The following is a 72,089-nucleotide window of genomic DNA, read 5'->3' as shown; positions in this document are numbered from 1 at the left end:
AGTAGTTTTAAAGACTTGTTAAAGAGATTTTTTTTCCTAATAAAGTTTCCTGGTATTGTCATAATATGTATATTTTTTAATTGAACATGATGGTGAGGAACCAATTTAGAAACAATGGAATAGTGGTGAATGAAACTCTGGTCTGAGAAATATAGACAAGTAAGAATTATTATATGCTTAAATTTATTTTTAAAGCAAAAAAAAAAGCTTCCCTATATTTTTAATACTTCAGGCAGATGGCTTAATGACATAATCAAAACAAGATTTAGTGTACATATATATATACATATATATATGTATGTATATATATGTAAATATTTATTTATATATTGAACTTAAAAGAATATTTGATTTGGAACAAGATGAGAAAACTCCAAATATGCAGGCACAGGTTGATGGCTTCCCTAGGAAGACAGAAGAGTATTTATTACTTATAATATTAATTATAAGTAATTAATTAATACTATTTCTCTTTGTACTATATATTCATAAGCTTGTGACCCTTTTGATTGTTCTTTGGTATACAAAACTTGATTCTATCTACTTGACAGTTAATAGCTTCATGGTAGCTGATTTAGACTTAGAGTCTTTGCTGCTCTAGATGTCTTTAGAAATAAGATGTATTTCTAAGACTGCAAAGCCTCTTTCACTATTTGGAATCAAAAAAAGAAACCTATTTTTGGACTTCTGACATTCAAAAAAATTTTATTTCACTTCTATTCTCTTTCCTTATAGTTCCAGTTAAAAACCATCAAATGGAGTGCCTGGTGGCTCAGTTGTTAAGCGTCTGCCTTTGGCTCAGGTCATGATCCCAGTGTCCTGGGATGGAACCCCACATCGGGCCCCCTGCTCAGCAAGAATCCTGCTTCCCTCTCCCACACCCCCTGCTTGTGTTCCTGCTCTCGCTGGTTCTCTCTCTGTCCAATAAATAAATAAAATCTTTAAAAAATACAAAATAAAAACCATCAGGTTAATGAATCAGTCAGAATGTTTACTCTGATATATATTTTAAATTTTTTAAAAATTTTATTTATTTATTTATTTAATTTTATTTTTTATAAACATATATTTTTATCCCCAGGAGTACAGGTCTGCGAATCAACAGGTTTACACACTTCACAGCACTCACCATAGCACATATCCTCCCCAATGTCTATAACCCCACCACCCTCTCCCTCTCCCCCTACCTCCCGGCAGCCCTTGGTTTGTTTTGTGAGATTAAGAGTCTCTCATGGTTTGTCTCCGTCCCTTCCTACCCTCCAAATCCCCCACGTTGCATCTCCACTTTCTCGTATGATGTATTTTTTGAGTCTCACTCTTCTATGTAATCACAGTATTTTAGGTGCTTCTCATGCAAAATTTTTCAAATTCAATTATAATTATGCATTTATCTTTCCTGCTGGATTGTAGGTTTCTCAAGAGCAGGGGCCATGTAGTATATAGCTTTATATAGTAGAATTTAATAAAATGATCATCGTACCATAAATTAGATACTCAGTATTTGTGAAAACAGTGAAAGATTCATGCTTCGTTTTTTTAGTCACTTGAAACCATACATATTATATGACTTAACAATTTCTAGGACATGATTCTTACCTCTTTTCTACTTCTGTTATTGTAACAGACTTTCTCTAATAAGAGCATGATTTTTTGGTTCTTTCTCCCTCCTTTAAATCATTAAAACTTATTGGAATATAGTATGGAGAAGTGTATTATATGATAATAATGTGTTCTGTAAGAGCTTATTGATCAACTACTAGGTACCTGACTCTATTAGACATTGAGTACACAATGATCAGAGAAAACTATCCTGTTTTAATGAAAAGAAGAGCTATGTTACTTCTTGGAGTCACACTTGTGTGGAATAATATATAGAATTGAATCTGGATGTGGCTTTGGCTTATTAAAAACTACAAGATAGTAGGGGGCGCCTGGGTGGCTCAGTTGTTTAAGCGTCCGGCTCTTGATTTCAGCTCTGGTCATGATCTCAGGGTCTTAGGATTGAGCCCCACAACAGGCTCCGTGCTGGGGTTGGAGCCTGCCTAAGATTATCTCTCTCCTCCTCCCTCTGCCCTTCCCCTACCCATGTCCTCTCCTTTCCTCTCTAAGAAAAAACAAAAACCAAAAAAAAACCCAAAAACACACACACACACAAAAAAGCACTGTAAGATAGTATTTTCTGAAAGATTTTATTTATTTATTTGAGAAGGAGAGGGAGAAGCAGGCTCCTCTGCTGAGCAGGGAGACTGATGCAGGGCTTGATCCCGGGACCCCAGGGTCATGATCTGAGCCGACGGAAGACGCTTAACTGACTGAGCCATCCAGGCGCCCCTAAGATAGTATTTTTTTATTTTCTAATTATTGGTTTTAAATTTCTGAAGTCTGACTAGGCTAGACTGAAAAGATTACTAATTATACTTCCATAAACTATTCCTGTTTTCACACTGCCAAGTAAGGTATGCATGTCACAAAATCCTCCTGTTTTCTAGTTCTCTGATTTGACTATTCAACTTCTGGTCCCAGCTGGAACTAAGAACTTCATGTTTGTTTGGAAATGAATAATGAATTTTTAAGTTTCCTTTGCTTCAGATTGACTTGGAATTACGGCTTGAGTCAGTTCTTCTATTCTTCAGTCCAGATTTGTCTTCCTTCACTCAGGGCGGCCTCTATATTTCAGTTCAAAACCCAGCTTATGTTCACTGGTTTATCACTATGGTTTTTTGATTGTTTCCTTGCTTTGCTTTGCTTTCTGAGAAATTACTTGCTTTGGAAATAATAACAGTGCAGTTCAGAAACTGAGGTTGCCAAATGTCATATTCTACTTATTCTGTGTTTTTGTAAATCTTTAGGTGGGGGAGCTTGCCAAATTGTCAGATTGCTTCATTGTTTTCCTGTAATGCAGTTGCCAATTTTAAATATTCATCGCTGAGGAAGTGGGGTTTTGCGCAGTGCCTACCTAGCATTAGCTGACAAGAAGTTGCTACTAATTTTGTTCAATTTCTGTTCTCTTTCGCTTATTTAACTATTTGATACCCTTTGGGAGATCGCGTTGTCTTTTGACTGAAAATATTTATCATGATTTGTGAGGAAACTAAAGCATAAAGTAGGTTTAAAGCCCCAGTAAAGCTGAGAACAGTCCCCTTTATCAGTGCAGCAGGGTAGTTCTATTTCAGGCAGTTATTTACCTATTTTTCCTCCAGTTTCTAGCAGTGTATTTGCTTTGCCATTTTATATTTACTCACAGAGCGCCTCAAGATCAAGAAGAGGGGACAATCTGAGATTCTATTCCCCTTGGGTGCTTCCACTCCCACGAAGGAGGGCTGCTGATTTGAACGAGATTACCACTGTTCTTCTCGACTCCTCTGCTTTAATTCTCCTCCCCTGCTGCTGTGCATATTGAACAATAATGAATGTTTTCGGAGCTCCCACAGTCCTCTCACCTATTTGCACTCCCAACAAAAAAGGGAAAGTTTTTTGAAGCCAACTCGTTTTATATTAAGTTCTACCAAAATGTGCTCAATTGCATATGGATTTCCAATGATAATTATATATTTTTTTTCCTTTGAAAATGTGGATTCGAAAAAGAACAATCACTTTAAATTAGCTTTTGCTGAAGCTTTGCAGAAAGGGTTCAGTGATGCTGTATTGAGTGTCTTTCTGTTTGTATAAAATTAAAATGATACATAAATATTGTTAAATAGGTCACTCCCTATTTTCCACATGAGGGTTGACTAGAGAGGGGCTGGAGGGAACTTGATGGGGTGTAGAAGATGTTCTGAATCTTGATTGGGAGAATGATTACGTGAATGTATGTAACTTATATATATACTTGTAAAAGTAATCAAAATCTCCACATAAGGTCTGCATATTTTTTAAGGTTTTTTAAAAAATTTATTTAAACCACCATGAGATATCACCTCACACCAGTCAGAATGGCTAAAATTAACAAGTCAGGAAATGACAGATGCTGGCGAGGATGCGGAGAAAGGGGAACCCTCCTACACTGTTGGTGGGAATGCAAGCTGGTGCAACCACTCTGGAAAACAGCATGGAGGTTCCTCAAAATGTTGAAAATAGAACTACCCTATGACCCTGCAATTGCACTGCTGGGTATTTACCCTAAAGATACAAACGTAGTGATCCGAAGGGGCACGTGCACCCGAATGTTTATAGCAGCAATGTCTACAATAGCCAAACTATGGAAAGAACCTAGATGTCCATCTACAGACGAATGGATAAAGAAGATGTGGTATATATACACAATGGAATACTATGCAGCCATCAAAAGAAATGAAATCTTGCCATTTGCGACAACGTGAATGGAACTAGAGGGTATCATGCTTAGCGAAATAAGTCAATCGGAGAAAGACAACTATCATATGATCTCCCTGATATGAGGGAGAGGAGATGCAACATGGGGGGTTGAGGGGGTAGGAGAAGAGTAAATGAAACAAGATGGAATTGGGAGGGAGACAAACCATAAGTGACTCTTAATCTCACAAAACAAACTGAGGGTTGATGGGGGGAGGGGGTTGGGAGAGGGGGGTGGGGTTATGGATATTGGGGAGGGTATGTGCTATGGTGAGTGCTGTGAAGTGTGTAAACCTGGCGATTCGCAGACCTGTACCCCTGGGGATAAAAATATATGTTTATAAAAAATAAAAAAAATTAAAAAAAAAAAAGAAAAAAAAATTTATTTAAGTAATCTCTACACCGAACATGGATCTAGAAATCACAACCCTGAGATCAAGAGTCATATGGTTGTCTTCCATCTGAGCCAGCCAGGTGCCCCAAGATCTGCATATCTGAAGTGAGAATGTGATGATATTTTAGATAAAACACAAAAGATATAATCCATGAAAAAATGATAGGCTGGACTTCAGTAAAATTAAAAATTCCTGTTCTGTGTCAAGAGAATGAGAAGACAGACCACAGACTGGGAGAAAATAATTGCAAAAGACATATCTGATAAAGGACTTTTATTCAAAATATACAAATAACTCGTAAAACTCAACATAAAAAATTCAATTCAATTAAAAAATGGGCAAAAGAGCCTTAGCAGACACTTCATAGAAGATGATACACAGATGGCAAGTAAGCATATGAAAAGATGTTCCACATCATATGTCATCAGGGAAATGCAAATCAAAACAATATTGAGAGATACCACTGTACTCCTGTTAGAATGACTAAAATGCAAAGTGCTCACAACGGAAATGCTAGCAAGGATGTGAAGCCACAGGAACTCTCATACATTGCTGGCTGGAATGCAAAATGGTACAGCCACTTGGGAACACAGTGTAGCTGTTTCTTGCAAAACTAAATGTATTCTTACCACATGATCCGGTAATTGTGCTTCTTGCTTATTTTCCAAATAAGTTGAAACCTTATGTCCACATAAACATCTGCACAAGGATGTTTATGGAAACTTTGATCAAAATTGCCAAGCTTGAAAGCAACCAAGATGTCCTTCAGTAAGTGAGTGGATAAATACGCTGTGGTATATCCAGATGATGGAATATTATCGTGATAAAAAAATGAACTATCAAACCATGAAAAGGCATGGAGAAATTGTAAATGCATATTAGTACGTGAAAAACTCAGTCTAAAAAGGCTGCATGCTGTATGATTCCAACTTTATGACATTCTAGAAAAGGTAAAACTGTGGATTCAGTAGAACGATCAGTGGTGATCCAGGGGTTACGGGGGTAGGAGGGGTACAGAGGCAAAGCACAGAGGGTTTTTAGGGCAGTGAAACTACTCAGATGGTGGATATATGTCTTATACATTTGTCAAAGCCCACAGAACATACGATGCAGAGTACATCTTTTTTTTTTTAATTAAAAAAATTTTTTTTTAAGATTTATTTATTTATTTGACAGACAGAAATCACAAGGAGGCAGAGAGGCAGGCAGAGAGAGAGGAGGAAGCAGGCTCCCCGCGGAGCAGAGAGCCCAATGTGGGGCTCGATCCCAGGACCCTGGGATCATGACCTGAGCCGAAGGCAGAGGCTTTAACCCACTGAGCCACCCAGGCGCTCCAGAGTACATCTTAATGTGAAGTATGGAGTGTGGGTGAAAATGTTATGTCAGTACTGATTTGTTGATTGTAACAGATGTACTATTCTGGTGTGAACTTTTGAAAGTGGAGAGACTGTATATATGGAGGCAGAGGGTATATGGGAAATTTCTATACCTTCCTTAGAATTTTGCTGAGAGCTAAAAATAGTTTAAAAAATGAAGTCTGTTTTTAAAAAATAAAATTTAATTTAAAAATAAAGAAAATGCATGTCTTTATAGAAGCATTCTTAAAACTGAAGCTCCAAAGTTTTGCATCTCTCAGGATGCCTGGGTGGTTCAGTTGGTTAAGTGGTTAAGCCTCTGCCTTTAGCTCAGGTCATGATCCCGGGATCCTGGGATGGAGTTCCCCATCAGGCTCCTTGCTCAGTGGGGAGCTTGCTTCTCCTTCTTGCTCCCCCTGCTGGTGCTCTCCCCCCCCCCCCCCCCCCCCCCCCCGCCAACTGACAAATAAATAAATAAAATCAATCTCAAAATTTTAGGGCCAACACCCAACTGACTGAGCCATTCAGCCACCCCAAAATCTTAAAATTTTGCATCTCTCAATAGTTAAGAGGAATCCCTAGTTTCTTTTCTTTTCTGTAAGCAGTGTATATCCACTCTGCCCCTCTCATTGTGACTTCATCCCCAAATCTAATTTATTAACACAGGGCGATGCCCCTTCTTAGGTATAATTAGCTATGTCTTCTTATGGACAAAGATGTCAAGGTATTTTCTCAACATACAAAATCCTTATTTATAATAAATAGGAAATATTTATACAATTATTTCTACATTATCATTAGAGCTAAAGAAAAACTACATATATATAAAGACACCTGAGCTTATAGGATTTCTTTTAATGTGATAAACTATCAATCATATGCATATTTTTTCTTTTTTGCTATACTTCTGAATATAACTATAGCTATAACTTTAAAAAATCCTTCTTTATTAGAACTAGTAAAGACACAAGCATTCTTTAGTGGTCTCTGCTTAATTCTTGGTGACTTAAATAGACAAGGGCATAAATACGTAGTTCCAGCTTTACTCCCTGCTTAAAATTATTGTTGATAATCATCCACTGCTGTGATTTTTTTCCAGACATCTATGTTTGGGTTGTGTGCTTATCCCCATCTTTAGTCTCCAACCTAGACCCCAAGTGCAGTTGCCCATGACCTTCATCTTTGCTCTACCTCAAATGTCTGACCAGTTTTCTCAGTACTTCTGACTCTGGGAGGGCAAGTTCTCTCATCAACTTGTGAGCCTTTGCTGCTATCACATAAAATCATTGCCAGGGAACAAAATAGTATTCTGCTTTACAGAAGGTTTCTAGAACTTCCTGTTAGTTTATCTTTTAATTCTATCCATAATCTTTGTTATTGATGACAAGTATCTCATAAAAAAAGGAACAAAAACAAATAAAAAATTTTTAAGAGGGTCTTTTTATCAACGTCATGGGCATTCGAGACTACGGTAAATTTAATTTAATGTAAATTTGGAACTTTTCTGCCTCTTGGGCACCTCATTTCCTTTGGTACTCTTTTCCTCAAGCATCCTAAGCAAATGGTTTCATTGTCCTCATAAGCTATAATGTTTAGGTTACAAATTGATTAATCTGTATATACTTTTATCAGCTTGAATATGAGACTGTGATATTCTAGAGATATTAGCATCATTTGAGAAATAGACTGAAAAGAATTTCACCTTTTTTTAATGAAAATGAGATATTGGTTTAATGCCAAATAAGGTATCAGAATAAAAACAGTTTTATTCTCTGCTTCGAAAAACTCATAGGTTGTTATGTTTTTAATCACCTTTCATTCAGGTGACATGAGTGTCGATTGTATCTTGGATGAATCTGATTTATGCACACAATGGTATATTTAACATATTTTAATGTTTGGAAATTATATGCTGAAATACTTTATTTAATGCAGATTGCAAATTCTATAGCATCAATAATCTTTGCTGATTTTATGAGACATATGGTCATAAAAATAACAATGTGACCCCATGATTGTTATTCTAAAGTTATTTTCTTCTCCTTCTCTTTTTTCTTCCTTTCATGCTAATATGAACAGAATGATTAAGATTATTCAGGCTAACACAAATAACTAGGTGAAAGGCAACATTTCAACCTCACCCCTACAAACTCTCCCAATCAGCACTTGAATTACAAAGCAACTGTTTTGACAACCCTATTCATTTATGAGCATGTAGTTCTGGATTTTTTTGTTTTCTTTTTCTTTGTAGCACCACTGTGGGTGAAGGAATGTCTGTTTTGCATGCAGACTCCTGGAAAGACTTGTTTGAACTAAATTACCAAAGTTCCTAGCACTATGCCACATTTTTAAGGTGGCTGAGTACTTTTTAATAATAGAATAATATATTAAAAATACAGAAACTAGATACTCAGTTCTTCCCTAGCATACATGAGGTAAAGGGGAAGTCACTCATAGTGTCACTTGGCACTTGATGCTGTATCCCTTGGAGAGAATCCTTTAGTCTTCTGAGGAATCATGTGAGATCAAGTGGAACAGTTTTCTTAAATATTCCTGGAATCCATCCATTCTCTTTCTCCTCAGTCCTACCTCCAGCTGGAGCTTATATAGGCCCTACTGAGCATGGATTCAAAGATTTTTTGAGGGGGGTTATTTATTTATTTTAAAGAGAGAGAAAAAGTGAGTGGGGGGAGGGGCAGAGAAAGAGGGAGAGAGAATCCCAAGCAGATTCTGCACTAAGCATGAACCCTGATATGGGGCTCAATCTTAGGACCCTGAGATCACAACCTGAGCCGAATTCAAGTTGGAAGCTTAACCAACTGAACCACCCAGGTGTCCCCAGTCCAGACATTTTTAGGGACTGATGAACCCGTGGAGGATCAGATGAACTCTTTGAATCATCTCCCCAAGAATATGTGCTGATGCCTACAACACAAACTTTGCATACAACATATACTTTGCATGTATTTCCCTTGTACCAGAGGTCTACTTATGGAGTCCCCTGCCTCTGGCTTAGCCAAAACTGTTGTTAACTGTGCTAACCCAGTATCTCCCTTTTCAGGAGTAGTTTTCCAGTTGTTTTCTGTAAGATCACCTCTTTTTTGCCTTTTAGTCCTTAAACTTTAGAGGGGCTGATCCAATCCATTGCTGTGTATGAGTAGTATATTAGTCTCCTTGGGCTATAGTAACAAAATACTACAGCCTTGGTGACTTAAGTAACAGAAGTATATTTCTCACAGTTCTGGAGGCTAGAAAGTCCAAAATTAAGGTGCCAGAAGATTTTATTTCTTCCTGATGAGGACCCTTTTCCTGGCTTGTAGATGGCTGCCTTCTTGCTCTATCCTCGCATGTCAGAGAGAGAAGGAGAGAGAGAGAAGGAGATGGAAGGCTGTCTGCCGTCTTATAAGTGCACAAATCCTTTCAGATCAGTGCCAAACCCTAAGACTTCATTTAATCTTAATTACTTTCTAAAGGCCCTGTCTCCAAATATAATCACTTTGGTTAGAGTTTCAATATATGAATTTGGAAGGGAGAGTCTATTTTTTTAAACATTTTATTTAGAGGCGCCTGGGTGGCTCAGTGGCTTATAAAGCCTCTGCCTTCGGCTCAGGTCATGGTCCCAGGGTCCCGGGATTAGCCCCGCATCAGTCTCTCTGCTCAGCAGGAAGCCTGCTTCCCTTCCTCTCTCTCTGCCTGCCTCTCTGCCTACTTGTGATCTCTGTCTGTCAAAAAAATAAATAAAATCTTAAAAAAAAACATTTTATTTATTTGAGAGAGAGAGAGAGAGAGAGCAAGAATGGGCAGGGGGCAGGGCGAAGATGAGAGGGAGAAACAGACTCCCCACTGTGCAGGGAACCTGGCATGGGACTCCATCTCAGGACCCTGAGATCATGACCTGAGCAGAAGGCAGATGCCTAACCAACTGAGCCACCCAGGCGGCCCTGGAGGAGACATTATTTAGTCCAGAGCAGGCAGCCATGTGATCCAGGTTTGGGTTACAGATATAGTCCTTCTCTTTACCACATGATTAGTTTAGGCATGGTCAGGTAACCCAAATCATGTACGTACGCCCCAATCTGGAGAATATGGGAAAACTTCTGGGGAAAAGAACGTTTTGTTTTGTTTTATTTATTTATTTAAAGATTTTATTTATTTATTTGTCAGAGAGAGAGCAGATGCAGGGAAAGCTGCAGGCAGAACAGGCAGAGCAGGCACAGGGAGAAGCAGGCTCCGTGCTGAGCAAGGAGCCCAATGCAGGACTCAATCCCAGGACCCTGGGATGACCTGAGCCAGAAGCAGCTGCTTTAACCAACTGAGCCACCCGGGTGTCCCAGAAAAGAACATTTAAAAAAAAATAGTATCGTTTGTTATTAGTATAAAAAAACAAGTTTGTACATGTTGGCACCTGTTATGTCCAATCTAGGATTAAGCTAAGGGAAGATAAGCAGAGCTAAGAAGAGGGAAGAGAAAAACTGAGGTAGGATGCCGTTATTTGAGCCTCTGAATCCAGCAATGCCTAGAACAAAATTAGAACTGCTTAATAATAGAAGTCAAGTCTCCTTTTTGTGCTTGAACCAATTTAATTTGGATTTCCGTCACTTATAACCAAGATTCCTGACCAGCGTGCTCATCTACTAGGGAAGAAGTGTGATTACATACCGGGGGAATGAATCCAACTTCTTTATCTTGGCAAGAGCCCTGTCTTGGAAAAATCATTGGATTTTCTTTTCCAAGTAGAAATGCAATACAATTCTAAGTGGAAAGGAAATACCTAAATGGAAGATGGCTTTGACTACGTAAGCTTGAAGGAGAACATGAATCTCAATATATATTAATTGATTTATATAGCCCTATTTAAAACGTTAATCTTCAGATTTCAAAATCTATTTGGGTAAGTAGAAATGAAAAATGACGGTCATTTCATGGCTCATATTATTTTTCACTTTAAAAATGAATATGAAAATGATGATTAAATTTCTATCCAACCACTTAAAATATATAAAAAAGTCTAAAACCCAGTATGAGCTGAAACTGATACAATACATCCCTTTGAAAAGTGAAACAATTATATAGTTTTGAACCTCAGTTTCATGCCTTAAATATCGTGGAGGGATGCCCAACCTTCTTATTAAACTGTTAGGCTATGGCACATCAAAGCTGGAATATAGTACAGGATCAAACAACAAAATCAAATTGGCAAGCACAGAAAGTAACCTATAATTATGTTTCAGATATAAGGTAGAAGTCAAGATCTAAGATAACAGAAATTTCAGATAAAAGTCACTCAACAGAATAGAGGAAAAGAATCTGTGGGAAGCAGTATCTATAGTGGATGAGAATGTGAACTTTTAGTTACAAATAACCTTAGATTAGATCCCCAGTTTTGCCATTTATTACATCCAAAGTCCATGACTTCTACAAGTTACTAAATATTTCTAAGCCTCAATTTCCTCATCTCGAAAATGGAGATAATAGTACCTACTCAAAAAATTGTCTATGAGGATCAATTGAGTTACCGCCAAATGCCGTATTATTATTTGAGCTTTAGGCAATGAGATAATACACACAAAATGCATAAGAAAGCACTCAATTCAGAGTTAGCACTCAGTGAATAGAAAGTGCTCTTTTTATGGTAATTATTATTATAATCATTGTAATAAACCCAATCAATTAGATCTTGGTTTGCACAATAATTCATTCATGACCAGCCCGATTCTTGCTCTAAAGGTCATTATGCTTTCAGTATATTCAGAAGTAATATATTAGTTTTCACTCATATATTTGTAACCCAGACACATAGTTTAAGAACAAAATAGCAAGCTATTCAGTAGTTATAATGATGCTTGTAAACAAGCTTTTGTAGTAAAGGCCTGAGTATTTATGTTGCCTTTCATATTGTATGTGATGAGAATTTCATCTGAAGTTGCTTTAAATGATAGTGATTTCTCTCTGCTGTTTATATTTCTCATTATATTTTAAGATTCCCCTTCTTCAAGAATTGGCAAAGTAGGGTGTCTGGGTGGTTCAGTCGTTTAAGTGTCCCATTCTTGATTTCAGATTGGGTCATGATCTCAGGGAGACTGAACCTGGCATCAGGCTCTTGCTAAGTGTGGAGCCTGCTTAAGATTCTCTCTCCCTCCCCCTACCCTGTTTCTCTTTCTCTGTCTCTAAAAGAAGAAAAAGAATTGGCAAAGTAAAAAGAATTTAACCAAAAATTGGGTTTAAGAAAGAAGAAAGTCATATTCTAGACTTCCTGCTTTTAGGCATAATTTTTAGAATGATGATTTCACTTGAGGTTCTTTTCAGGTACCACTTTAAAATATGTCATTTCACAATTCATTTCTAATGGCCCTAAAAGTATTTAAAAATAATAGTTCTGATTCAAAATAGAGGAGGCCAAGATAACATTTAAATGCTAAACACTATCATTATGACTAGCATATTTTCAAACTTAATATTGAATAAATGAGCGATTACAGTGGGAGAAATGGAAATTCCATATAAAAGCAAAGTGAAATATTTTGATCTGTGGTTTTAAAAGAATTTGAAGGAAATAGTAGCTTTTTTTTTTTTAAACAAATGAAGGTCTTTATTGGCTAAAGTTGAATTAAATGATGCTTTTTAATATATGGGAAGCTGTGTGAACTCTCTGGAGAAGGTTACAATCATAGGTTAGAATGATGTTTTGACCTTGATACAAACTGACAAAAAAATTATATCAAGACTTTATTTGCTTGGAAATGTGTTATTGTTGACATTTGTACTTTGATAAAATTCCAGATGTTTCTTATTCTTGATTTTTAAATTCAGACATATGTTATTATATACTAGAATTAAATTGGTGGCATCAAATAGTAATTTTTTTTTAAAGATTTTTTTATTTATTTGTCAGAGAGAGAGGAGAGCGAGCGAGCACAGGCAGACAGAATGGCAGGCAGAGGGAGAAGCAGGCTCCCCACCAAGCAAGGAGCCCGATGTGGGACTCGATCCCAGGACGCTGGGATCATGACCTGAGCCGAAGGCAGCTGCTTAACCAACTGAGCCACCCAGGCATCCCTCAAATAGTAATTTTTAATTAGGTTATCATGTTGTAAACTTTAGGTTACATGTAAAATATTTTTGAAGAATCTAACATTCTTAGGGAGCATTATTATTGTTATTCAAAGTAGGACACACTTCAGTGGTGTTCCCAAAGATTTCATGTAATTACATTCTGAATATTCTTAGCATACTATCTAACGTGAAAACATATAGTTCTATGTCACAGGTTGTAATATTTTCAAAGGAAAATACTGTCTCGAGCGTTAGAGACATGATAGTATTTGATTTGTTCTGCACAATTTTTATGAAAGGAAATTGACCAAAACAGATCTATTTGGCACTTTGAGTAGTAGTCAAAACAAAATCACAGTTTAGAAGGGAATCTAGTTTCTAAAGAAAATCTTCCAGAAGCACAGGAATCCTGATGATTAATTTGATTCACTGGAAAGAGTTTTCTTGTCAGCAGCCCCTATCCATCTTCACCATTTTATTTCTCCAAAGCTCTTATCAGTGGTATCTTTTGTCTTTCTTTCCTTACTAGAATGCAAGCTCCAGAAGGCAACGATTTTGTTTTCTTTCCTTTGATATCCTCAGTGCCTAGCAAAAATACCAGGCACATGGTAGTTACTCAACCATAGTCAGGAAACTGGGTCTCCCTTTGGTGAGCGAAACTGGTTCTCAATCTGCACGTAGATTTTTCTATCTGTGAATAATACAAATACAAATAAATGGGGATTTGTAACTTGTTTTACATTGAAAAAGAACTCCCCAATCCAGAAAGACTTCTAGTCCACTTGTTCTAAAGAATTAAATACTTGTTATCATAATATTTTAAACATTACAGAGATGGGTGAAATTTGGCATTGGGCAAGATAAAAGACTTATTAACAATCATATTCTCGAGGAGAAGAGCTTTAGTTTATTTGCTAGAATTAAACTCATATGCTTAGAGAATACAGCTATTTTTTGGATAAGCATTCTAACATTCTTCTCCAGGGAAGATCTGAAATTAGTATACATGACATGAAATTTTAGATGCCAGTGAAAACTTAAGAAACAATTTGTTTGCCTTGAAAGTCAGTTACATTGGCATAGTGCCATTTTTCTAAGTTCCAGGTTTAAGTGTGACTTTTTTTCAAGCAATTGTATGCAGCAGCAAGTTTTTACCAAAATATTAGAAATTTAAAAAATTAAGTCTGAGAACAAAAATCTTAATCTGCTTTAGGAAGCATCTTCTTGAGGAAGCATATGAAACTTAGCTTGAATGAAATGACATCTTCTGCAATGACCTTGTAGTATTATAGAAGATGGTGTGAAGATTGCTCTACCTGAATCAGTTATTATTATTGAGAAAGGGAAAACAATGATCTCTACATTATCAGTACCCCTTACTGGGAGAGCTGGTCACACATATGTCATTCCTGCATAGTCCTAGGTTGCAAACAGGCAAATTCTTAGCATTGCAGTTATGCAGTGTAGTAACTATTGGAACAATTTGTTTTGTTTTGTTTTATTTTATTTATTTTATTTTTTTAAGTATTTTATTTATTCATTTGAGAGTGAGAGCAAGAGCACCAGCAGGGTGAGGGTTAGAGGGAAAAGGAAAGGGACCCCTCAAGACTAGGCTCCATCCCAGGACCCTGAGATCATGACCTCATCTGAAGGCAGACACTTAACCAACTGAGCCACCCAGGTGGCCCAACTATAGGAGCAATTTAAAACAAGTAATGATGAGAAAGGACCCCTCAAATATAAGGCCAAATGTTTAAAATTTAAGTAAAGTTAAATAACAAAATGGTAATAGTAGTAACTGATTTAAAAAATCATATTTCTTCTAGAAATTTATTTTATAATTGCAGTATTCAATTTTGTCCTTTCCTTTATCCAAGTATTGAATTAAACATTTGCCCCTAAGTACTTTGGCAAAAATATGCATTGGGTACTTTTCTAGTAAATGGAAGTTCTCAGCTGGTGTAATTACTATTTTGTTTTAGTGCTGTTAGTAATTAACCAAGTATTTTTTTTAACTGATTTGCAAGGAACCGGTTTTCAGTAAGCTCTCTTAAAATCACCAGAACAAGAAATAAACCTGTATTTTCTTCAAAAATATTAGTGTAGGTAAGATATCAATTTAAAGTAAAACCATAAAGAAATTATAAAAACTTCTTTGAAATTTCAGTATGTCCCTGTATACCTCCCTCCATATTATTCTTGACAACAGTGAAGACTTTCCTGTGCTACAGAGTTGAGTAAACTGCATTTACCCTCCATTTTTCCATTTGAATCAACATTACCATTCATCCTCAGGGTGACCTGCCTTAGCTCTGGATCCTCCGAGCTAGCATTGAAGTCCTTCTGGGAAGATGTCAGATGTGTCATTTTCTCTCTGTGTGGAGGTTGGCTGTTCACATTGATCATGAGCTAACTTCTGGTCTGTGATTTTTCTTCAACTAAACACCAGAGGCATAAATAAAGCTATTATGAGCTGCTTATAACCATCACCTGCCCTTCTCAGTAAGGGAATGGCGTGTGTCCTTCATATGAAGGACATATAAAGCACATCAAATAAAGCATATCCTTCTCTTTTTGACTAGGTATTTTGTCTATTTCTTCTTGGTGTTATCTCTCTTATCTCCCACCCAAGTATGAAATTTGAAGAGATCCATTGTTACAAATAAGCCCAATTCAAATGTAAAACCCCGTGTTATAAAGATGATTGAATAAGAAGTATCCTTGTGCTACACTACCTCCTTCCTTGGATATAGGGTAGTTTGAGGGGTTTGGATCTGTCATCTTGCTACGCCCCACATTTGTCCTTGAATGCCAGCATCTTTTCCTCTATCCAGTGAACAGCCTATATAGTTTGAGTAGACTAAAAATAACATCTCTAGGAGCTGATGAAATGAGGCCATTCTGCCGTGAATATTTAGAAAAGGAGAAGAATAATGCTGTTGTACTGAAACTTTTTAACTTTCCTTAGCTTTTGGAGTATTTCCTGGAACCTGTGTACAGTTTCCAACTATCAGAGGTATTTTCATTTCTATTTCCTGTGTTATTTCACGGTTGTACCTGGGAATTGGATATTTCCCCAATTTCTTAAATTCTAGAGGGATATGAAACACATGTACTCTTACCCTTCTCTTAACCTTGGTCTTCACTGTAGGGTCTCTTGTATGGGCAGTGTAGGAGATGAGACTATACTACCATAGTAGTTGGTAGATTGCTCAGAGGTCAGACCACTAATTGCATTATGCTGGCGAAGATAACAATTTTTATGCTTGAATTGGGAACTATATGGCACTTGTCCATGACAAGTAATTCAATTTGGACATCACAACATCCTCTAATATATGTCTGTGGAAATTAGTATTGGATATGATTTATATTGCAGTGCATTCTTAGATTTTTTTGATTGTGTAATTTATAACTTAGACATGATTTTTAAATCAAATTTTAAATATTAGCAGAAACTCAAATTTTACTGATGAGCAATATTTCTCTTCTAATCAAATTTTTAGCTAACTCTTCTGAATTAACCACCTTTATTATGTTGAAATAAATATGAAACACATTTCAGTGTTCTAAATAAAATGACCTTAAAACACCCAATTAAAAATGATATTACAAAAATATTCTATGTATAATTGCTGGGAAGGGGCATCATTAAAGCTGATTTTATAGGACTCCAGAATTCCATTCCAAGATATATACCCAGGAAAATTCAAAACATTTGTCACAGACACAGAGAAATATATGAGAGTATTCACTGAAGCATGGTTCATGGTCAGCAAAAGTAAAAACAATTCAAATATCCATCAATTGATCAACAAAACAAAAGGTGGTATATCTGCACAATGGAATATTATTATGTGAAAAAAAGAATGAAATGCTGATTGAACATGGTTAAACCCTGAAAATAGTATGTTAAGTAAAAGAAGCTAGTTACAAAAAATCACGTATTTTACTGTTCTATTCATATGTAATTCTAAAATAGGCAATTCCATAAAGACATAAAGTAGAATATGTGGTTTTGCAGGGTTGGAGGGTAGAAATGGGAAGAAATGGTTACAGAGTTTCTTTAGGAGTAATGAAAATATTTAAAATTAGACTTTATGATTCCACAAAGCTATGAATATGCTAAAACCCAATGAATTATATACTTTTTTTTTTGTATTTTTTTTTTTAATTTTTTTTTTCAGCATAACAGTATTCATTATTTTTGCACCACACCCAGTGCTCCATGCAATCTATGCCCTCTACAATACCCACCACCTGGTGCCCCCAACCTCCCACCCCCCACCCCTTCAAAATTCTCAGATCATTTTTCAGAGTCCATAGTCTCTCATGGTTCACCTCCCCTTCCAATTTCCCTCAACTCCCTTCTCCTCTCCATCTCCCCCGGAAATTCCCCCGGAAAGCCGTCTGGCCCTGGGCTTTTGTTTGTTTGGAGATTTTTGATGACTGTTTCAATCTCCTTAGTGCTTATGGGTGTGTTGAGGCTTTCTATTTCTTCCTGGTTCAGTTGTGGTAGTTTATATGTCTCTAGGAATGCATCCATTTCTTCCAGATTGTCAAATTTGTTGGCGTAGAGTTGCTCATAGTATGTTCTTATAATTGTCTGTATTTCTTTGGTGTTCGTTGTGATCTCTCCTCTTTCATTCATGATTTTATTTATTTGGGTCCTCTCTCTTTTCTTTTTGATAAGTCTGGCCAGGGGTTTATCAATCTTATTAATTCTTTCAAAGAACCAGCTCCTAGTTTCGTTGATTTGTTCTATTGTTTTTTTGGTTTCTATTTCATTGATTTCTGCTCTGATCTTTATTATTTCTCTTCTCCTGCTGGGTTTAGGGTTTCTTTCTTGTTCTTTCTCCAGCTCCTTTAGGTGTAGGGTTAGGTTGTGTACCTGAGATCTTTCTTGTTTCTTGAGAAAGGCTTGTACCGCTATATATTTTCCTCTCAGGACTGCCTTTGTTGTGTCCCACAAATTCTGAACCGTTGTGTTTTCATTATCATTTGTTTCCATAATTTTTTTCAATTCTTCTTTAATTTCCTGGTTGACCCATTCATTCTTTAGAAGGATGCTGTTTAGTCTCCATGTATTCGGGTTCTTTTCAAATTTCCTCTTGTGATTGAGTTCTAGCTTTAGAGCATTGTGGTCTGAAAATATGCACGGAATGATCCCAATCTTTTGATACCGGTTGAGACTTGATTTAGGACCAAGAATGTGATCTATTCTGGAGAATGTTCCATGTGCACTAGAGAAGAATGTGTATTCTGTTGCTTTGGGATGAAATGTTCTGAATATATCTGTGATGTCCATCTGGTCCAGTGTGTCATTTAAGGCCTTGATTTCCTTGTTGATCTTTTGCTTGGATGATCTGTCCATTTCAGTGAGGGGAGTGTTAAAATCCCCTACTATTATTGTATTCTTGTCGATGTGTTTCTTTGATTTTGTTATTAATTGGTTTATATAGTTGGCTGCTCCCACGTTAGGGGCATAGATATTTAAAATTGTTAGATCTTCTTGTTGGACAGTTCCTTTGAGTATGATATAGTGTCCTTCCTCATCTCTTATTATAGTCTTTGGCTTAAAATCTAATTGATCTGATATAAGGATTGCCACTCCTGCTTTCTTCTGATGTCCATTAGCATGGTAAATTCTTTTCCATCCCCTCACTTTAAACCTGGAGGTGTCTTCGGGTTTAAGACGAGTTTCTTGTAGGCAACATATAGATGGTTTTTGTTTTTTTATCCATTCTGATACCCTGTGTCTTTTGATTGGGGCATTTAGCCCATTAACATTCAGGGTAAGTATTGAGAGATATGAATTTAGTGCCATTGTATTGCCTGTAAGGTGACTGTTATTGTTTATTGTCTCTGTTTCTTTCTGATCTACTACTTTTAGGGTCTCTCTTTGCTTAGAGGACCCCTTTCAATATTTCCTGTAGAGCTGGTTTGGTATTTGCAAATTCTTTCAGTTTTTGTTTGTCCTGGAAGCTTTTAATCTCTCCTTCTATTTTCAATGATAGCCTAGCTGGATATAGTATTCTTGGCTGCATGTTTTTCTCATTTAGTACTCTGAATATATCATGCCAGCTCTTTCTGGCCTGCCAGGTCTCTGTAGATAAGTCTGCTGCCAATCTAATATTTTTACCATTGTACGTTACAGACTTCTTTTCCCGGGCTGCTTTCAGAATCTTTTCTTTGTCACTAAGACTTGTCAATTTTACTATTAGGTGACGGGGTGTGGACCTATTCTTATTGATTTTGAGGGGGGTTCTCTGAACCTCCTGGATTTGATGCTTGTTCCCTTTGCCATATTGGGGAAATTCTCTCCAATAATTCTCTCCAATATACCTTCTGCTCCCCTCTCTGTTTCCTCTTCTTCTGGAATCCCAATTATTCTAATGTTGTTTCGTCTTATGGTGTCACTTATCTCTCGAATTCTCCCCTCGTGGTCCAGTAGCTGTTTGTCCCTCTTTTGCTCAGCTTCTTTATTCTCTGTCATTTGGTCTTCTATATCGCTAATTCTTTCTTCTGCCTCATTTATCCTAGCAGTGAGAGCCTCCATTTTTGATTGCACCTCATTAATAGCTTTTTTGATTTCAACTTGGTTAGATTTTAGTTCTTTTATTTCTCCAGAAAGGGCTTTTATATCTCCTGAGAGGGTTGCTTTAGTATCTTCCATGCCTTTTTCAAGCCCGGCTAGAACCTTGAGAATCATCATTCTGAACTCTATATCTGACATATTACCAATGTCTGTATTGATTAGGTCCCTAGCCTTTGGTACTGCCTCTTGTTCTTTTTTTTGTTGTGAATTTTTCTGCCTTGTCATTTTGTCCAGATAAGAGTTTATGAAGGAGCAAGTAAAATACTAAAAGGGTGGCAACAACCCCAGGAAAATATGCTTTAGCCAAATCAGAAGAGATCCCGAATTGTGAGGGGGGAGAAAGGGGATAAAAAGGGGTTCAGAAAGAACGAAAAAAAAAAAAAAAAGAAACTATTAAAAAAAAGAAAGCTGATAAAGAAAAAATATAAAAAGAGGAAAAAAATATATATATTAGATAAACTATTTAAAAAACGTTAAAAAAAGAAAACGGTAAAAGTTAAAAAAAATTCAGCAGAAGAAGAGAAAAAGAAAAAAAATTTGAAAAAGAAAAAAAAATTAAATTAACTGCAAGGCTAAAAAATCATGAGGAGAAAGCCATGAGTTCCGTGCTTTGCTTTCTTCTCCTCTGGAATTCCGCCGCTCTCCTTGGTAGGTGAACTTGGTCCTGGCTGGGTTTCCCGTTGATCTTCTGGGGGAGGGCCCTGTTGTAGTGATTCTCAAGCGTCTTTGCCCCAGGCGGAGTTGCACCGCCCTTACCCGGGGCCGCGCTGAGTCATCCGCTCGGGTTCGCTTTCGGGAGCTTTTGTTCCCTGAGCGCTTTCCGTAGAGTTCTGGAGGACGGGAATGAAGATGGTGGCCTCCCGTTCTCCGGCCCGGAGGAGCCGAGAGCCCGGGGCCCCACTCCTCAGTGCGCCCTCAGAGAACAGCGCCCAATGACTCCCGCCACCCTGGCCTCCGGCCACGCTCCGAGCTGACCGAGCCTGCGACCGGTTCAAGGCAACCCCGAGCTGAGAGTCACTCCTCGGCTCTGTCTCTGCAGCCGGCTTCCCGGTTCTAATACCGGTAAGCTCTGCGACACTCAGACACCCCCGATCCTTCTGCGACCCTGCGGGACCTGAGGCTGCGCCGACCCCACCTGGGCTTCCAGTTAAGCCTCTGGAGTGATGTCCCTCAGCGGAACAGACTTTTAAAAGTCCTGATTTTGCTCCGTTGCTCCGCCGCTCGCCGGGAGCCGGCCCCTCCCCCCGCGGTCTATCTTCCCGTCGCTTTGGATTCACTTCTCCGCCAGTCCTACCTTGCAGAAAGTGGTTGATTTTCTGTTTCTGGAATTGCTGTTCTTCTTCTCTTCAATCTCCCGTTGGATTTGTAGGTGTTTGCAATCTTTAGATAAGCTATTTAGCTGATCTCCCGCTACCCGAAGTAGTCTCAGCCTGCTACTTCTCCGCCATCTTGACTCCTCCCCCCCAATGAATTATATACTTTAATAGGAAAATTATATGTTATATGATTTATCTCTATAAAGTTGTTACTTTTTTTTTAAAGATTTAATTTAATTATTTGACAGAGAGAGAGACACCACGAGTAAGCAGAGAAGCAGGTAGAGAGAGAGGGGAAGTGGGCTCCCTGCCAAGCAGAGAGCCTGCTGTGGGCTCGATCCCAGGACCCTGAGATCATGACCTGAGCCGAAGGCAGAGGCTTAACCCATAGAGCCACACAGCCACCCCAAAGTTACTTTTTTAAAAACAAGTTTTAAACACAATGTAAAAAAAGATCAAGTCACTAAGAAATAGAATTCAAGTAATTATGATTTTATCAATTTGCAAATATTTATATTTTCATTAGAGACTTTTGGTGATCTTACCCTGTATGCTTAATCATGCTATTAGAAAGTGGTATTACTTTAGAAAAGCTTCTCTTACTTTTGAAATTGTGCTGTAGCACATTTATATATATAAAATAAAGTGTTACTGTATTTGAAAAACCAGCAGTGTGTATTATGAATCTTTTTTATTATTTTGAAAAATACATTTTGATCTTGTGTTCATGCTCCAATTCACAAGTTACATAAAAATGTAGCCTTGTTTTTTTCTGGCCTGGATTAATGGGGTTAAAAATATGTAAATGGCATGTTGAATTCCAGACTCAGTTATACCAGTTCCATATAAAGAAAGGCATATTAAAATATTTAATCCGGGATGATCATGTTTTCTGCCATTAGGTATCGGGATTTATGTGATAAGGAGAAATATAGATTATAGTTAATGGATACAAAATACTGTTCCTTATTCATATATTTCCTGAGCATCCATAAAGTTTGTATAACAATGGAGTTACATAGAAAAATAAGAGGGACTCTCTCTCTTTAAGGGCTGATGGATGGTAGAAGAGATAAAAGGAGACACACACACACACACACACACACACACACACGAGATGTGTGAAGTGAACACACTGAAACAGTACCACTGGCAAATATATATGTCCACTAACGTATCCAGGCAAATACATAAGAATATCCACCTTAAATAGGGACAGGCACTTGTGCCCACACACAATGAAAAACAAACAAGAAAGGAGAGAGAGTTTGAGATTATTTTTCTCTAGGGGATCAGGGAAAGGTGAGGAAGTACCTTTATGTTATACTGTTAGAGTCCGGAAGATGTATTTGGAAATTAGGAGTAGAATTTATATTTGAGAAAAACATTGTTGAGAAATCACAAATGTTTATATAAAACTAGAACCTACAACACCCGTACATATTGGGGATAAGAAGGGATTCTTGACTATTAATGAGAGCTTTGTGATTTTAGGAGGTTTGAGGATGGATGTGATATTCTTAGGCAAGTTTCCATAATGAGATTGGATAAATTCAATAGCAGTGATTATCCAGAGTTTAAAATGGCAAGATAGTGATAATGTTAAATTCAAGTACTAAATTCTTCTAAGACAGTCCTGATCACACGATGTCCAGACTGAAGAGAGAGGCTAAAAAAAGTGACAAGTGAAAATGGTGAGACTGAACTGTGGTGTTTGTGGCGAGAGATTGGGGGATTTATCCTCTAATGCCGTATGTCAATGATACTAGTTTTGTGATCTATCATATATTACGGCACTGTGCTAGGCACTTTAAGTACCTCATCTTTCCCGGGTGTTGAGCTGTCTATGGTAAAGATTAGTCATTAATTTTGGTGGATGAGAAAGTTCAAGTCCAAACCGATTAGGTTATATTCATAGCTAACAAGTGGCAGAGCAAGGATTCAAACTCAGGATGATATGACCTCAAAATCTGTCCTATTTAGAAATCCCCAGTTTTTCTCTTGTTAGAAATATCTCAGTAAACTGATTTCATAATGTCAAAAACAAGATAACAGGCTTAAGTGGAATCACTTATGGTAAGCCACATGACACCAAACCAAGACTTAAGCTAATTATAGTTTTGGCCTCTCCCAGAAATGGAATCTGAAACATGTCAATCAGGAGTCACTTGATCAACACTAGGGGATAATCTGTCCCACAGACTCCTGTCCCCTAAAGGAAAGTGAACTTTTCACAACCAACATACTTTTTTCTGGTGTAACTTTTCTGTCAGGTTCCCTTCTCCCTATGAAAGTTTTCTATTTTGTACAGCTCCTCAGAGCTCCTTTTTCTATATGCTAGATAAGATGCTGCTTGATTCATGAATAGTTGAAGAAATCCAATAAGATCTTTAAAATTTAATCAGATAATTGTGTTTTTTTTAATAATAGTGGATTAAATTAATCTTGACATCAATTTGATTCTAATTCCTTTGTTGCCTCTTGAAACTCTTAGCATAAGACATTTTTATACCTATGATTTCTTTATATTCCTATTATTCTTAATTTTCACATTTTCAGTCTTAAGAATGTTTACCTTTCTTTGGTGAGATTTTGAGTTTGTTGCACAAATAAGCCCAATGAACTTTTTTTTTTGAAACTGAGAAATATGATCTCTTGATAATCTATAGTGTGTATGTGTGTGTGCGTGCATGCGCACACACAATATTTAGCTAATTAAAGCTCGTCTACAACTTTATTGAAAAGGCACAGATATGGGGATGAAAAAAAAGAGGTGAAGCATGGACAAACACACCAAGAATAATAACAGTGAGCTCTGGAACAATAATTCATGTTTCCACAGTGTTTTCACACAACCTGGCTTATTTGAGTAGGTTTTATTATCACTGTTTTACAGTTGGAGAAAACTGAACACAGTCTGTGTAACTTTCAGTGTCACACAACTGAGATTTAAATCTTCAAGATTTGAAGATCATATAGTATATTCGCTTGTTCCTTGATTTTATAAGACTAGCTCTGAAAATTAGCACAGTGGAATAGGAAAAACAAATAAGTGACAAGAGTTCAGAGACCTAGAAAGATCTTTTTCTTATCATGTCATTTTAATATAGAGTCAACTACTTATTGATCAAATGTGATTAATAATAATGTGACTTATAATAATCTTATGGAATTACAATTTACAACATCTAAGCAAGCACAGAAAAATAGGGCATTTATGAAGATTTAATTTTGTCAAATATTTGTAAGCAGATGAGTTGAAGGGGTTTGTACTATGTGTGGAGTTGAATTAGGACTGTCATCTAAGTTTTCGTTTCCCTTAATCTAAAAAAAAAAAAAAATCACTTTTATTCTCACTGATGCTATAAGACAAAAACAACAACAACAACAACAGCAGCAACAACAACAACAACCTGAAATACTATAGACTTGACATACAATTAGAAGTTTATAAGCATCCTTAAAATGTAAATCTAAGGTATCTATCTCACAGAATGTATTCACTAAATTGGGATTGCAGACCAACTGTGTTACTCACTGTGTTAGACATATGAATAAAGCCCAAGCTTTTATAAAATGATGATATACTATGATATATTATTTTATCTCTGTGTCAGGGGCTTTCTGTTTGTCTACCCAGTCTGTTTCCTCTTCATCCTGGGCATGCAACTAGAGTACGTTTCCCAGCTTCCCTATAGTCACAGGCAGGTGACTGAATTCTGGCCTGTGGAAGGTTACTGGCAATGCTGAGAACCTGCCATGTACCATTCTTGCTCTTTCCTCTTCCAGAGAGGATGCCAAGTATTAAACCATTAAACATGTGAGAGTCTCAGGAAGAAGGCTGAGTCCCAAAAACTGTGCCACCCATCAATTAACAGATCCGTTATGGACTTTATATAAACAAGGAATAAAATTCTGTGTGTCAAGCTACTGAGCTGCTGGGATAACTTTCTCTTAACTACTATAATCTCTGTTATAATAGAAGTTGTATCTAGAAGTTGATAGAATTTTTTGCACTCCTTAGGTTAGAGAAGAGTATGAAAATAGCCCCCAAATAGGTTAAATGTGTGACCAGGTATTTCATTATCATTTATGTATCCCATTATTATTTATTTCCACTACTTATTATATGTATTAGGCTCATACTCTGTGCTAGGCATTTGCTAAGTGCTAGGAATAAACTAGAGAATTATACAAGTAAAATACCCTATAAGTGACATAATCATTGACTAATGTAATACTTGGAAGGAAACTAAAAGAGTAATATGATGAAAATGAATGACAAGGAAGGTCACTTTTTTTTTTAGAGAGAGAGAGATGAAGAGGAAGGGGGGAGGAGTAGAAAGAGAGAGTGAGTGAGCTCACAAACAAGGGGAGAGGGAGAGGCAGGTTCCTCAGTGAGCAGTGAGCCCAATGTGGGACCTGATCCCAGGATTCTGGGATCATGAACCAAGCCTGAAGCAGATGCTTAACTGACTGAGCCACCCAAGTTGCCCCAGGACAGAGTTTTAAGCAGGCTCCTCACTCAATGTGGAGCCCAACATGGGGCTGGATCTCACAATCCTGGGGTCACAACCTGAGCTGAAATCAAGAGTCGAATGCTTAACTGACTGAGCCACCCAGGTCCCAGATGCCTCTTCTCCTTCCTCTCCCCCTTCCTCCTCCCCTTCTCCCCCTCCCCCTCCCTCTTTGAATTATAGTTGACATACAATGTTATAGTTGCTTCAGTGTTCAATATAGAAGTTTGAGAATTCTATACATTATGCAGTACTCACCAGATAAGTGTCCTTACCATCTGTCACCTTATGAAGTTATTATAATACTAGAGAAAGTGATAGTGAGACTGAAGATAGAAAGAAGCCAACAATAGAACCAGAACAGGGGACTTTCTAGAAACATGGAACCATAAAATCAACATCCTATTATAGAAAACAGTTCCAACCCATTAAACTAACTGTCCTCTGACTAAACTTGAAAATTTTATTAGTCCTTCAATAGTCAATAACTTGGCATTATTGCCTTTTTTCAATAATATCATGTCAGATGGAAAAGTTTCTATCCATATATAAACATCCACAGGACTGGAAGGTGTTTGACACCTAAAATGACTTTTCTAATTAGCATAGCTTACCATTTTTAAGCTCCTTAAATTTTACATGCTCAATGTATTCAACTGGGCTGAGACTGACAGCAAGATAAATCTATTTAGTTATTCATGATTAACTTGAATATCATCATAGTTAATATTCCTTAGAGCAGATTTAACTCCAGTGAAGCTGAATTGAATAGAACTCTGGAAGTCACTTTTCATGGAGATGATACAACTATATTCTCAAACTTACCATCAGTGTGTTTGACTAAAAACCATTTCTAAATTTAATAGAAAAACTATAGGATTAAGTTTACAACCTTTCCTAGAGGCACATGTGGGAAGACATTTATCATTCCTCTATAAGGTTGGTTTCAAAAGATCATCTAAGAATTTAATGAAGAAGAAAGTACTAGATAGACCATATATACATATATATATATATAAAATCAAATATGTGTGTGTGTGTGTGTGTGTGTGTGTGTGTAAATTTATATTAAGACATCTCACTTAAGGGCACCTGGGTGGCTCAGTGGGTTAAAGCCTCTGCCTTTGGCTCAGGTCATCCCAGAGTCCTGCGATCGAGGCCCCCCCTCCTTGCATCGAATCGGGCTCTCTGCTCGGCAGGGAGCCCGCTTCCTCCTCTCTCTCTGCCTGTCTCTCTACCTACTTGTGATCTCTGTCTGCCAAGTAAATAAATAAAATCTTAAAAAAAAAAAAAGAAATTGCACTTAGAACCAGATGAAGTTTTTTAAGATACAAAAACAGACTTCCCATGTGTGTATTTTATCCAAGATGCTACAAAAGGGAACTTATAACTTATAGATAAGTGATTCTAGAATCTTCAAAATGTTGGGGCATCTGAACATGATTTGCAGACGAGGAGGTGAAGGTTGGGTTGTGAGTGTGTACATGGATGCAAGAGTGGGAGAGATGAATGGAGTCCAGGTTCTCTGAGCATATAGTCCTGGCTTCTTTGTACCACACCTCCAATATTTTCCTAAGGCTTTATCTATTTATTTTGTCCCTGTATGCTCTCCCTGAATAATCTTAATGCTGATTTATTTCTGACTTACAGTTTTGGAAAGCATAACATCTCCAAGTATTTTGAAGATAAAAATCTCATTCGGAAATTCATACCAAGACAAAGAAACAATAGAAATAGAAAGGAGTTTCTGAATATAGTTAAAAGATATAATATTAAGGCCTACTTGAAAAAAAGTCAGTAGCACAGTGTTAGTAATGTAAATTAATGTAACATGTATTTCTTCATGTTTAACACTTTATACAGAAGTAGTTGATTAGAAAAACCTTACCTCACACGGATTGCATGGAGCACTGGGTGTGGTGCAAAAATAATGAATACTGTTATGCTGAAAAAAATAAAAAAATTAAAAAAAAAAAAAAAAAGAAAAACCTTACCTCAGAAAATCAGTGTCACTCTTGTGACACTGCTTGTGCAGTGCATGGTAGTAATTAATAGTAAGTACTACCTGCTTGTTCATGGTAGTAATTAATTGTTTTAGTTGTGTAAGAGACTGTGGACAGCTTTGGATTTTATTCAGAATATTTTCTCACAGTGCCAGACACGGTTTCAAAGCAGTTACATATATCATTGTGCCATTTATATATCTTCTATAAATTAATGCTCACAGTAGTCCTCTATAGAAGTTAGTATTATAATCATTGCCCATATTTTAGAAATTAGGAAACAGAGACTTAGGAAAGAAAAACAAATTATCCACAATCACATAGCTCTTATATGAACTCTAGCTTGATTCTAGAGCTTATACTCTCAATTACTAGGTCATAAAACCTTCAGTATGGGTTCTCTTTTTGCCTCCAGGTTTATTAACTAAAGGCTCTCTGTCTCTTTATTCACATTTTTGTTTTATTCTTATAGAAATAATAAGAAATACCATATGATTTCACTTATATGTGGAATCCAGGAAAAACAAAAAACAAGCAATGACAAATACAGTAACAAAAAATCCAAAAATCAAACAGAAAACCTAAATAAGGTTTAGGTTTAATCCTAAGTAAGGATTAAACAGAGAAAAAGGCACATAATAAATATAAAATGAACCAAGAACAAAGCAAACAAAAACCAAAACCCCCAAACACTCATATGTTTATTATCAAAAAGATTAGATGATATATTTCATTGAACAAATAAGCAAAAAAAGCTAAGTAGATTGAAATAGAAGTTAATTAGCAAACAAAAAATAGCCCTTGAAATGTAAAACTATGATTCCAAAGAAATAAATATGGATTGAAATATAAAATTGAATGTTTTATATTGAATTGAATTGAATAAATCCCTAAGGATTAGAACAAAAGAACAAATAAAAATAAAAATGAAAAATAGAGGGTAGAGTCAGAAAATAAACTAACACATCTGATTACTTGAATTTCCTGAGGGAGAACAGAATAAATAGGGGCTGATGAAATTATAAAGAATAATAGAAACATTGAAGAACAAATATTAAAATGGACCACCATGCACCTAGTCACACTGAATAAAGACCTTTACTTGACAAGTCATTGTGTACTTTCAGAAACCAAAAAGGAAGGGAGACAGAGACAGAAATTAAAAGCGTTCAGAGATGGATGCCTGGGTGGCTTTCACTCAATGGAGAGTCTGCTTCCCTCTGTCCTTCCTCCTGCTTGTGCATGCTCTTTCTCTCAAATAAATAAAATTAAATTAAAAAGGCTTTCAGAAAGAAAAAAAGAAACCATGGTCAAAAAAATGAAAAAGAGCATGAGATTCATTCTAACACACATATGCTGGAAGTCAACACACCCACCCTTTTAAAACATTGAGGAAGTATTTTCAGTCTTGAATTTGATACCTAGATAAACTGTCATTCAAATGTGAGGACAAAAAAAAAAAAAAAGATTTTAGATATGCAGAGATTCAGAAGGTACCTTACAAATTCTTTCTTTGGAAGTTTTTATAGTTTTTCAGCAAAATAGACAATTAACTCGAGAGCCAGGAAACTTTGGAATCCAAAAAGCACATAAGAGCACCAAGGGGAATTTTCATGAAGAAAACGATATCACTATGTAGGAGCAGTCAAGAATAGAGCAGAAGCACAAAGCCATCAAGACAGAGACCCCATTAGAATCAAAGAGATTAATAGTATGGTAGAGAAGCTGGAAAACCTTGAGGAGATAACCAGTAATTTATGAATTATAAAAATGTTGAATAAATTTGAACTTTATTAAGTGAATCAGAAATTAGGACATACATCACCCAACCATAAAAAAGGAAGATCTTTCCATTTCTGACAATATGGATGATCTAGAAGATACCTTGCTGAGTGAAATAAGTCATACTGAGAACGAAATACCATATGATTTCACTTATATATGAAATCCAGGGAAAACCAAAGTGAATAAGTAAATAAAAAAGTATAATCAGATCTATAAAAACAGAGAACAAACTGATGGTTGCCAAAGGGAAGGGGTTGGTGTTTGGGGGAAGGGGGTTGGACAAAAATGGGTGAAAGGGTTCAGGCTTCCAGTTATGGAGTGAATAAGTCTCAGTAATAAAAGATGCAAAATAGGGAATATATTTAGTTCTATTGTAATAGTGTTATACATACAGAAGGCAGCTACATTTGTAGTGAGCCTAACAATGTATAGAGATGTTGAATCACTATGTTGTACACCTGAAGTTAATGTAACATTATAGCAACTGCATGCAAATAAAAAAAAATCAAATAGGACATTATAAGAAGAAAGAGGAAATGTATTCCTGGCATACTAATTGGCTCTATTATATGTATTATTTTCCTAATCATAGTAATATTAACAGTTTTAATGGCCTAATAGTTTTTATCTTCTAGAATCTATAGTATAACTAAACACAGAACATGTGGCAGTTACAGAAGAGAATATGAAATTTGAATCTTGATAAGACTAAAGATACACAAATAAAAGCTAAGATGCAGAAGATGGTGAGCAGAGAAAGGGACAGTGATGTTAGGATGAGTGCTTTTATATTCTCATGTTACAAAATGGCAGAACCAACGGATACTCTGTCCATGTTAATGAAATGGAAAATTGAGGGATTTGGTTTTGTTTTAAAGATTTTATTCATTTATTTGACAGAGAGATAGCACAAGCAGGCAGAGGGGCAGGCAGAGGGAGAGGGAGAAGCAGACTCCCCACTGAGCAGGAGCCTGATGTGGGACTCAATCCCAGGACCCTGGGATCATGACCTGAGCCAAAGGCAGCCGTTTAACTACTTAGCCACCCAGGCGCCTGGAAAATTGAGTTTTAAGTATGCTTGAAGTTTCAGGCAGGAACTAGAGTGATATATCAGTATGTCACTGTTTCATGAGTAGAGATGGTGTTGGAATATTTGAGCTAAATTTCAACTATCATAGTGGAGAGACAAGGGACGATACCTTGTATATTGGGATAGTTATGTATCTTGTATAGCTGTATAAGGATACAATTTAGACTTTTGTAGGGAACCACAGGAAGAATCTAAAACCAAAGAGTCAAAAAAGTTTTGTATTCGATATTAGTGGAGAAGGTTGTAGGAGATAAAACTATGGCAGGAGACTGTTTTCACTATAAGCCCTTCTACAACGTTGGCCATTTTAAATTATTTTCACTCACACGTTTGTTAGAAAGAGTAACAATAACAACAACAAAACCCAGCACAAAAACCAAAGGTAATCCCTCTTTTCATGTATGTTTTACATGAAGGAAATTTAATCCTTAATGAATACATCCAAAAGGTGATTCACTACAAACTCATTTTAGTAAGTGGTATTGTATGAAGTTTTTCTTTATTGTGGGTAAATATAGTTGAATTCTTATAAATAATGCACTGCCAGGAGAAACATAGGCATCTAAAAATTTCCATTTGTGACTGAACTTAATATGTTTTAAAATACTTAATATTTTGTGTTGCCTTAGTCTTAGTGTTTGTTTTAAGGCATGTAATTCAATTTAACATGCTCATGTTTCAGGCACTGTGTATCAGGATAAAAATAAGGCCGTTCTTATTCTCTAGGGTATATAGGCTTATTCTGATGTCAATATGCCAAAAATGTACTTAAAAGTATTCAAAATACTATATTCTCAGAGATATCTGGATTTTGTCACAAGGCACAAAGAGAATGGAATAAGAAAAATAATGGGAAAGATATTTTTATTGAATTATGAATGGATACATGCAATTAAAAAGGGGATTTGTCTCAGTTCTTCCATTAAGACAGCCAATTTAGCGGTGAAATGAAAATGAAGTAAAATAGGCAAGGTAGACATAATTTGATGTCAGCTCCTCATCCTTGCTCTGTTTGAACACTCTAAAGAAAAACAAATTTATTAAGTATTCTACTCATGATTTACAATAAGTCCCTAAGAAAAGATGTGCCAGAAAATAAACTTTCTCAGTGATGTTTAGGATGCAGTAAAGTATCTTCGTAACTAAGAGTGCATTTGATGTGTAGAATTATCTTCTGTCTCCATATCGCTGACAATAATATGAATATATATATGGTGATTGTTTTGACAAACTATAATTTTATATGAAATATCTGATATTTGTTGATCTTTTGCCTGATGGCAGTTTCATATAGACCCACAGTTTCATGTGTGGGTCTCTTAAAAGTAATTCTTATTTGAAATAACCTATTTTTTAATATTGTAAGTTATAACCATATTCTTTTTTAATTCAGATTTATTTGATACAAGAGAATGCAGTAAGGAGACCCCAGTTAGAGACTTAGAGAACACTTCAGACCATATTTTAACTTTTTTGAGGTGTTTTCATTATTTTTTACTCTTTATCTTTTTGCATTTCTTCAATATTCATATCTTCACAATAATTTTCAAAAGATTGAAAGTATGTATTCATATTTACACTTGTAAAACTTCTTTAGTTTTAACGTTATAATTTAGTAGAATTTATAATTTAGCAGAAATCTAGTTTTTTAAAGAGTTCTTATTTGAAAAGAGAAAATGCATAGGCTCTTGGGCTAAAAATGAATTGCATGAAACCTGTGTTAATGTAATATTTGAAGCATAAAGATCTTCAAGAGGGAAAATTCAATAGAATGTGAAATTCACAAGAGAAACATAATTACACAGGATGTTAGCTATCATTGCTTTCATTTTTTAAATTCACCTAGTTATCTTAGATTACATTTGTGTAAACTAAATATTTTCTGACAAATACGCTTACCATTATGCTGCTAATAACAGTAGTTTAAAAACCAAACTTTGTGAATCTACTATAAACCAGATGGATTATCTGTTGTTCATCTTTAAAGCTGCCTTTAAAATACAGTTACTCTTAAATATGCCAGTCAGATTATAAAGCACATAGGTGGTGTGTGTGTGAGTGTGTGTGTGTGTGTGTGTGTGTGTGTGTGTGTATAGGGAATACCTGCCTGGGATACATTACTTCTTCTCTACTCATTTTTAGGGACATAATCCTCTGCCAATCTTAGGCTAAGTTGTTCTGACCAATTTAGATGGAGCTTAATCTACCCTGCCCTGACCTTTAATTCCTAGGGTGTGTAAATAAACCATGTCTGGCCAATCAGCATATTGAACTTCTTGAGCCACGGAACTGGTTACCGTATGCGTGGGGGACCCAAACTAAGGTATGGAACTCATTTGGGTGGTACTGGTTAAAGGGAAGTGGTCTATTCAGTAAAATTGCTGACTGAAAGAGATGAGCCTAAAGCTGTAAGGGGTCAATATGTGGACAAAAAGCCAAACAATAAATTCAGAAATTAAACTTGGAGAAAGAGCTTGAGTCTTGGGATATTGCTTGAGTTCCTGGAAACAGCTATACCTGATCCTAGTGATTCTACAGACTTCACATTCTGCACCACTGAATGCCCTTTTTACTTCTGACAGTATGAATATGGATAGATGAATAAGACATGACTGAGCTTGCCTGAAGCTCAGAGTCCAATAAGAGAACACATTAAAATAAAGGACTATAATACAAGGGGATATAAAGAACGTGGGTGGCACCAGCCTGGCTCAGTCAGTAGAGCATGCAGCTTTCAGTTTTGGGATTGTAAATTCAAGCCTCATGTTGGGTATAGAGATTACTTAAAAATAAAATCTCATTTAAAAAAAAAAAACTTGGGCATAATATTTAACCCATTTTATCATTAAAAATTCTGAGGCTTACGGACTTTAAGGTGCCCTGGCAAGTGCTAGAACTTTCACATTCTCTTATGAGTCTTGCCTATTTCCCTAGCAAAATAACATTTATCTTATTGGCAAAAAGTCATCATTTTTGTCCTTCTAAAATATTTAGTCCTGTCTCTTCCAATTTTCATTAACATCTTAACTGAAGACTAAAGGAATAATATTGTGCCATCTTAATCATATGGGGAAGTAGAGGGGGTAAAGTGATAATTAGAAAATGAAAACCCTGGTGTCCTAAGATGGATTAATACATTGTGAGCCAAGTAGAATTTAATAGGTCCCTTATTTTTGAAGATTATTTGCTCACTTACTAAAATTTAATCTATTTGGATGCTAATTCTTTATCTGTCTTCTCTAGAGGTCCTATCATTCAATCAGTCAACACTCATTGACTTATTGACTTATTAAAAAGTATACTGAGTAGTCTTCTCAGGAATCATTGGAAGGTATTTAGACTATTGATGGAATATTATTTATTGTAATGCAATAGCAATAATAATAAGAAAAACCCATGTGTATATTGAGAATCATAAGGCCTTAGATTTGGAGGATGTCTTGTCCCATGAAAGAACCTCCTGAACTATCTTCAGATACTCCTCCATGATTTCTGCTTGAGTAAGCCTAGCATAAGAAACACACTGCCTATCCCATTGTAGACACACCATATATATTTGATGGATGAATGATGGAAGTTTACCATTTCACAATGCCAGTGTATTCCTGTTGGCTCCTGAAAGGGAGCCTCATTTCAAAAGCACAGGCCCTTTTATACCCCAATTATGCAGGATTACTAATAGATTGGTTTTTACTCTTTGACTCATTCTCCCCTTTCTAGATCTTGGGGTTATCTTTTCCTCTTTAGATTTGCCAAAAGCAAAAGTAACAATTCCAACCACTGGTTACTTAAACAAAAAGAATAGTATTTGTTAATTGGCATCCCAGTTATGTCAAAGAAAGACAAAGGTCCAGGTGCAGCAAATTTGGGGGTCTTATAGAAAACCTCCTCTTTATTTGTCATTATAGTGTACAGTATTCCTACTCTGTATTGCTAAAATGTCCTCCATATCTATTTTGCTTGAGATCCAGAATGAGTTTTAAAAGGTTGACTCCTTCATTCAAAGGAGCCAGGATAATGTTGCATTTAAAGTGTATTAAATGATAATGTAAGCCTTCTGGGGTATGGTTACAGTGTGTGTTTTGTTTTTCAAATTTTCCTTGGGGACTGTTACATTAGTCTGTTTTCTGATTGAACAGTTCTACTTTTGAAAAAATTTTTTATATAAAGCTGTCATTTATGTCTCTGATCTTCTGCCTATAGGTCTTTATTCAGCCTTCTGGAACCACTCAAAGTATATTGAACGCTTGCACACACCTGTATTTATGCATTTGAAGACAGCTATCACTTTTGCAGACATCTCAAATGTATCCTTAGGTCATCTGGAGCAAATCATTTTCAAAATAGGAATTTTGGTATGGTATTTTTCTGTATTCTATTTTATTTGTATCCACAAAACAGCTTTTACTTTATGCTTACATACATATATACTGAGCGAACTTAAATAAAAGAGCATTTATTCGATGCTATAATGATAATTATTTTAGCATTAGTAGTAGGATAACCACCTGTTCTATATTGCCTGTCATGGAGGAGCTTCCAGAATGTGACACTTCTAGTTTTAAAATTGAGATAATCCTTGGCAAACCATGACAGTTTGCCTTGAGCTCTCCAGCTTCCTGGAGCACAGATCTTCCGTGCGACAGCCAGGAAAATCGCAGGCAAACTTGGTGGAGTTAGTAATTAGCAGATGTCATGTATTGATTGCTCATAGTGTGGTATATAGAGGGCTGCTGCTTTCCATATTTGATCTCTGAACTTTTCTTCAGTCATAAAAGGTCAAGATGGGAAGACGCATAGCTGTCTGCCACAACTTATGTACCCAGATTCATAATAAAAAACTGTGGTACAAGACAGTGCCCGGGCCAGGCCTGTCCTTCCCAGGCTTCCTTGCTACTGGGTGTGACCACAGGGCTGTGTGTCATAAACAGAGCGTTAGTGGAAATGGCAGGTCCTGCTGTGGGCCAGGTCTTTTAAGAATTGAGTGTAGCTTCTTCAGTTTCTTTTCCTTCCCATTGCCTGGCTGCCAAGACCATGGGTGTTAGTGGAGCCCAAGACTGAAGGAGCCGGGGTGCATGGACTGCATGTGGGAAATCCGCCTGCCCTCAGTAGCACCTGCCTGAATTGTTACTTAAAAGAAAACTCAACTCTAGAGCATTAAGATGTTGAAATGTTGAGGTTTATTTGTTAGCATCACACTATTGAATTTAGTATTATGCACATTTTATTCAGAAACTCTCTCTAGAAAGATTAATGTGTCCAAGGCCATTCACCTTAAAAAAAAAAAAAAAGAGCCACATCTGAATCCAGAAAACCTATGCTTTCCTCAGAACCACTGTCTTGCTTATTAGAGACTGAAGGTGTTGAGGTAACTTTTCTACAATGACTCGGCCCAGCCATAATTTGGGTCTCCGGATTTCTCTAACTTTACATTCTACACACTTTCTTTCTTTCTTTCTTTCTTTTTTAAAGATTTTATTTATTTATTTGTTAGAGAGAGAGAGCGCAAGCACAGGCAGACAGAGCAGCAGGCAGAGGCAGAGGGAGAAGCAGGCTCCTTGCCGAGCAAGGAGCCTAATGTGGAACTCGATCCTAGGACACTGGGATCACGACCTGAGCCGAAGGCAGCTGCTTAACACACAGCTACCCAGGCGTCCCTACACACTTTCCATTAGAAATGGAGACCACCTGGACTAAATGTCTTCCTATTTTGGGATTTTCCATTTTTTAATAGCAGCTCAAGTAAATTATATAATGAACTATTTTCACTGAAGCCGATAGCTTTAAGTGCATTATGGTAAGAGATGTTTAATGGTTAACCCTATGTTCTTTTTAATATTTCTTAACAACTTTCAAATATAGAATGTAGTGGTATTCATTATAGTCACCATAATGTATATTATATTTCTAGGACATACTTTTTATAAATGGAAGTCTGTCCTTTTTGACCCCCTTTACCCATTTCACCCCCCCCACTTCTGGCAATCACCCATCTGTTCTCTGTATCCATGAGGTCAGTGTTTTGTTGTTTTTATAAGATTCTACATATAAACAATATCTTACAGACCTCTTCCCAATTGATTTCTCTACTCTCTTTATATTTTTGTTCTCATTTTGTTTTCTTGTTCTTAAATATGTAATATGAGGCTCCTAGAGAAGTAGTTGCCATCCTTTACTACCTGAAAGGTAAAGCAGTAATTGTACATTTTATGTCTGTCAGGAATAACACCAGCGAAAGGTTTACAACACTTCTTCAGTTGAAGATTCTCAGTATTCAAACTTTTCTAAATTAATATTCATTATATCACAGTTGTCTAAGACAAATTAGTGTGTATGGGGCAGCACAGTACATGCCTCTATGTGTATATGTATGTATGCATACAAGCATGGCTTGCTTTATTACACTTCACTTTATTGTACTTCACAGATACTATGTTTTTTTACAAATTAAAGATTTGTAGCTAGCCTGCATTGAGCAAATCCTTCTGTGCCATTTTTCCAACAGCATTTGCACACTTCATGTCTGTGTTCCATTTTGGTCATTCCTGCAATATTTTGAACTTTCTCATTATTATCATATTATAGTGATAGGTGATCACTGGTCTCTGATGTTACTATTGTAATTGTTTGGGGGCACCACAGGTTGGGCCCATATAAGATAGTGAGCTTAATTGATAAATGTGTGTGTTCTGACTGCTCCACCAACCACCATTCCCAACTCACTTCTCAGGCCTCCCTACTTCTTGAAACACAATAGTATTAAAATTAGACCAAGTAATAACCCTGCAGTGACCTCTAACTGTTCAAGTGAAAGAAGGAATGACATGTCTCTCACTTTATTTTTTAAAGATTTTATTTTTTTAAGTCATCTCTACACCCAGCATGGGTCTAAAACTCACAGCCCCAAGATCAAGAGTCACATGTTCTACTGATGGAGCCAGCCAGGTGCTCTGCCACTCACTTTAAATCAAAAGCTAGAAATGATTAAGCTTAGTGAGGAAGATGGGTCAGAGGAGAAAAATAGAAAGCTAAGCCCTCTTGCATGAAACAGCCAAGTTGTGAATACAAAGGAAAAGTTCTTGAAGAAAATTAAAAATGCTACCCCGGGGAACACATGAGTGATAAGAAAGGGAAATAGCTTTGTGGCTGATCTGGGGAAAGTTTAGTGGACACTTGTGATCTCACCAAAGAAAGGTAAACACTTGAAACCAGCCCCAGTATTCCCTTAAGCCAAAGCCTAATCCAGAGCAAGGTCACAGAGGCTTTAGCCCACTGAGCCACCCAGGTGCCCCAGGAAATGGTTTCTTGAGAGAAAATGTAGTCCTGGTAAAGACGCTGTGAAGATTGTTGAAATGACATCAAAGAATTTAGATTATATAAATTTAGTTGGTAATGTAGCAGTGGTGTTTGAGAGGGCCTACTCCCAATTTGAAAAAGAAGTTCTACTGTAGGGAAAATGCTACCAAACAGCATCACATGTTATAGAGAAATCGCTTGTGAGAGGAAGACTTAATGCAGCAAACTTCACTTCTGTCTTTTTTAAGAAATTGTCACAGCCGCCCCAAACTTGACAACCACAACTCTAATCAGCCAACAGTCATTAGCATCGAGGCAAGACCTTCCACCAGCCAAAAAGATTTGTAACTTGCTGAAGGCTCAGGTGATGGTTAGCAATTTTTTTAAGCAATAAAGTCTTTTTTAAATTACGATGTATATATTTTTTAAGACCTAATGCTATTGCACACTTAACAGATTATAATATAATGTAAACAAACTTTTATATGCACTGAGAAGCCAAAACATTCATTTAGCTAATTTTGTCATTCACTTTATTGCAGCAGTCTGGAGCTAAATCCTCGGTATCCCTGAGTTATGCTTGAATATATGCCTGTGTATCTCTATATCCCTATATCCTTCTATCTCTAATTCTGTCTCTATCTCTGAATCTATCTCTGTCTGTATATCCTATTTCTTTACTTCTGCCATGCCATTGGTCCCAGGTGTGACTGACATTGAATAAAAATAACTTAACCCAGTCATACGTTCTCACAGATTTCTGAGAAAGGTCAATGGACAGAAATACTCAGATGATTGCTCATTTCTTTTCCCTAGCATTTGACACTACCTTAAAAAAATTTAAACGTCATCTCATGCCTTCTTTTTACGTCATTGTACTCTGCTGATGTTCCTGTATGTTTTTCATCAATAATGTGTGGTGATTTCTTAGCTTCCATTTGTGTAATTGTTTTTCCTATCTCCTACGTAGTGATAGTGACTATTTTTTTAAAAAAGATTTTGTTTATTTATTTATTTGACAGACAGAGATCACAAGTAGGCAGAGAGGCAGGCTGAGAGAGAGGAGGAAGCAGGCTCCCCGCTGAGCAGAGAGCCTGATGCGGGGCTCGATCCCAGGACCCCGGGACCATGACCCGAGCTGAAGGCAAAGGCTTCAACCCACTGAGCCACCCAGGCGCCCCGATAGTGACTATTTTTGAGGGCGAAAAGCAGGTTGCATGGTAATCACTTTTAAACATCTTACAACCATCAAATGTAGATTTTATTGTCTTCATTTTACAAATAAGTAAATTTAGGCAAAGGGAGTTTAAGGAAAGTACATATATCCCATAGCTGGTAGCTAGCAGAGTTCGGGTTTGAATTAAGATCTTTGTGACTCTGAGTTTGCTTTCTTACACAGAAAAATAGATCCCTTTGATCAGCTGGCAGTAAAACAATCAATTTCACGTTAATCATCTTTGAGTCTCTTTCAACTTTACCATGGGGACTTATGGAATGTAAATAATCAGTAAAGGTGAACAGACGGATTGGTAAACAGGAGAGTGAAGGGATGAACAGCTTGTCAGTTGTCTGGATAAAATTGTCAGTGATTATATTTTGCTGGTTAAGAAAGAAAAGGAAGAGTAAAACTTTAGACTAGAAAAATGATGGATAAAGGAGTATTTTATTGGAAATATAATATATAATAATTTAACATTATGCCGCATCACTCTGTGTTGTGCATGACCCTTTGTTCTTCCTGCATTGTGATGTTTTTCTTGTGTAGTTCAGCTGAGGGTCGGGTGATGTTCTTTTTCATATGAAGATTTAAATAAATGTTTCATGAATACTTATTTTCATATATCTTTGTGAAAGCTGTGGTCACTTAAAAATACCTAAATTAACATTGTTCTAATAGTTGTTAAGTAAATAGCAATGGAATTCTTTCTTCTGATCAAACTTGTGTATAATATGTGGATGACTAGTTTCTTGGGTGAAATATAACTGATTAGAACTAGAATCAGAACTGTGGTTTGGCTTACATTAATAAGAATACTTTTTTGGGGGGGCACCTGTGTAGCTCAGTGGGTTAAAGCCTCTGCCTTTGGCTCAGGTCATGATCTCAGGGTCCTGGAATCAAGCCCACATTGGCTCTCTGCTCAGCAGGGAGCCTGATTCCTCCTCTCTCTCTCTCTGCCTGCATCTCTGCCTACTTGTGATCTCTGTATATCAAATAAATAAATAAAATCTTAAAAAAAAAAGAATACTTTTTTTCTTAAACTATCATTCATCATGGTTATTTATGTTTCAGTGTTTTGAAATAACTTTAAAAACAAATGTTAAATGCTCCCCCTATACTAAAATTACAGTGACAATATGGAAAACATTTCTACTTACTGGTTTAAAAAAAAAAAAAGCTCTCTGAAAAGCAAAGAGATTCACAATACACTGAGTTTATTTTGCGTACCAAATATGACAGTATCCTACATGGAAAAAGCAAACCTCATCAAACATAGAAAAGACAAAATGCATTAAGTGTGAAAGATGAGATGCTCTGGAGAATGAGGCTCATTTTAGGAAAGCTAAAGACCAAGAATTCACCTGTAATTGAGCCAGTTTTTCCTCGTACTTTTCCACAATTCTTTGATATTTAAACCACAGGTTACACAGGGAGCCTGTCCGTGGGAGCCAAAAAACCTTGAAAAGGAGGCCAGTCAGTGGCTAGTGGCAGATGAAATTAGAAATGTAGGCATTTTGTGATTATCACAAAACGGAATGAGAAATGAACAGTCAGATTAGGTCACACCTGGGCTGAAAACCAAAGGTGAAGACTGTTGAGGATATTTGTTAACAATTCATTTTAACTGTACTTGGAAACACAGTAATTCTATGCTATTTCTCTAAAGATTACTTTATTTGTACTTAAATAAACTTGTGGTATTTGACAAAATTTTCTCGTTTGGTAACAAAGAACTAGAAAACACAGGCACTGATTGTTTTTTCCCCTTCACCATTAACAGATTAAAAAATAATAGTAATACCTGGGGGGTGTCTGGGTGGCTCAGTGGGTTAAAGCCTCTGCTTGCAGCTTGGGTCATGATCCCGGGGTCCTGGGATTGAGCCCCGCATCAGGCTCTCTGCTCGGCGGGGAGGCTGCTTCCCCCTCTCTCTCTGCCTGCCTCTCTGCCTACTTGTGATCTCTGTCAAATAAATTTTTAAATCTTAAAAAAACATACTTGAAAATAAATTCCATCATTTGACTTTATATTAGTGTCATGGCAGAAACTAACATCAATTCAAGTAAAAGCTCTTTCCAATAAATGTTCGTTACCTTCATAATGTTGTTTATGAAAGTCAGATTGTTTGGTTCATATGAGATTCATTTTTAAACTTAGAATTAACAAAGCCATATGAGGAAACTTTGGGAGATGATGGATATGTGTATTAATTTGATTGTGGTGATGGTATCATGGGTGTATGCATCTGTCAAAATTCATCAAGTGTATGTATTAAATATGTGTAGTTTTTTGTATATTAATTATGCCCTAATCAAGCTGCTAAAAAGAGTAAAGTTAAATAGAATGAGTTTAAACCTGGGTTACTTTTTTCTAGTTGTTATTATGGAAATGCAAATCAATAAATGACCAATAAATGATGAAGCAACAGAGGCATCAAAGGTTTCAAATAGTCTAAAGATGTAAGAACCTCTAAACATGTAATATCATTGCTCACGTTGGCAGCATATATGCTAAATATGGAATATCATGTGACTTCAGGTAGGCTATGTAGTTGTTTAATTTAATATTTGATAATAGCAACATCAGATACCTGAAATCCAATTTATTACTATCAATAATTTTTGGAAAGCTGAAATTGGTAACTAAATGAGTTTAGAAGTCATCTAAAAAAAGAAAAAAAAAAACGGAAAAGAAGACAAACAAAAAAACCCAGGCGTAAGCTTTTATTTTGTGTATATTTTTTCCTTTTTTTTAAATTAGTTTCATAGGTAGAATTTAGTGATTGACCAATTGCATATAACACCTGGTGCTCATTGCCCTCCTTAATGCCCATCAGGCAGTTATCGCTTCACCCCCCTCACTTTTATTTTTTTTTAAGATTTTTATTTGTTTATTTGACAGAGAGAGAGAGAGCACAAGCAGAGGGAGCAGCAGGCAAAGGGAGAGGGAGAAGCAGGCTCCCCACTTAGCAGGGAGCCCGATACAGGACTCCATCCCAGGACCTTGGGATCATGACCTGAACTGAAGACAGCTGCTTAGCCGACTGAGCCATTCAGGCATCCCCTCTCCTCACTTTTAATTGTGGAGTTTAAATAGGGAAACCTATATGGAATAGTTATACTTTTTTTTTTTTTAATCTTTGTAGTGGCAAGGTTTTGCAACTAGATTTGGGATTGAACCTTGAACCTGATGTTTTCAAAGTGTGTAATATCAAAAGTGAAGGTGATGATGATGATAGAAGTAACAGAGATTTAGACATTTTGAATGCATTATTTATGATAGGGATAGTCCTGAGAGAAAGATATTTTTAATTACCTTTTGTAGGTGAAGAATCTGTAGGTTATATCAGGTTGGTGATTTACAATATTTGCTTTTCTGATGTGTGTGGCTAGAATTAGATCCCAATTATAGCAAGCTGAAAAGTCAGAGAAAATTCTTTTTCACAAATAAAGATGTCATGCCAAAGATTATTTGCTTGGTTTCCAGATTTAACCAAAATAATTGCAAGCATGTGATCACAGTGGATGTTTTTTTGTTTCTGAGTATCTATTACAGGTTGAGCTAATTAGGCATTAATTTCCATGCTATCTGGAAGCAATCATGAAATATTTAATGTTTCCTTTCTTGGAAAGTCTAACTCTTTCATATCCTCAAAGTAATCTTGGTTAACTGGATGGAAGTCAATGTCAGAATTGGAGCCAAATCTGTCTGATTCCAAAATCTTGTCTTTCTGATAGTCATGTTATAATGTCTTGTTAAATATCTGAATTATGAAGCCTGATTGCAAGGCACTGTTGTTAAACTGTGGCACGAGAGTCTCTATATGGCTTTGTGCTCCCAGTTGGAATTATAGATGAAAGCAGCAATTATTTTTTCTGTTTTCTATTTAGGTTTACCATCCATAGCTTTATTTCCTCAGATTGTACCATTTCATTATCGGGTATATTCATTTAGTTTTATTGTGTCTTTCATGTGGTTATATGGAATTTTTTTATGCAGTTAAGCAAAAATATAACAAAGTATAAATGGCTTTAATTAATGAGTATACAGTTTTTGCATCATTTCCTTATTGTTTTCTCTTGGATTATAATTTAATCTTAGTTTATAGAAACTATAAACAAAGATAAAGTTTCCAGCTATAGACCAAGTATGGGAAATGAGGACACACAGAGACCTTTATGGACTACAGAATTGGCAGAATCTTTAACTTCTTTGCTTTCTTTATCTTTCCTCATAAACCTCATCAAGCTCATACACAAAAGATTGGACAGAGCTCTCAAGACTCCCCTCTGGTGCAGACATGGTGAATGAGAGAATACACAGAATACACGCATTCGCAAGTGGACCTGAAAAATTTACCACATGGGGCCATATTCTGGACCGTAAAATAGACTACAACAAATTTAAAATAATAGGGATCTTAGCAAGTGTGTTCTTGAACCATAATGGAATAAAACTAGAAATTGATAACAGAAAAATATCTGGAGAAACCGCAACCATGTGAAATTAAATGATCTTTGAAGAGAAGGTCTAAGAGAAGCTTTAAAATATTGAGATGAAAGAATTTTAAAAAATTAACATATGGGATGTAACTAAAGCAGTTCTTAGAGAAGTAAGTTCTCTAAGGTTAGAACTAAGAGAAAATTAACTTAGAGAAAAAAATTCTGTCATTGAAAGTTTAATTTAGAAAATAGTAAAGATCTAAAACTAATAATCTATGCTTCTATGTAGGGAATTAGAAAAGAAAGATAAAACTAAAAAGAAATTAGGAGGAAGGAAATAGAGCAAAAGTCATTGAAGGTAAATACACAAAAATAATAGAGAAAATCAATGAAAATGAAGCCAAAGATTGATATTATAAACACATGAGTAAATTGATAAATATCTAGTCAGAATGACCAAGAAAAAACAAATACACATATTACCAGTGTCCATTAAAGAAGGATATGTTGTGTAAGACCTCACAAACAACAAAGGGGTAGTAAGTGAATAGTATGAATAAGTCTATGCCCATAAATTTGAAAACTTTATGAACACATAAATGAACACATTTTGAACACATTTCTGAAAGGCTGTTCAAAACTCACTTAAGATGAATAGGTTATGAGAACAGTCTTATATCTATAAATTAGATTCTTATTATAAACCTCTCCCCCCAAAAGAAACTTAAGTTCCAGATGTTTTAAATAGTGAATTCTACCAAACAGTTCAGATATGTACATATCAATACTGCGCAATTTCTTTCAAAAAAAAAAAAAAAAAAGAGAGAGAGAATGAAAACTTCCCAATTTATTTTCATGAGACCAGCGTGAAATCTGTAATCCTCAAAACCAGGCAGACACATTGCTGGAAAAACCACAGATCAATATCCCTCATTGAATATAACTTCAAAAAATAAAAAAAAAATTAAAAATCCCACCAAACATTAGCAAATCAAATCTAGCAATACATAAAAAGGGATGATGAAGCCTGCCAAGTGAGTTTTATAACAGGTGTGTAAGCCTGGCTCAACTTTGGAAAATCAGTTTACTTCATCATAATAGATAAATAAAATTCATCTTAATAAAAAAAAAAAATCTCAACAAGCTAGGAATAGAAGAAATCCCCATACACATTCAGTTTAGACTTATCAGGATGTCAGAAAACCTAAGCTAAGATCTTATTTAGCAGTGAATGATTGAATTTTTTCCTTCCCAAGATCAGACAAAGGCAAGGGCATCTTGTCTCATCATCCCTATTCAAAATCATTTTTTAAGTAAAGTTTAAGCATTACAAAAATAACAGATAAAAGCGTAAATGCAGTTGGTAAAGACTTAAAATCATCTATCTTCAGATGCATGATTCTATATTAATCAACACAGAGATCTATAAAAATCCCCACAACTAATAAGTGAGTTTTTCAGGTTTGCAGATGAAAAATAGTTTGTTTCTGTATACTAGCAATGAACTGCAAAATACAAAATTACAAGTCTATATATTTTTAAATGCACCAGAGCGTGACACAATTAATATACAGCTAATGGTATAAGACAGACATTGTCTGCTAGGACTGCTAAACATGAATGAAAAATAGTAAAAGAGGACCTAAATAAATGCAGAGATATACCATGTTCATGAATTGGAGAACTCAAGACATCATTTCTGCCTGATTTGCTGTTAGCAGGCTTTTTATTCTTTTTTATTGTGTTGAGGATAATTAACAAGCCAGTTCTGTGGGAAAGACAAAGAGACTAGATAGTATATGGGATTTTCTTCTATTCATAGCTTGTTGGGATTTTTTTTATTAAGATGAAAAGACTTGTTCTCAGCACTTTTCTCTGGAGCTTTGGTTTCACAGAAAAGGGTGTAGGAATGTCCCACATACAGCTTAGCAGGGAGGGATAGAAGGATGGATTATCATCTGCTTCATCCAAAGAGAGCACCAGTCATCGTGTTTTATGTCTTTAAACTTTGTGTATGATACTATGTTATGTTACATTTTATTTTAAAAATAGGGGAATGGAGGGCTTTGTTGGCTAACAAATGCAGAAAAAATTATAGCCTTTGGTACATATGAAGTTTATATATATACAGTTTAAGAATGTCTATCAAGACTGAGTACCTGAAACTCCATTAGAGTTAATATAATTTTGTATATAATTCTGTCTATAATCTCAACTTACTTTTTTTTTTTAAGATTATGTTATTGATTTATTTATTTGACAGACAGAGATCACAATAGGCAGAGACGCAAGAAGAGAGAGAGGAAGGGAAAGCAGGCCCCCTGCTGAGCAGAGCCCTATGCAGGGCTCAATCCAAGAACCCTGGGATCATGACCTGAGCCGAAGGCAGAGGCTTTAACCCCCTGAGCCACCCAGGTGCTTCTCTCAACTTACTTTTCTTTATAATGCTGAAGTAAAAATTTCAGAAAGACATTTTATTTTTTTTTTAAAGATTTTTTTAGAGAAAGAGAGAGAGAATCGAGTGGGAGGGGCAGAGGGAAAGGCAGAGAGAACCCCAAGCAAACTCCATGCCAAATGCAGAGTCTGATGCGAGACTCAATCCCATGAGCAATGAGATCCCAACCTGAGCCAAAACCAAGAGTCAGGTACTCAACTGACTAAGCCATCTAGGCACCCCTCAGAAAGACATTTTTTCTTAAATTTTTTATTTTTTAGAAAGGCATTTTAAAGTAAAGGTGGTCACCAGCAACAAAATTGGATCTACCATTTAACATAACCATTTAACAGTCAGTGACTGGCTTATTGTAACATTAACTCATATGTGATAGATATTATGTATGAATAAATAATCATAGCTAGACATGATAATGGCTGTATTGTTGTCATGGGATTATTTAAATAATATATAATAACAAATTATTTCAAACTTCAAGGTAAAATTACTTAATAGGCAGAGACAGTAACTGAAATTCCTACTCAGCATACACTTGTATAATAATTTAAAAATGCAATTAGAACAAAATTTCCCTGAGGACATGGCAGAAGTACACTTTTAAGGATGTTTGGAAAACAGAAAGTTAAAATAGTTGTAAATACAGAAGGATAAAACTTTAAATAGTGCAAAACTAGTGAAGGGATGACAAAGAACATAATCTTTTTAGAGATATAATTTTAAAAATCTTGTTTTCTCTCTAATTATAATGCTGCCAAGCCTGGTTCTAAATTATATAAGTGTGAAACATCTATAGAATTTAGGTAATATACAAATTAAATAAATAAAATATACTGTATCAGAGGCATTTAATACAGAATCTTGGGATTTAAACTTCCCTCCTCCAAGTTTGGCTTAGTATAGGGAAAGGTAGAATAAATGTAAGTCACATTTTTTTTTATTTTTTCCAGATTTTTATTTGATAATTATTATTTTTTTACTTTTAAGGAGCTGCCCTGATTCTTTTGGACTTGCAAGCCGGCACAAGCCTGTGATGTTATGTGGACTTAGCTCACCAAAGTTAGAGCAGCTTTTCAGAATGGTCATTATACAAAAAATTCATTTTCCCTGCTTCTTCTTTTGCTCACATACACAGTTCTATGTCCTGAAGAACATTTATTCATGTGCTCACTCCATAAATGATTATATATTAGACAGGTACCATTTTCCAGGCACAGCTAAGAATTTTTCCACAGCATACTTAGATATTTATGTATAAAATATATTACCTGTTAGAGTCTCTCTAATTTTTAATTTTGTGTATTCTCTGATCTTGAACCAGTGTCCTTACAAAAGCTGATAGTAGTATCATATTCTTATTATCATTAGCTAGAAATTTTTGAACACTTATCTTGTGCCCGACACTGTGGTAAGCACTTTATAGTTATTATTGCTTTCACTTTGTTTGCTGGATTCTGAAGGCTTTTCTTAGGAGTATGACAGTTGTACTGTTGGACATTTGGGTTATTAATGGAAGAACCTGAACAGAATTAAGCTGTCATTGTCCCTCACGCAACTTTCTAAGCATTATAATTAGCTGGCATTGACTTTTGAGTAAAAGTCATGGTCATGATCACAATGTCCACTGTTTTTGTATTCTAAATTAGGCTTTTATTTTTCACACTGTCAGAGATTTGTTGTAGAAATAGCATAATTAGTCACTGAATAAGCCTGTAAGACATAGTTTGAGTCTATAGGGAGAAACAATGAGATTGTTTTGAGAAAAAGAGTGAATCACTTAACTTTAAAGTTCCTGGGAACCAATATTAATGCCTTGGTAACCTCACCTCTGCCCAGAACTTGGTAGATGTTATATATTAGTAGAATAATGAAATATTTGATAATTGAACAATAGCAGGACAGAGTTTATATGTCTGTAATTCAATTTGTTATTTCTATAGTGGTGGTAAGATATATGCATTAAATTAAATAATTAGTGATGCAATATGCCAATGAGCAAAATTAATGTAAGAATGATTGTTTTAAAATGATTAGAAAACAGAACAATTTCAGGTAGCTGTCCATTGATTTAGAAATTGAGAGACTATAATGAAAACATTAATTATTATAATAAGGTCAAATTTTCTGACAAGAAAGAAAAAATCAAATTAAAATACTTTTAAGATCACTTTTATTATTTTCCCCACATTAGTCCATTCTTGATATAACTCTTCAAGATCTTTTTAATGTAGTATTAAATAAATATTTTATTCATAATATGAAATACCTCCTGCCTGTGAAACAAAATATTTTCTAACAGATATGTTGATTTGGGGGATTAATGTTCTTTTGAAGACATCAGGTACAGCATTTTAACATAAGAATAGTTCATCTTTTTTTTTTAAGATTTTATTTATTTATTTAACAGGGAGAGATCACAAGTAGGCAGAGGCAGAGAGAGAGAGGAGGAAGTAGGCTCCCTGGTGAGCAGAGAGCCCAATGTGGGCTCTATCCCAGGACCCTGAGATCATGACCTGAGCTGAAGGCAGAGGCTTTAACCCTACTGAGCCACCCAGGCACCTCAGAATAGTTCATCTTAAACAAGGTAAATTTCCATTATAGACTGTTTTTAAACAGTTGTTTAAAAACTTTCCACTTAAAAAAAAAAAGTTGCGTGTGTCTCTGGGGTTTATAAATATCTGTATAATGGATTTCATAGAGTAGTTCAGATATTTCTCAATATTTCATTTTCTCTTCTTAGTAACAGAAAATGTATAACTTTAAGGGGTAGTTAGAAAATTATTATTCAGAAAACTATGAGTCCTAATTATGCTTAAGAAATCACGTGTGGTGCTTTGTAATAAACTGATTTGTGTCCCCCCTCAAAATTTGTATGTGGAATCCCTAACACCTCCCCCATTCGTGGTTTGGAGATGGACCCTTTGGGGGGTAATTACACCCTGAGGGAGGAGCCCTCATGATGGGATTCTTGACCTCAAAAGAAGAGACCTCAGAGAACTAGTACTCTGTCTTTGCAAATACACACAAAGAGCTGCAGTGAGCACACAGCAGTGTGGTGGTTGTCCACCAGCAAAGAGGAAAAGCCTCAGAATGAAACCTGCCTTGCTGCCATCTTGATCTGGACAAGCAGCCACCACAGCTCTGAGAAATAAATGTGGTAGCCACTCTGCTGTATTTTGTTATAGCAGCCCAATCTAAGACATGCCTTTAAGACTTATGTGTGGAGAACCTGTAGGAGATAGACCAGTAGAAGCATAGTGGTTTTCAGAATTCTTCACAGCTCTTCATGGAACCCACTGCTACCTTCCTGCTCCTTTCCCACTGGTTTTCCCACTGTTTTCACTTTGTTCCTCTGCTGCCTTCTGCCTTCATCACAGGCATTATCCTGCGTGTTCACCCTGTAGCCATGATGCCCATGGCCTCTGAATCACTTAAGAATGCCTCAGTTTCACATAGAATTCCTTGGCCCTGTGCTCTGAAGTGTTTCTGTTGTTTTGTTGTTGTTTTCTCACATCGCTTGCTACTCTGATTTTAGTTGGATTTTGGAAAGATATCCTGAAGTCCTTATATCTCTTATTCAAATGTTCTTTGTTTATATTTCTTTTGCCACTTTGCGTTCTGAGTTTATCTTAAATATCATTCTTCAGGAAATCATAGTGTCACTTTCATACCATTTCTCTCCCTATTGTCCTGAATACAGTCTTTTTCTCCCTATCTACTCTTAGGTTCTTGGACACAGCAACAGTTGTATTGAACGTTGACAAAAACTGTTAAATCTCTAGGATACTTACTGTGTGTAAGATTCTGTATGAGGCATTTTAACGTCCATTCTCTTATTTAATACCACCAAACAAAACTGTTGAGAGTTATATTTATTATTACTCGTGAGCAAATTGAAATTCAAACTTTAAGATGTATGCTTGGGTTTACCTACACAGCTAGGGAGTATCAGAACCAGAGTTTGAGCCCTTCTCATTTAATTGCCAAACCATCACCCTCATTACAATTCACTGATTCTTTCCTGTCCCTTCTGCTTCTCTACTCATTGCCAGCCATCTCACAGAAGCTCTGAAGTGAGTGGGTCATGCTCTTAAAAAAAAAAGTATTGAGGGGCGCCTGGGTGGCTCAGTGATTTAAAGCTTCTGCTTTCGGCTCAGGTCATGATCCCAGGGTCCTGGGATCGAGCCCCGCATTGGGCTCTTTGCTTAGCAGGGAGCCTGCTTCCTCCCTTCTCTCTCTGCCTGCCTCACTGCCTACTTGTGATCTCTGTCTCTCAAATAAATGAATAAAATCTTAAAAAAAAAAAAAGTATTGATTCCCATATTTAAACTCCTTGGGTAGGTATTCACTACACTTCACAGTCTAATCTCATCTTCACATTCTGATTTCATCTCCAGGCTGTTTGACATGAGTCTGCACTCTACATTCTGTTCCAGATTCCATTTCAATCCCAGTAAGGACTGTTTCTCATACATGTATGTCATCATTTTAGCTGTTCTGTCTCCTTTAATATTTTTTCACTCTTAGACTTCCTGGAACAATCACTGTTCTTCTTTAAGACATCAAAAATTAGACACACAAAAAAATAAAAATAAATAACACTAATAACATTAAATGTTCTATGTACTTGCCCACGACAGAGCTCTCTATGCTCTGTATGTATTAACTCAACATCATTGATATAATATATGAAGTGGTCCAGTCTTCTGCCAAAAGCATTAATTATTCTTTCATTTGTGTTCTTCTTTATGCATTCTTCTGTCACAGCATTTTAAAATAAAGACTATTTTTAGCAGTTTTAGGTTTACAGAGAAATAGAACAGAAACTACAGAGTTTCTCTAACCGCCCTGGGGTAGGGGTGGGGGTGGGGGGGGTTACTACACCAACTTCCATTGGTTATAGTAAGTTTGTTGCAATTGAAGAACTAATATTGATACATTATTACTAAGTCCATAGGTTACTTTAGGATTCCATGCTTTATGTTGTACAGTTTTCTTTAGATTTTTTTCCAATGGTAATGTCATGTATCCACCTTTCCACCAACTAGTTCAGTGCCCTAAAGAAGAAACACCATGTTTCAGCTATTCATTCCCACCATCCTTACACTCAAAACCCCAAAAGCATTTTTGTTAATATTTGTGTATTATAGTATTCTTATAGTTAATTATACTTTCTATCCATCTCCGAATTCTTTTATAACTAATAAAGTATGTCTGTTTCTACATAAAATGCTGCATAATTTCTCCTGGAGGGAACCATTTTGCTCATTCAAAACTCTGTATCGCTTTATGTGTTCCTTCCTATGGTATTGATCATGTTAATATATACCTCTACATCTTTCTATCTATGTACATACATTTATTTGTTAAGTAATACATGAATTGGTTCTCATCTTAAGATATTAGCATTACAGGTAAAACTAATTTTTTATGACAATCTCCCCTAATTCCAGTATTTTACCTAGAGAGAACCACTGTTCTCATTTCATTTATGTCTTTCCAGACTTTTTCCCTAAGCATTTCTATATATGTTACATACCCATGAATATATAATATTTATGTAGTCATATTTATTCAGCAACTTGCATTATTCACTCAGACTCTGAGTGAATAATTTATATTACTTTCACCACTTATCTTGATGAACATTTATATTCCCTACAATTTTTTATACAAACAGTGCTACGTTGATCATCGTTACCCAGTTTTGTGCACATATGCATGTGTTACCCTTTTTTTATATCTGATTCTCTTTATTGGGACATGACTTGTTTAAGAGCAAGGGTGTTTAAGGGTGTTTATCTTTAATTCTCCACATCACTGAGCCTTCACTTTCTATATAGTTGACTCACATTGATGTTTGAATAAATGATGGACAAATGGATTTGTCAATGAAAATATTTGTCAATGAAAAATATCTTGTGGAACTCTTTCAGTTGGTTTGCCATCTGTTTCAAGGTGACTTAAGATTTTTTGAGAGGTGCCTGGGTGGCTCAGTCAGTTAAGCATCTGCTTTCAGGTCAGGTCATGATCCCAGGGTCCTGGGATCAAGCCCCATTTCGGGCTCCCTGCTCAGCAGGAAGCTTGCTTCTCTCCCTCTCCTACTCCCCCTGCTTGTATTACCTCTCTCACTGAATCTCCCTGCATCAAATAAATAAATAAAATCTTATTTAAAAAAAGATTTTTTGAAAACACTTGACTATTGCTGGAAATTAAAAACATTAATTCTGGGTCAGAAATGAAATAATTCAAAGCTAGTTTTATCTATTTTCAGTTGTAATGCCCTTTTAGGTTTGCACATCTTTAAGTTGGTTACACATTCTAGTGTTAAGTCTTTTCACATTAGTAAAAGTTCTTTCATTAAAATAATTCTCTGGGATGTATTCTGAGTTCACTTTTAGTATTACTGGATTCTACTTTGGTAGAGAAGGACTGACAAGTGTCCACAGTAAGCTAATCTACTAGATAATAACATGTGTTAGAGAATTAATTATTGGAGGGGATTTTTCATCTCTGTGTTTTCCAAGTGAGTTCCTTTTAGTTTTGTTTTTTGAGATTTATGTGTTAAACATTAAGTTGACTAGACTCCATGACCAAAAGAAATAAAAATAAAATTGAAGTGGAACTACTGAAGTGTTTAATTCCAGCTAGTTTAACTAGATAGTCATGAAAAGTTCATTGCTCATCATTGTGTCTCTTCTTGTAGCTCCACGGAGAAATTTTACCCAGTAAAATCATTGGCCTTTTGCATAAGACCAAATGAATGTGAGTCAATATGCAAAGTATAAAGTCTGGGCTGGTTTCATATGCTATCTGTCTCAGAACACAAAAGAAAGGGAAAAAATACATTCCTTCAGTTTTCATCACTTATTTTGTAGTTTCTATTCTTCTTCTGAAGAATGTATTATTTTTTCTTTCTTTTGCCAGTTTTGCTTTATCTTTTGATGTTGCAATTATGTCTCACTAATTCAGTGAAATAATATGAAAAAATAACCGGCATGCTCCCTTCAGGATAGCAGGTGCTTAAAAATATGTTCTTGTACCTTCAGGTTAGCTGCTCTATATTTCTTATGCTTTATCTATAAAATGGAGCATTCATTAATTCAACAGACATTGAGTGACTCCAGTGTGCCACCAATTGTTTTCAACATGGGGAACAGAGGCCCTAACCTCAAGGTAAATTCTGATAGCTGAGTTTATATTGAAGAGATGGTGTAGTGATGATGAAAGGAAAGATGATGATGACATTAATGAAGGGAAAGAGGAGAAGAGGAAAAAATTACTTCATGTAAGTTGTGAGGGTTAAACATGCTCTGTCTAAAATAATGGGTATTCTGGGGCACCCAGATGGCTCACGCAATTAAGCATCTGACTCTTGAGTTCAGCTCAGGTCATGATTTCAGGACTCCATGCTCAGGGTGGGGTGGGGTGGGGTTCTCCTTGAGATTCTCTGTTTCCCTCAGTCCTTCCCGCTCCCCTCTAAAATAAAGAAAGAAGGGAGGGAGGAGGGGAGGATGGAAAAAGGAAGGAAAGGGAAGGAAGGAAGAAAGAAGTCAAATAATATGTATTCCAAGCATTATCTGCTATTATGTAATAATGTAATTAATGCTTATTTTTAAAAATAATAGCTATATTTTTAAAAAGCATGACATGGTGGAAGGAAGAATGGACAGGGTGAGGTGTGTTTGATATTGTTCTTGCTTGGTCCTGACTTGGAAGAATTTTGAGCAAATAATTTATTTGTACTATCCTTATGGGCATGCTGGCTGGACTAGAACATTCGTTGAAGGTAATATGAACAGATGTTATAGGAGATAAGGATTTAATGGTTCAGTGAGTTTGAAAACTTTTTGTATTTTTATTATAGTCACCTTTGGAGATCCATGGTACCTGTGAGCACTTCCATGCTCTGAGAATGGACCTTCAGAATCAAAATATATTTCACTCTGTTTAAGTCAACATTTCACTGTGTCATTTGACCTGAATGCCTAGTCATGGGATACCCATACATCTTGCTGCACTGCCATGATAGGGAATAGAGTTTGCAAATGCCGAACTAGAGGTCCCTTTGACTGTAATATTTCTAAGAATCTGCTTTTGCTCTTTTCATCATTACTACTTCTTCCCTTGGTCAAACTACTTCACAAGAGATATATTCTTTTTTTTTTTTTAAAGATTATTCATTTATTTTTTTGACAGGCAGAGATCACGAGTAGGCAGAGAGGCAGGCAGAGAGAGAGGTGGAAGCAGACTCCCTGCTGAACAGAGAGCCTGATGTGGGGCTCGATCCCAGGACCCTGGATCATGACCTGAGCCGAAGGCAGAGGCTTTAACCTACTGAGCCACCCAGGCGCCCCATGAGATATATTCTTAAATGTCACCAACACACAAATGAGGTACCAGATCACCTCCTATGAATTTGACAGTGTTCCCCAATTGACACTGCTGTTTATATTCTAAATGGTGGTAGAAAAGGAAAAACATCGTTTATGATTATTAGATTGGTTTGGAATGTTTGGGTCCAAGACTCTCAACCTCACAACTACTGAAGTCACGTACTAGATAATTCTTTGCCATGTCGGGTTTTTTTTTTTTTAACTATTTTAAATTTTATTTTTTATAAACATATATTTTTATTCCCAGGGGTACAGGTCTGCGAATCGCCAGGTTTACACACTTCACAGCACTCACCATAGCACATACCCTCCCCAATATCCATAACCCCACCCCCCCTCTCCCAACCCCCCTCCCCCATCAACCCTCAGTTTGTTTTGTGAGATTAAGAGTCACTTATGGTTTGTCTCCCTCCCAATCCCATCTTGTTTTATTTACTCTTCTCCTACCCCCTTAACCCCCCATGTTGCATCTCCTCTCCCTCATATCAGGGAGATCATATGATAGTTGTCTTTCTCTGATTGACTTATTTTGCTAAGCATGATACCCTCTAGTTCCATCCACGTCATTGCAAATGGCAAGATTTCATTTCTTTTGATGGCTGCATAGTATTCCATTGTGTATATATACCACATCTTCTTTATCCATTCGTCTGTTGATGGACATCTAGGTTCTTTCCATAGTTTGGCTATTGTAGACATTGCTGCTATAAACATTTGGGTGCACGTGCCCCTTCGGATCACTACGTTTGTATCTTTAGGGTAAAAACCCAGCAGTGCAATTGCTGGGTCATAGGGTAGTTCTATTTTCAACATTTTGAGAAACCTCCATGCTGTTTTCCAGAGTGGTTGCAGCCATGTCGGGTTTTTATATGCGCCGTAGGATATGTAGAAGCATCCTCGGTCTTCTGCCCACTTGATGGATCCTACCTCTCAGTCATGACAACCAAAAGTGTCTCCAGACATTGCCACCCGTCCTGTGCGAAGCAAAATTGCCCCTCCCCCATTAAGAACCCACTGTGTTGGAGTCATCAATATTATGAAGCAATATGCAGTGAAAGATAAATATATTACTTTAGAATTGGGCCTGGTATGGTAACTAAATTCCCAGATGGCCTCCTGCCATTAGAAATGTTTGCTTCATGGTGGCATTTGGGACTATTTTGCCACTTGTGTATTCTTGCTCATAGTTGTGCTTCTGTTTGTGGGTCGAGCTGTAACATTGACATGGCTGCCAATCAGATTTAACAGGAATTGAAAAGCAGCTGCAATATTTCAAAGCATTGAGCAGACTGGGTAGAGGTATGTGGACAAATCCTATGAACAAATAACGGGATTTGGGCACACGCAGTGCCTCCGACTCTGCGCCTTGGAAATCTACACCAGGCTGTTTCCATCACTCTTGTGCATAAATCACAGAAATTATAATAAATTGAGAAATATATTCTCACACACACACGAAGGCTCAACCTACATTCTGATGATGACTAAAGGCATTTTGGATCATTTGTCAAGAAGGATATCTGATGAAGCAATCCTTAATCCAGCTAAGTTCTAAAGCAGCCAGAAGGTATCAAAGGTATCTGCTCTCACTGTCTGGTCTTCACCTTAAAAATATTACAATAAACTTAACACTGGGAGTCTTTATGGGAAAGAAAAAAAATTAATAATAAAGTCTTCTGAGTGGGCCAGATGCCACTCAGAGGTTTAAACAGATTACCTTTAAGTTGCCTTCCAAATCTGAGTGACTATGAATTCCCCATCTGAATTCTTGGGAGACCAAATTATTTCAAGTAATTAGTGTCCTACTCTCTTCCATTATCAAGATGTCCTATGCTTCTAGTTATGTTTAAAGTGATGCATGTATTGTGTGAATCCAGTTCTGTTGTGTTATTGCTATAGATGTAGTCTGGCGGAGGGCCTGGCATCGTAACTGCCTCTGCTAGATAATACCTAGGCTATGTAGTGGCAACTTAGGATGTGACTAGCAGGTTGAATTTTCTGAGAATCTTAGTTCTGAATACCCAAGAATAGCAACTCCATGTTTTGATCTTTACAATCTAGTATAATGAGACAGCAAAAAAATTATTGTTATTCAAGACAATGACAATGTAGCATGAGTGTATGGGGGGCCCTTTCATACATACATGGAGTCCTGCAAAACTGGAAAAAGTGCAAGTAGGCTCTGGATTCAGACTGCCTGGACTGAAATTCAGGCTCTCCCTAATACTAGCTTCAGCAAATACCTTACCTTCTTAGTTTTTTTCTCTTTAAAATGATAGTCTTAGTGTCTAAATGAGACAATTTAGGGGTGGAAAATAGAAGGAATATATATATATATATATTATAGAAGAATATATATATAGTATATATATATATTATAGAAGGAATATGTTATAGAAGTAAATAGAAGGAATATATATATATATATGAAAAGTGCTTGATACATACTAAGCACTCGGTACATTTTGTTACTACCAATAGATGTTACTGGCAATAGAATACATGTTATCTAGTATAATCATGGATCAGCTACATTATTCGTATATTTGAAGTTGTCAGGAGTGTTAACTTGCAAAAGAAAAATCATTTCTCATTGACTAGTGACTGTAAACCACAAGAAGTAGTTTAAATTTATTTATGACATCCCTGTATTTTTATTCAATAGCTTCATCTTTCAAGTGGCCATTACTTGAAAGGTGCCCGCATATTCAATCTGTCCTCAAGAGAAAAACTTAAAATGTGGCTTAGTATGATCTGAGTCTCGTATCTGTGAGAATAATTGGGATTCTGCTGCTTTCACAAAAGTGAAAGTTTGGGTATTATGGGATAGTTTTGCCATTGCCACGGAGCTGGTGGCAGAAGGTGACTTAACATCCTGCAAATTGGCAGTCAACGCTGCCCCTGAAGACTTGCCCACTAATGTAGAAGAATGAGTTACCTGCTGATGTGTGCCCCTTCCCACGTCCCCGAAAAACCTACAGACTTTATTTTTTCCTACCTGTAAAACTGCTTAGCCGCCCAAGGGATAACACTTCCAGGAATTTTTACTGTGAATGGAGAGTTCTGTGTGGTCCTTAATTGGGAGAGGAACCTGTCAAAAATAATATATTCACAAGTACTCTGAACCATTATGGGCCTGGCAACACTATATAAATTGTCACAACGGCTGGTGGCAGGTGGGTTGATTTTTCAGCAACAGTAAAAGCTGACAGGAATGTCTTTCAGAAATCGACTCCCTTGAAGATTTCTAGTTAAGGTATTAGAAGAGGTGTGGAGGGTGTAAGGGGAGACAGAATGGGAATTAGCTGGCTAGGTAGCTGCTGTGAAATATTTGAACTATGACAGCTGATTTCTGTTTAGTTTGAGGTAGCAACTAATTTCCTTTGAAATCAGAAGTTTTAGTAAGTTTGACTATTTCTTTGCTAGATTTGGGCTATGGATAATTTGGGGAAAACTAATGAGAGAAGTGGCAGGATAATCTGGAAGAACATAGAAAGAAAAATACAGAGAATGAGTCCTTTATGTTTTTATAAAGAGACTGCTACTATTTATGCACAGCATAGTGGCTGTTTTGTGTGTCATTTCTGTTTTTGTTCACATGGAAATCAATGTCTCATCTCCCTTCACTTCCTGTCCTCATGGGTAAGTTTTGGCCACGGTGACTGCTTACTACTTTACACAAAATTGTAGGTGCTTACAAGTGAAATGTGGACAAAAATTTGAAAGAGTCAATATTTGCTGCCATTTTCAGTTGCCCCTTCTTCACCCTCGTTTCAAGGGTTCCTAAACGTGTTTTGTGCCATGAACTTTGGCAATCTAGAGAAACCTATAGATTATTTCTCAAAATGGTATTTCTAAATGCATGAGATAAAATGCATGAGATTATCAGAGAAACCAATTATGTTGAAATCGTCCTCTCCTTGAATCCCTTGGAAGAGAACCCCTGCCCTAGTTCTTGCTCCTTTTTGTGCAGATCATGCTAATCAGTGGAGAGAAAATCAGAATAGGGAATTTGAATTGTGTCAAGAGTAACTCCTATAAGAGACAAGAATAAAGAGAAATGCAGCAAAAGAAATGGGAAAGGAAAGACCTCTTGGGATGGTGTGTATTTTGATGCGTATAGAGAGGGAGAAACATGAAGAGAGGCTTCAGGGGAAGCAGAAGGGGGTAAAAAAAATATATAGAATAAAAAGAATGGCAGAAGTGAGTTTTAAATTGTGTGCCCTTTGATGTTCTTTGAGAGATACAATTATAAAATTGGAATTACTTTCTTCTTGTTACTGGAGTGTGTTTGCTTGAAGAACAGGTCACATGAGGCTCAGAACTATATTCAGGTTCTATGTGGAACTTACTCTTGTTTTCAGAGTGTAAATCCTCTGTACAACTTCTCAAATTTTAGGAACAGTATTCGTCTTCCATGACCAATCTTAAATTCTAGCTTCTCCATGGTACTTTCCTAAAACAGTTCCCTTTTCTCACATTCTGGTGACTGTCACTACAGTAATTGATCTCTTTGCTTTGCATTGTAGTTACTTCTGTTCATTTCCTTCACTCCATTGTCCTTACTGCCTTGATACTGCCTTAGATATTATTATGAATGAATGAATGAATGAATGAACGCATGCATGAATGAATGGGTACATGTAATGAATGCATGATGGATACTTGTCAAAGTCTCTGCCTACATTTTTGATAGGGATGCTTATAAAAACAGAACACATTCTCATCATAGGAACCAGAATCATGAACTGAAGGCTGTTAGGGACAAAATAGCACACTAATACCTTCATAAGTATTATTTCTTACCATCACAACAACTCTGACGGAGAAGCTTTATTAATCCTATATCAATGACAAAGAAACTAAGAGTCAGAGGTGTAGCTATTTCATATTAATCAGTGGAGATTCGGACTTGAACGTACTTCCTTCTGATTTCAAAACCTGTATATTTTCTATAATATCAAGCTGCTCCCCTTATGATAAAATGGAAAGTTACCTCTCAGTATTATTTCATTAGTATTCTTATTGAGAATTACCCATCATAATAACAGGAAACATTTATATTTTAATGAATGGAAATATAGTCTCAGAACCAGCATATCACATAATTCTTTCATACTCTCAAACAAAACAAAACAAAACAAAACCTGTTAATATCCTCCTTGATTTGTCATGTTTCAGCAAACTTTCAAAGATGTAATTTGTTACTTTGGACGATATTGATAAGCTATCGAATTGGATTCCACTTATCATGATTTTAAATTTAAGTTCTGTACCATCATTATTAAAAACGATTACATTATCTGGCAGAATTATAACATTTAAAGTATCTCTTATTAGTTACTGTTCATGATGTTTATAGCTGTCATAGGACTTTGAAAATGAAAACCAGAACCAAACATTTCCAACATCAAAATTATGATGATTGTGATGATTATACATTCCCAACAGGCCTATAAGGTAGATATTAGGATTTTTATATATAGACAGAAATAAAACAAAGGTCATAGATGTTATAATCCTGTTAAGGGAACATAGCTAGAAAAAGCTAGAATGAAGATTTGAACCTATTCTTAAACAAGAATTTCAATTTTTCTCAAGCAACTTTGTCATTTAGACAAATCAAAACTAATTAATATGTCTTCAAGAATTAGTGTGATAAAATGCTACCTGCCATTGAAACACGTGAGATTTGTAATTATTTGAATGGGTGGCTAGGGGTGAGTGAGGGGTAAAGAAAGAACATATAACATGAGTATCATTGTCATAAAATTACTTTAGTAAAGAATGTTAATTTCACAGCAAATCTGTTTAAGTAGCTTTAATTCATTTATGTAAATTTTACTAAAACTAAATAATAAATTCATGATGTAAACTAATTTCCCATTTACATATTAACATGTTAAGTGGGTAATGTGCAAATAGAAAAAAATATTTTTGTGGCCTCATTAGTTTGGTTTTCTGAAATAGTCTTTTCCTTGATACTCCAATTGAATTATAAGATGAACATTTAATATATTTGTTCATAATAGCGTGGTAAATATTAATAATAATTTGAAGAATAATTTGTGAGTATCATTTTTAAATGTATTCATGAATAGTCTTATTTAATATGTACATAATTCAGCTGAAATAACAAAAGTTATAAATTCTTTTCATTATTTCAACTTAATCAAACACAGGGTTGTTAAATACCTACTATGTGTTAAGCATTACTTTAAGAAATAAAACTTTTTAAAAATACGTGCTTAAGCATTGTCAGAGTTAAAAATCTTTATTACCCCTAATGGGCATTATTAGGTTTTTAAAAACGGGATTAAATTTTTACACAGGTTTTGATTCATCAATACTGTTGATTTTTAACTAATAATGATACGAAAGAATAAGAAGCAAATAGATTATTAAAATTCACAGTTAATTACAGATTTTTTAAAATAATTAAAGATTCAGTTCCTTTCCTCAAGCTTTTATTTTTCCTTAGACATAATTGAACTTCTACTCTGAACTCTGGTCCTGAAAACTTGGTTGTCTTGACAGGAAGAAAAAAGCCCAGAGATCTCTGCATCTGAAACTAACATAATGTTGTATATCAACTGTGCTCAAAAAATAAAATAAAGTAAAATAAATACAAAATATAAAAACAAAACTTCAGAAAGCTCTGAGATCTTCCTGTGTTGAAGCCAAACTAAAGTTGATGGTTAAATAGCACACAGTCAATCTGAAATGATCTAAACTTTCATCTACAGACAAAATTGAGAAACATAATAAACTAGAGAGGAAATAATGAAGTATATCCTGGTGAAATTAAATTAATATTTTAGTTTCTGAGAAGACTATATTTATGACTCAAATCAATATTTGAAGAAAAAAGGTAATAAAAATTTCTATTAGTCAAACCAAGGTAAATGGGCATGAAAACAGTAAATTTGTTGCATATTTAAACTTAGGGAGGAGGAAATCCAAAAATTTTAATTCAGAACCTGAAACTGTATCCTTATTTGCAAGAAAAGACCAGTCTAACACTTTCAATAAAAATTTACAAACACAGTGCCCTTGGGTGGCTCAGTCAGTTAAGTGGCTACCTTTGGCTGAGGTCATGATCTCCAGGTCCTGGGATCAAGCCCCACGTTGGGCTCCCAGCTCAGTGGGGAGTCTGCTTCTGCCTCCACCTCTGCCTCTCCCCCTGCTTGTGCTCTCTCTCTCAAATGAATAAATAATTTAAAAAAATTTACAGGGACATTACAAAAGGGGCTCACTAAAGGAGAAGATCATACATAAGAATTATAAAAAGAAGAAAGAATCTTTCTTCGCTAGTAGTAATGAGGTTGGTGATCAAAAGGCTAGGGACAATAAGAACAAAGAATCACATCTAGAGATTGCTCTGAAGACACAGAATATTGGTTTCACTTAACCCCACGTATTAACCTTGAAGTCCCTCAATCTTTTGCAATGTTAACTCATAATTATTATAACAAAATATTTCATTTTTATTTTATTTTTTCCAATTTATTGATACATAATTTATAAAATTATAAGCTGCTTAAAATGTACAATGTGATGTTTTGATGTAGTTACATATTGTGAAAGGAGTCCCCTCATCCAGTTTATTAACACATCTCTCATCTCCCATGATTACTTTTTTTTTTTTTAAGGGGGAGGGGGTGATGAGAACATTTAAGTTCTCTCAGCAAATTTCATTTATATAATAGACTGCTGTCACCATAGTCACAGTGTTATGTATTAAATCCTCAGAACTTATTTGTCTTATTACTCAAAGTTTGTACCCTTTTACCAACCTCTCCCTGTTTCCCCTACTGCCCAGCCTCTGGCAACTGCTTTTCTGTTCTGTTTCTGAGTTTGACTGAGTTTGACTGATATGTGGTATTTCTTGTTCTGACTTCTCTCACTGAGCATAATGCCTTCCAGGCTGATCCGTGATGTTGCCAATGACAGAATTACTTTCTTTTTTAAGGCTCAATAATATTCTATGATATATTCTATGATATATTATATATATATAATATATATAAATATAATATATAATATATTCTATGTATAAATTTTTTATCAATTCACCTGTGGGACACTTAGGTTGTTGTCATACTTTGACTGTTGTGAATAAAGCTGCACTGAACATGGAAATACAGATATCTCTTCGAGATAATGCTTTCATTTCCTTTGGATATATACCTGTAAGTAGAATTGCCGGATCATATGGTAGCTCTAATTTTAACTTTTCGAGAAATCTTCATACTGTTTTCCATTGTGAGTATACTGTGTAAATTCCCAACATTAGTACACAAAGGTTCCCTTTTTTCCCCCACATCCTTCTACATCCTTTCTAGCATTTTGTCTTTCTTTTTGATAATAGTTATCCTAACAGGTTTGAGGTGATATCTCATTGTGGTTTTGATTTTTTGTTTCCCTGATGATTAGTGATATTGAGCACATTTTAATAGACCTGTTAGCCATTGGTATGTCTTCTTTGGGAAAAATGTCTATTTAGGACGTTTGGCTACTAGGGCAAAATTTTTAAAATTTGGGATATTTGGGGACACCTGGGTGGCTCACTTGGTTAAGTGTCTGCCTTCAACTCAGGTCATGATTTTGGGGTCCTGGGATCAAGCCCCACGTCAGGCTCTCTGCTTGGCAGGGAGTCTGTTGTCTCTCTCCCTCTGCTCCTCCCCAGCTCGTGTTCTCTCTCTCTCTCAAATAAATAAATAAATAAATATCTTGAAAAAAATTATAGATTTTTTTTCTATTAAGTTGTATGAGTTTCTAGTATAGTTTGGGTACTAACCCTTCATTGAATATGTGGTTTGCAAATATTTTCTCCCATTTGATAGGTTGCTTTTTCATTTTGTTGATAGTTTCCTTTGCTGTCCAGAAGTCTTTAGGTTTGATGTGATTCCAATTGATTATTTTTGGTTTTGTTGGCTTTGCTTTTGGTATCAAATACAAAAGAAATAATTCCCAAGACCAGTGTCAAGGAGCTTACCTCCTGTATTTTTTTTTAAAGATTTTATTTATTTATTTGACAGAGAGAGAGATCACAAATAGGCAGAGAAGCAGGCCGAGAGAGGGAAACAGGCTCCCCACTGAGCAGAGAGCCCGATGTGGGACTCGATCCCAGGACCCTGAGATCACGACCTGAGCCGAAGGCAGAGGCTTTAACCCACTGAGCCACCCAGGCACCCTACCCCCTGTATTTTCTTCTAGGACTTGTTTGGTTCCAGGTCTTATATTAAGTCTTTAATCCATTTTGAGTTGATTTTTGTATATGATGTTTATAGAAATCCAGTTTCATCCCTTTGCATGTGGCTGTCCAATTTCCAGCACCACTTTTTCTTATTTTATTAATTAATGTAGTCTTTAATTTTAATTCCAGTGTATGAACATGCAGTGTTGTATTGGTTGCAGGTATACAATATAGTGGTTCAACAATTCCATACATCACCTGGTGCTCATCAGGACAATTTCTGTCCTTTAATCTCCATCATCTGTTTCAGGTATCCACCCAACTATCTCCCCTCTGGTAACCATCAGTTTGTTCTCTATACTTAAGAGGCTGCTTCTTGGTTTCTCTCTGTCTGTCTCTCTCTCTCTCTCATGTTTTTTCCTTTGCTTTTTTGTTGTGTTTCTTAAATTTAACCACATGAGAGAAATCATATGATATTTGTCTTTATCTCATTTTGCTTAGCACAGTACTCTCCAGTTTTATCCACATCCATTTTTAAGCCAATACCATACTGGTTTGACTACTATCCCATTGTAATATAATTTGAATCAGAAAATGTGTTGCCTCCAGCTTTTTTCCTTTTTATTTCAAGATTGCTTTAACTTTTTGCTGTGTTTTGTGTTTCTACACAAATTTTAGCAATTTTTTTCTCAGAAATGAATTTGGCAGTATTCTTTCCTCTTCAATTTAGAAGAGTCTGAGAAGCATTGGCATTAATTTTTTAAGTGTTTCATAGAAATCATCATAAGTTCCATCTGGTCTTCATTTCTTCATTGGGAGAATTTGGGTTACCGATTCAATCTGATTGATTATTGGCCTCTTCACATTCTGTATTTCTTCCTGATTCAGTCTTGGTGGGTCATATATGTCTTGGATTTTATCCATTTCTTCAAGGTTATCTGATTTGTTCATATGTAATTGTTAACAATATCTCTTACAGTTCTTTATATTTCTGTGGACTTATGTGTAATGTTTCTTTCTCATTTCTGGTGATGTTTATCTTTGGTCTCTCTCTTTTTTTCTTAAGTTTTACTAAAGCTTTGCGTATTTTATCTCTTTAAAAAAAGACCAGCTCTTAATTACACTAATCTTTTTTTTTTTCAAAATTTTATTTAAATTCTAGTTGGTTAACATATCATGCAATATTGGCTTCAGGAATAGAATTCACTGGTTCATCACTTAAAGACAACATCCAGTGCTCATCATAACAATTGCCCTCCTTAATACCCATCACCTATCTAGCCATCCCCCACCTACCTCTCTCCATCATCAACCCTCAGTTTGTCCTCTATCGTTAAGAGTCTCCTATAATGGGGTGCCTGGGTGGCTCGGTGGGTTAAGCCACTGCCTTCGGCTCAGGTCATGATCTCAGGGTCCTGGGATCGAGCCCCGCATCGGGCTCTCTGCTCAGCAGGGAGCCTGCTTCCTCCTCTCTCTCTACCTGCCTCTCTGCCTGCTTGTGATCTCTCTCTGTCAAATAAATAAATAAAATCTTTAAAAAAAAAAAAAAGAGTCTCCTATAGTTTGTTTCCCCCCCTTTTTTCCCTCCCATATGTTGATCTGTTTTCTTAAATTCCCCATATGAGTGAAATCATATGGTATTGGTCTTTCTCTGACTGACTCCTTTTGCTTAGCATAATATACTCTAACTCTATCCACATCGTTGCAAGTGGCAAGATTTCATCCTTCTCAATAACATTCCATGGTGTGTGTGTGTGTGTGTGTGTGTGTGTGTGTGTGTGTGTGTGTGTGTATACACCACCTCTTCTTTATCCATTCATCAGTTGATAGACATTTGGGGTCTTTCCATATTTTGGTATTGTTGATAATGCTGCTATAAACATTAGGCTTCTTGTACCTTTTCAAATCAGTATTTTTGTATCCTTTGGGTAAAAATCTAGTAGGGCAATTGCTGGATTGTAGGGTGGTTCTATTTTTGACATTTTGAGTAGTCTCCACACTGTTTTCCAGAGTGGCTGCTCCAGTTTGCATTTCCCCCAACATTGCAAGAGGGTTCCCCTTTTTCCACATCCTCTCCAACACCTGTTATTTACCTGAATTATTAATTTTAGCCATTCTGACCAGTGTGAGTTGGTATCTCATTGTGGTTTTCATTTGTATTTCACTGATGATGGGTGATATTGATCATCTTTTCATGTGTCTGTTAGCTATCTGGATGTCTTCTTTAGAAAAATATTAATTCATGTTTTCTGCCCATTTCACAAATGGATTATTTGGTTTTAGATGTTAACAATGGTAAGTTCTTTATAGATTTTGGGATACTGATCCTTTATCAGATACCTCATTTGCAAATATCTTCTCCCATTCCATAAGCTGCCTTTAGTTTTGTTGAATTGTTTCCTTTGCTATGCAGAAATTTTTAACTTGATGAAGTGCTAGTAGTTCATTTTTGCTTTTGTTTCTCTTGCCCTTGGAGATGTGTCTAGACCTGTGGCTGAGGTCTAAGAGGTTGCTGCCTGTGTTCTCCTCTAGGATTTCGATGGACTCCTGTCTCACATTTAGGTCTTTAATCCATTTTTGAATTTGCATTTGTCTGTAGTATAAGATGTCCAGTTCCCTTTCTTCTACATGTTGCTGTCCACTATTCTCAACACCATTTTTGAAGAAACTGTTCTTTTCCATTAGATATTCTTCCCTGCTTTGTTGATGATTAGTTGGCTATTAAATCATGGGTCCATTTCTGGGTTTTCTTTTCTGTTGCATTGATCTATGTGTCTGTTATTGTGGCAGTACCATACTGTCTTAATGACTACAGCTTTGTAATGAAGCTTGTAGTCTGGAATCATGATGCCTCCAGCTTTGCTTTTTTGTTGTTTTTGGTTTGTTTGTTTGTTTGTTTAAGGATTGTTTTGGCTTGTATAGAATAGGGTCTTTTGTGGTACCATACAAATTTTAGGATTTTTGTTCTAGCTCTGTAAAAATGCTGTTGGTATTTTGATAGGGATTGTTTTAAATATTTAGATTGCTTTGGGTAGTGTAGATATTTTGGCCATGTTTGTTCTTCTAATCCATGAGCATGGAATGACTTTCCATTTCTTTGTGTTCTCTTCACTTTCTTTCATAAGTGTTCTATAGTTTTCAGAGCACAGATCTTTTATCTCTTTGGTTAGGTTTATTTTTAAGTACCTTATAGTTTTTGGCACAATTGTAAATGGGATCAATTCCTTGATTTCTTTCGCTGCCGCTTCATTATTGGTATGTAGAAATGCAACAGATGTCTGTACATTGATTTTATAACCTGCAACTTTGATGAATTCATGTATTAGCTCTAGCAATATTTGGGTGCAGTCTTTTGGGTTTTCTACATAGAGTATCATGCCATTTGCAAATAGTGAAAGTTTGTCTTCTTTCTTCATAATTTGGATGCCTTTTATTTCTTTTTGTTGTCTGATTGCTAAGGCTAAGACTTCTAGTACTGTGTTAAATAGTAATGGTAAGAATGGACATCCCTCTCTTGTTCCTGATCATGGAGGAAAAGCTCTCAGTTTTTCCCTGTTGGGGATGATATTAGCTGTGGGTCTTTCATGTATGGCTTTTATGATGTTGAGGTATGCTCCATGTATCCCTATCTTGTTGAGGAGTTTTATCAAGAATGGATGCTATAGGAGCGCCTGTGTGGCTCAGTGGGTTAAAGCCTCTGCCTTCGGCTCAGGTCATGATCCCAGGGTCCTGGGATCGAGCCCCGCATCGGGCTCTCTGCTCAACGGGAAGCCTGTTTCCCTCTCTCTCTGCCTGACTCTCTGTCTGTCAAATAAATAAATAACATCTTAAAAAAAAAAAAAAGAATGGATGATGTATTTTGCCAATTGCTTTTTCTGTATCTACTGAGAGGATTATATGGTTCTTTTTTTTTTTTAAGATGTTATTTATTTATTTGACAGAGAGAGAGAGACAGCGAGAGAGGGAATACAAGCAGGGGGAGTGGAAGGAGAATCAGGCCTCCTGCTGAGCAGAGAGCCTGATGCAGGGCTGGATCCCACGACCCTGGGATCATGACCTGAGCCAAAGGCAGATGCTTAATGACTGAGCCACCCAGGTGCCCCAGATCATATGGTTCTTATGCTTTTTTTGATTAATGTGGTTTATCACATTGATTGATTTGTGAATATTGAAGCACCTTTGCAGCCCAGGTACAAATTCCAGTTGATCTTGGTGAATAATTCTTTTAATGTACTGTTGGATTCAGTTTGCTAGTATCTTGTCGAGAGTTTTTGCATCTGTGTTCATCGGGGATATTGGTTTATAATTCTCCTTTTTAGTAGGGTCTTTTTCTGGTTTTAGAATCAAGGTAATGCTAGCTTTGTAGATGGAGTTGGGAAGTTTTCCTTCCATTTTTATTTTTTGAAACAACTTGAGAAGAATAGATATTAACCCTTCTTTAAATGTCTGGTAGAATTCCCCTGGGAAGCCTTCTGGCACTGGACTTTAGTTTGTTTGGAGATTTTTGTTTACTGATTGAATTTCTTTGCTGGTTTTGGGTCTGTTCAAATTTTCTATTTCTTACTGTTTCAGCTTTGGTCGTTTGTATGTTTCTAAGGATTTGTCCATACGCTAATCTTTTCTATTGTCTTTTTAATCCCTACTTCATTTATTGCCATGCTATCTTTGTTATTTCTTTCCTTTTGCTAACTTTGAGCTTAGTTTGTTCTTCTTTTTCTAGTTCCTTGATGCTTAAGTTAGATAGTTTGGTATCTTTTCTTTTTCTTAATGTGGGCTTTTATTACTATGAACTTCCCTCCTAGAACTGCTTTCATTGATTCGCAAAGACATTAGTCTGTTTTTTCATATTTTCATTTGTTTCAATATAGTTTTTGGTGTTTCTTGACTTCTTTGACACATCAGTTGTTCAGTAAAATGTTGTTTAATCTCCACATATCTGTTAATTTTTAGTATTGTAATTGGTTTCTAGTTTCATATCATTATGGTTGGAAAGGATGCTTAAATATGTTTTCAATATTCTTAAATTAATTAAGAATTCTTTTGTGGTCTAACATAAGTTCTATCCCAGAGAATGTTCCATGTGCAGTATGGAAGAGTGTGTGTTCTGCTGCTCTTGATGGAATGTTCAGTATATATCTGTTAGGTCCATCTGATTTAATATATAGTTTAATCCAGTGTTTCTTTATTGATTCTGTCTAGATTATCTGTAAAATGTTGCAGGTAGGGTATTGAATTCCTATTATTGTATTGGTATCAACTTCTTTCTTTAGGTCTTTTTAATATTTGTTTTATATATTCAGTGCTCTTATGCCAGATGCATAAATATTTGTAAATGTTATATCCTCGTGTTGGATCAACCTCTTCATTATTATGGCCTTCTCTGTCTGTATTACAGTCTTTGCCTTAAAATCTCTTTTGTGTGATATAAGTCTAACTACTCACACTTCTTTTTGATTTCCATTTGGTTTTTCTTTTTTCATCTTCTCACTTTCAGTCTGTGTGTGCCCTTAAAGCTGAGGTGAGCCTCTTGTAGGCAATATATAGTTGTGTCCTGTTTTTTGGTTTTTGTTTGTTTAATTCAATCATTGCCTGTCTTTTGATTGGAGAATTTAATAGATTTTATTTAAAGTATTTATTGGTAGGTATGGGCTTAACTATTTATATTTTATTGCTTCTTTTATGGTTGTTTTCTAATTCCCCTGTTCTTTTATCCTTCCTTGCTTTCTTCCTTTGTGACTTGATTATTTTATATAGTGTTATGTATTGATTCTCTTTAACTTTTGTGTGTACATACTATAGATATTTTGTTTATGGTTACTGTGAATCTTAAATAAAACACATTTATAACATTATATTTTGAGCTCATAATAACTGAAACTTCGATGCATACCAAAACTCTGTCAACCCCTTATTTTATGTTTTTAATGTCACCATTTACATCTGTTTACATTATGTGTCCATTAAGAAATTATTATAGTTATTTTTATTCCTTTCTTTTTTGACCTTTATACTAGGGTTATAAGTGATTTACCTACTACCATCACAACATTAACATGTGATTTAGCTATATAGTTGTATATTCTGGATTTAGCTATATAGTTGCCTTTACTGGTGAGGTTTATACTTTTGTATGTTTTCACATTTCCAATTACCTTCCTTTTGTTTCAATATGAAAAACTCCCTTCGACACTTATTGTAAGTTTAGTCTAGTGTTGATGAATTCCTCTAGTTTTTTTTTTTTTTTATTTGTTTGTTTTCTGTCTGGAAAACTCTTTACCTATCCTTTACTTCTGAAGGACATTTTTGCTAGGTAGAGTTTTCTTATTTGGAAGTTTTACTTTGTTTTGTTTTTCTTTTAACACTTTGAATATGTCATTCTATTCTTTCTGACCTGTAGTTTTCTACTGCAAAATCTGCTTGTGGTCTTATGGGGGTTCCCTTATGGGAAACTTACATCCTTCAGACAGTGGCTTTTAAAGTATGCAGATAAACCTCTTTTTTTTTTTTTAAAGATTTATTTATTTATTTTAGAGAAGGCGAGAGAGAGAGAGAGAGAGCGTGCGCACAAACCAGTGAGTGCTGAGAGGGGAAGAGAGAGAGAATCCCAAGCCAACTCCAATATGGAGCCTAATGCAGGGGGCTTGATCTCACAATCCCAAGATCATTACCTGAGCCCAAAGCAAGAGTCAGATGCTTAATTGACTGAGCCACCCAGAAGCCCCAAGTATGCAGATAAACATCTTTAAGGAAAAGACTAGGAGATGGGTGATTTTGTCTGCTCCCTCTGTGCTGAGCCTCCTGGGGATAGCCAGTTAAGAATTCCTTCTTTATTTGCTATAGTCCTACGGGATTCATAAATGAAACCCCCTTTAGCTATCATAGCCAGCTGATCTAGAGACTGTATCTTGGGCAGCAGCTGTAAAAGCTGAGGCACAGATATATGTACAAGTTCCTTCGAGGGAAGTGCTGGTGACTTGGAGAAGATTAAAAGAAGGCAGGAGATTAGTCCTCTGTATCCCCTCATTTCTGAAAGGATCATAGACTACTCCTAGTGCTTTCTAGTCTAGAAGCCTGGCCCTAAGGCAGCAGCTTTTATTTTACTTTTCTTTAAGTTTTTATTTAAATTCCAGTTAGTTTACATACAGTGTAATATGAGTTTTAGGTGCACAATTTAGTGTTTCAATTCTTGCATAAAACACCTGGTGCTCATCATAACAAGTAGGCAGCAGCTTTTAAACTATGCAGATAAAACTCACTCAGGGAAAGCTGGGAGACAGGAGATTTTGGATTTTACCTGCTCCCTCTGTGCTCGGGGGAGAGCCAGAGTGAGTGCTGTGTGCTAGTTGAGCACTACTTTGCTGAAGTCTTGTGGGCCTTATAGGCACAGCCTTGTTGGCTTTCAGAGCTACATATTTTGAGAGCCCATCTCTTCAGTAACAGTTTTAAAAGTTGAGGCACAAGGTGGAGGGTCCAAATGCTTCACCCCTGAGGGAGAAGTTACAAATTAGGGGTGTCCTCCACATTGTATGGAGCTGTGTCAGGTGTGGGGTTTATGGTGAGAGTATGTCCTAGCCTTTTCTACCTGTTTCGGTATATCGTCTCATTTGTTTGATGTGTAGTGGTCACTCAGGGGGTTTTTGCATTTCTTTCAGAGGAAATTGCTCCATGGGTAGCTGTACATTGTGCAGTTGTAGAAGGAAATAATCTTGGGAGCCTACTATGTCACCATCTTAGTCCTGGGACCTCAAAAGATTCAGGTTTTTTAAAACTTCAAGTATAACTAGTTGTTTACTACAGAGATATGGCATGACAGAATTTGGAGTTGATGCAGTCGTATCAAATCTATAGAACCATAAATCACAAGTAGTTAATTTTATTGTATACTAGTCTTAAAAATATCAGCCAGATATCTATAAACCCAGATGGAATGCAAACTATGTCAAACCAATCTAATGATATTAGAAATCTATAACATAATTACACTGAGGGACGTACAGAAGAAAGGAGATGACTAACTTTCCAAAGCAGTGTTTTAACTAGGTACTTTAAGGCTAAATATAAAATGAAATTAACTGTACATAATGTGCTCTGGTGGCAAATTTGTTTCTCGCAAGGATGTGGGTTAGGAATTGTGGGAAAGGATATTTAAAAAAAAAACAACTTTACTTGTATACTGGGGTATATCAAACAAATAAATTCAACATAGATAAGAGCCAGGTGTCTCACTGTTGGAGAAAGTGGTTACAAATAAGCTAGGAGGGGATGCTAGAATAAACTCTTTGGTGTTGGATTAGAGTTGAAGGCCTGAGTGTGAAGTCATATTTATTTTATCTACAGAAAGATAAATAGATAAAGAGATATGTGTCTGTGCCTGTGTCGGTGAGTATGTACTTTTTCTAACTTCCTTAGAGAGCTCAGAAACGGTGAGGGACGGCATATGCAAATTAACAATAGCCAGAACATGCATATGAAAATAGAACTCTGATTTATAATCTGCAGCATCCAGCCCAAGAAACCACCCCATTATCTATAGTAATCACCCTAGGAAGCCAGCCTAGTACTTGTAAATCAGACAAGTAGGAAGTCAGATTGCTATCCCTAACAACTGGCAAAGGAAGCCAAAACCATAACCCTTGTAACATTGGCTCAGAATGGTAGGACTTG

Source organism: Lutra lutra, chromosome 1, assembly GCF_902655055.1.
Source record: "Lutra lutra chromosome 1, mLutLut1.2, whole genome shotgun sequence".
NCBI classification, from domain to species: domain Eukaryota; kingdom Metazoa; phylum Chordata; class Mammalia; order Carnivora; family Mustelidae; genus Lutra; species Lutra lutra.
The sequence above is the reverse complement of the archived record's forward strand: the minus strand, read 5'-3'. Positions refer to the sequence as shown.